At 40.4% G+C, this 72,089-nt stretch overlaps 1 protein-coding gene across 1 annotated transcript; it reads right to left on the reverse strand.

Moving 5' to 3' along the window:
• Positions 1-10,150: 10,150 nt before the first annotated feature.
• HTR3B (5-hydroxytryptamine receptor 3B) lies at positions 10,151-41,527 on the reverse strand. Its single transcript, XM_075191236.1, has 8 exons — positions 41,364-41,527; positions 35,957-36,001; positions 35,758-35,867; positions 33,380-33,549; positions 29,939-30,096; positions 14,894-15,104; positions 12,176-12,370; positions 10,151-10,514 (listed from the first exon to the last, which is right to left on the reverse strand). The coding sequence occupies exons 1-8, from the start codon at positions 41,496-41,498 to the stop codon at positions 10,246-10,248; spliced, it is 1,293 nt and encodes a 430-aa protein (XP_075047337.1). The 5' UTR covers positions 41,499-41,527; the 3' UTR covers positions 10,151-10,245.
• Positions 41,528-72,089: the final 30,562 nt, after the last annotated feature.

Here is a 72,089-nt window from a genome sequence, read left to right on the forward strand (position 1 = left end):
CCTTAACAGCACTCATATCAGTGTCCCGGTCGCCAGTGATGTCATCAACTCTCGACCGTCTTCTTCATTCATCATGATGCCTTGCAGTCGCTTGTCACATCACTCATCCTGGAGCCTGGTCGGGAAGGAGCCGTTCGCTGGGAAGACGTCGGAGTAAGTCTTGTGGGGGTAGTCCACATCGATGTGCTGACTATCACCGAAATTTTTAACTATCTGCGTCAAAGAGTATTTACTAGACTTTCCAGGAAAGGTACTTAAAATGACTGTGTACAAGGCCTATTTTCCATAGAGGGATTTAAACCCATGCTATTCCAACCTGCCTGATAAAGGGAGGTATAATCTCAAAGTATGAATTCATCAGTAAATAAAATAAAGAAAACAATAGAAACAAATTAATGTTTATTATATATAGATATATATATAGAGAGAGAGATATAGATAGATAGATAGATAGATAGATAGATAGATAGATAGATAGATAGATAGATCTATATATATATATATATATATATCTATAATATAAATGTCTAGTGGCGTGTGTTAGTCTGTCTGTGTATGTGTGTGTGTGGAAAAAATAAAACCAAGCTGCAGCGCCACCTGCTGGGCGGAGTTATACACTGACCTACTAAATTCTTAGTGTGTGTGGGAAAAAAATTCAGAAAGAGCTGAAATTTGGTATACAAAGATGTTTTTAATTTGTTCATTTAATTTGTTAATTGTTAAAAGTGTTTATAAAGATTTTAAAAAAATATATATATATTTCTTGAAGGAGAAGTGACAGTTGGGAGTGGTTGGTGGTTGCCGGGGGTGACAGTGGGGAGTGGTTGGTGGTTGCCGGGGGTGACAGAGTGAGAGGAGTGTGATACTCAGGACCGCTGAGAGAGATCCCTGTGTCTGGAAAGACATCTGGATAGATGTGCCGATGAAAATAAAGGATGAGGTGATGGAGAAGAATGATGAGGTGGTGAAATGTGGACAAAACCATGTTAAAAAAGGACGCTTACATCGGGAAGTAACGCTTTTCCCCTGAGGAGGCCTGGCCTAGCCCCAAATGCATGACAATAACCTTTTTAACACCTTAATTAGCTTGATTTGACTAGAATGCATGAGTATCATGCACGGGTTAACTTGTATATATATATATATATATATATATATATAAGAAATACTAGATACTAGTCCAGTTACTCCATCTATATATGTGTGCATGAGTAAGTGTATGTGTGTTGGATGTGTATACTGTGACATGCAATATGAATCTGCAGACATTTGCTCCCCATTGATCGTTCTTCTCCCGAGGTTGAAAATTGTATTGAATCAGACCCTAGAGAAGTGTCAAGTTTTCAACTGAGCTCCAGTACCTTGTTAGCTTTGTGATTAGATCAAGAAGTGTGCTCAAATCATGCAGCGTTGAACATTAAAATGTATTTTATTCGGTTCACTGATCTAATAAGCATCATGGATAATCTAAATTATGGATGTGAGCCCATCAACAGTGCATGGTGCTCAGAAAGCTCTTCTAGGCAGCAATATCCTACTAAACTGAGACCTCCTAGTGTACATTGTTCTGAAAATGAATATAAAGTATTTTCATCTGTGGAGTAAATCACATATTCCTTGTTTCTCCTGTACAATTCCGCTCGAAAGAATAGGTTGTGACAGGTGAAAATTGTCAAATCTGTGTTAGTTCTCTAATTTAAAATAGGGTGCATAATCTATTTAGTGTAAAAGAGGTTAGCAAGTCACAGATGAGAAAATGCTTCATGTATCACACACATAAACTAGTTTACACCAAGAAACTAAATATGAGTGTATAGCATACAGAAATAAAAAGAATCACAATAAATAAAAAATATTATTAAGTATATATATATATATATATATATATATCTATCTTTTAAAATATTTTAAGGGAATACTGTCCCTTCTTCTGTTAGGGCAAATTGCAGATGACCTCAATTGTTTTATTAATTAATGGTGTAACTTTCCATCTAAAATCTACTAAATGACCCACTTCTCATTAAAAATAAAACTAATCTCATTCCTTTCAAAGCAAAGCATTTGGAATACAGGGTTGTAGCCCAATATATGGGGGTATAAACAACCACAAATTAAAGCACACAGAAAAAGATATATTCTGCATTTGTTTTTATTAGGTTATCAGACAGGACCTCTAATTATATAACAATTATCTATGAGACTGAGCAAGAAGAAGTATTAATATTGGCTGCGGGCTTAACAGAGGGGATTGCTTCATTATCTCTATGATGTATACTTTAAACGGCAAAGCGGAACCTATTTACAACCTCGCATGTTTACCTGCCTGGACATAGATGATGGAGAGCAGAATGGAGATTGCCAAATAAGTGGAGATGATACACTCCAGAGCACACACAAGCCCAGGGATAAGACAAAGCATCTATCGGAAACTGGATTCTTAGACATTTTTTCTTGATACATATGATGCTAACAGACTTTTATGAAGGGTCATATGCTAATGTTGCTCTACTATTCTGAATAGAATGTAACGACATGTGCATTCAATCATGTCCATGTCATACTACATGTAAAAGCTTCAGTCAATCAATACACCTGTCATAGGGATCCAATCAATGGACATGATTGAATGCACATGTCAATACATTCTATTCAGGATAATACACATATATATATATATATATATATATATATATATCTACTATATAAATGCCTAGTGGCATGTGTGGAAAAAAAAACAAGCTGCAGCGCCACCTGCTGGGCAGAGTTATACACTGACCTATATATTTCTTGAAGGAGAAGTGACAGTTGGGAGTGGTTGGTGGTTGCCGGGGGTGACAGTGGGGAGTTTTTAACACCTTAAGTAGCTTGATGAAGGATGTGGCGATGAAGATGAAGGATGAGGTATTGGAGAAAAATGATGAGGTGGTGACATGTGGACAAAACCACGTTAAAAAGGAGCGCTTGCGTCGGGAAGTAACGCTCTTCCCCTGAGGAGGCCTTGGCTAGGCCCAAATGCATGACAAGAACCTTTTTAACACCTTAAGTAGCTTGATTTGACTAGAATGCATGAGTATCATGCACGGGTTAACTTGTATACATATATGTGTGTTTGGGCACACATTGAACCAGATTCAAGTTCGGACGTATGTCAATTTGCATAGCGTATCTTGCACAAAATAGCTCAGCGCAGGCACAGAAATGGACCTTACGCAAATGAATACACTTGCATGCAATTCATGTCCAAATGCAAGTCACACTTACAACTGCCTACGACTTGAGGGGCAGAACAGGGGAGGGAACGAGTGGCCTGATCTATCTCATGTACAGTAGGGGCATTTTGACGCAGATACTGCCTATTCAAGTCCTGGGTTTCTTGTGTACACATGGTTTCACCCATATCATTTGCACCCAAAAAAGTTTAAAAATAATATTTTCACATTTTTTTTAAAGAAAGGTTTTTATAAATGATTATACAGTTAAGAGATTTTCTTATATTTTACATTACAAAATTGTTTTAATGCGCTCTGGTGTGACCTTTTATTGCACATATGCTGTGCATATAATGAATTCTGTTGTGTATGGGCCTGATTTATTAAGGCAAGTTAAGCAAAAGTAAGTACGTAAGGCAAAACCATATTGCATTGGAGGGGGAGGTAAATTTAAAACGTGACGGCAGATTTATATTTGTGGTAGGGCATGTCCTAGATCAACTTTAAATTTCAATGTACAAATAAGCTATCAAGTATTTGTGTGCTACATAAAAAACAACCAGTAATTTCCTTATGTGCAAAATAATAAACTAATTTGCACCCCTTGTATTGCAACATGGTTTTGTCCTTAAAACTTGAGTAAGAAAACTTACTCAATTTTGTACTTAACTTTCCTTATTAAATCAAGCCCTATGTCTCCATATATTGCAAGTACTGTTTACCTAGAGCGTACTTCCACCCAGATTCAGATTTAAAAACATATCTTGAGATACGCTTGGATTTAAATACGGTCAGAATTCCACTCACGTTCCATGCTCTTTTTTAAAAGGCAACTTACATACAAGTTGCATTCTGATTTGAATAAAGCCCATTGTGGTTTTTATATTTAGATTGCGATTATTGTTTTTAATAAATAATTTTGAAAATGTATAACCAAATTTTCTCATATATATTATTTAATATTTTGGCACCTTTGTTACATCTCAATATAACTGCTACAATTTATCTCTACTCTATAGAGCTCTATTTAAGAGCTATGGTTGGATTTAGACCTACAACTCCATTAGCCATAGTGCAAACCAACCCTTGGCTTCAGGTAACAGGGAATCTCATGGGGGTACCCAACTATTTGCATGTACGTATTTATATAATTAGAATTGATATGTTATATTGTTATATTTATTGATATATTCAGTGAGTAAATAGGGTGCTTTCTAGTGAATTGCTGTCTCCACTGTGTGTAGGTGAAGGTACACTTTAAGAAAATACTTATTTAATAATATGTATTTTTCTCTTTTTTCTAGCTGACAGAATAGGTGCATCTATTTTAAGATGCATTCTCATTATGTCCTTTCATTTGATGCTATGAAAATCTGACCCTGTATAGATTTGTCATTTCATACCACTAGATATGTTTTACTTGACAGATTTTCATTTTATCAGACAAACACAAATACGTTTCTTTTCTATAGTCTGCACCTACATTGGCCTCTACAAAACAAACAGTTGTGCCCTTGCAAGTCTTCATCACTCTCTACAAGATTCATTTGATGCAAAGGAAATTCATGGAATTATCCGTTTCAATAAACAGTACACTTCTTACAGGTTTTTGGCATTCCACTGCATTTATCAAGCAGTATTATCCCTTAAAAACTTCTACATTATGACATTTCAAATTGAGTCAAATCAAAGTAAACTTTAAAATTTAAATTTAAGACTATGGCTAAAAATAATAAAATTAGAGTGTGGAATTAGGTGTGTTAAGTAAAATCCTAAGGGCCTGAGTCATTAAGGAGAGCAAAGCATAAAAAAGGAGTAACTTTGCACCTGGGCAAAACCATATTGCATTGGAGGGGGAGGTAAATTTAAAATGTGATGGTAGATTTATAGTTGGGATAGGACATGTGAGACAGTTTTTAGAGCACTAAAAACTGGGAGCACTAAAAACTGGGAGCACTAAAAACTGGGAGCACTAATAACAGGGAGCACTAAAATCTGGGAACACTAAAAACAGGGAGCACTAAAAACAGGGAGCACTAAAAACGGGGGGAGAGCATTTTCAGGCACAATATGGGTGTCGCGTTTTCAGGCACAATATGGGGGGGGGGGAGAACCTGGCATTTTCAGGCACAATATGGGGGGGAGAACCATGGCATTTTCAGGCACAATATGGGGGGAGGGGGAGAACCTGGCATTTTCAGGCACAATATGGGGGGGGGGGAGAACCTGGCATTTTCAGGCACAATATGGGGGGGGGGAGGAGGACCTGGCATTTTCAGGCACAATATGGGGAGGAGAAACTGGCATTTTCAGGCACAATATGGGGGGGGGGGGGAGAACCTGGCATTTTCAGGCACAATATGGGGGGGGGGGGGACCTGGCATTTTCAGGCACAATATGGGGAGGAGAACCTGGCATTTTCAGGCACAATATGGGAAGGGGGGGGAGGACCTGGCATTTTCAGGCACAATATGTGGGGAGAACCTGGCATTTTCAGGTACAAATAATTGGCACAGATCATGACTGGGGGTGGGATAATATGCTGAGTGGCTTTACTTATTATTCTCTATAGGGGGGAAGTGGCACATATCATGACGCGGGGGGGGGGGGGGGGGTAAGCTGCAGGGGGGTAAATATTCTTCTCTATATGGGGGCCAGAGGTGAGATCATGACTTGGGGGGGGGGAATAAGCTGCAGGGGTCATAAAAATTATAAATTGGCTAAGGGCTAGGGGGTTAATTAACTGACTGTCAGGGGTTGCTAGATGTTAGTATATTATTATAAATAATTTTCAAATCTTTTATTATCCATATATGCCTGTAGTAAGGGGTTGTTTTATTTGGTCATAATGGAGTGTTGTGTTTGAATCATTCAGGGTTTGTTAACATTTTGCATTTTTGCACATTTTCAATACAGGACCCCAATGTTCCAGAAGCCAACTGACAACAACGCTTCAAGAACAAGCAAGAGTGAACATCAGGTAGTCTGCATTGCAAGATCAGGTAAGAGAGAACAGCGCAATCTGTCTAACTTTGAATGTGGATTTTTACTTTAGTGACATTTTAATGTGTATTCAAACTAATGTTGACCTGATTCATGAATGTAAGTAATCCAAAAAAATAAGTAAGTTTTCACCTGGACAAAACCATGTTAGAATGCAAGGGGTATATATTAGTTTATTATTTTGTACATAAGTTAAATACTGGGTGTTTTTTTCATGTTGCATACAATTTAAAGTTGATCTAGGACATGCCCTACCCCAACTATAAACCTGTCCCCACATTTTAATTTACATCCCCCTCCAATGCAACATGGTTTTGCCCACGTGCAAAGTTACAATTTTTGGGGGATTTTCTGTCCTTAATGAATCAGGGCCTGTGTGTTTTTATGTATTAATTAATATTTTACTATTTCGTGCATATATATATATATATATATATATATATATATATATATATATATATATATATATATATATACACACACACACACACGTATATACACGCACACACACAGTGGTGAAGTGGGCTGGCAGACTGTGGTATAAATATAGTAATATAGGTACTTGATGGGGCGGATGGCGCGCGCGCGGGGGGGGGGGGGGGGGAGCGGCAACCGGTGTGTTAGCCTGGGGCGGCTGGAACCCTTAATCAGGCCCTGCCCAGTATTGTCTTATTAATGTTTGTTCCCAATTGTAAAGCGCTACGGAATTTGCTGGCGCTATATAAATAAATGTTGATGATGATGATATAGGGCAAGAGGGGGAATGTACAAATGTAGAGCAGGGCCTTGTCATGGCCTGATAGGTTATTATATGTACAATATAGAAATGCTTGTGTTGGAGTAAGGGTTCTTGGAGGATGGAAAAGTAAACTGTGTAATATGAAAGGGAGTACCTGAGGGGATATGGAATGGGAAGTTCACAGGTGTGGGCAGCACGGTGGCTTAGTGCTTAGCACTTCTGCCTTACTGCACTGGGGTCATGAGTTAAATTCCCAACCATGGCCTTATCTGTGAGGAGTTTGTATGTTATCCCAGTGTTTGTGTGGGTTTCCTCCATGTGCTCCGGTTTCCTCCCACACTCCCAAAAACATACTGGTAGGTTAATTGGCTGATAACAAATTGACCCTAGTCTGTCTGTCTGTGTGTGTGTGTGTGTGTGTGTGTGTGTGTGTGTTAGGGAATGTGTTAGGGAATTTAGGCTGTCTTTGTACAGCGCTGCGGAATTAGTGGCGCTATATAAATAAATGGTGATGATGATGAGGTGTGGGAGTTTTTTCACGGAATAAGGGCTTCAAAGCAGGAGAGATAATCTCCTGCTAAGGCTATAAACCAGCAAAGGTGGCTCTGCAGGATCCTTAAATCCACGAGGCACAGGTAATTAAAATTTAGGACTTGTTTAGTTAGTTTTTTATAGGAATCCTATTCAATCATTAGCTATCAGTTGTTTTATAATATCATGCGGTCTTTCTTAAAAAATATACTTTTATGTATAATTACCCAACATTGCCTCTTTTGTGTTTGTAAAATTGAAGACTATTGTCAGAATTTGGATATCATATATTCCACCTTATGTTCAGTATTTTAATGTCAACTTATAAGTTTTAGCCACAGTATTAATTGTTTTCTGTTTTTTTTAAGAATTGGGTATTAGGCTATACATTTTTCTTCTCCCATTTCTATACAAATCCGTCCTCTACTATATTTGGCACTGCATCTCTCATAGATTTGGTGGCTTTGGTTGGAATGAGTTATCGTTTCCATGAATAAAAAAGTGGAAGGGATCAGAGACAGAATGAGTTGTAGAAATCAATTAGTTAAATAATGTAGTTAGGTTTATTATTATCTGAATTCAGCCTTATTTAGCCTTAATAGAAGTAGGACATGCCTTGCAAGACATTTGCTGTAACAAATTCTACCTCTCAATTAGACAAATTTAAAAATAAAATAAAAAAGTGTCTGTGGTCCGTTTGTAGAACAAAATATTTTTGTAATACATTTACCTGTGTTTTTGTGTTATAGTTTAACTATTGTTTAGGTCATTATATGTTAATAGTTGGTTAGAAATAATAAAGAGTTTAAAGACTGCCACAAACAGATTTTGACAGATTACACCTTCTATCCATAGAAGAAGAATGGAACATTAAAGGTTTTGTAACTATATTGAAAATATGAGTCATTTGTAGAGCTGTCATAAACAAAGTTTACAAAATGTACACTTTCGGTCTGATTCCGAGTGGAATGAAGGCATAACTTGTAATTAAAAAAGTTGCACGCAAGTGTAAGCGTCTGTATGCTGTTTTCAGGTTTGAAGATGCAACCAGGTCTGAATGAGTCACAGATGTGTCCACTTGACCACATACAGACAAATCAGGCTGTTCCAGTTCTGTTCTTTAACTAGATCCTTGTAATGACAGCCATGGATCCAGGACTATAATGAAAGCATAAAACTATTTTATTGTAGCAAGAACTCAATCCAGGTAATGCAGGTTAAACACAGACCAGATAAAGCTGGGATAAAGCTGGGAATGTTAAACATACATCCGGGTGTGGCTATAAACAAGTAAATAGTAAATGAGTACTAAACAGCAGGTACAGGTAAACTTAGCTGAACAATGGTAAAGAGCCAGGACCAAGGATACACAGGAACAGAGAGTAGCTTTGCAGGATGTCCAAAGCACAAGACAGAATCAGGATAACATCCTGGTGTGGCTGGGTAACAGGTACATGGTAAATGAATACTGAAAGCAGGCAGTGGCGCACGCAGGGGGGGTTTCTGAGTCTCCAGAAACCCCCCTGCACTAACTAAGTGGCCGCTATAGCTGCACTGTCCTAAACAGCAGCCATGGCGCTGTCAAAGAAGCGTCCGCGGCGGTGCTGTTGTGTATACAGCACCGCCGCGGACGCTTCTTAGACAGCGCCGCGGCTGCTGTATAGGACAGCGCTGAAGAAACGGAGCTGCTGTGCATCGCGGGGGGTGGTTTTTTTTGGGGGTCGGCAATCCTCCGTTCGCCCCTGAGCAGGTACAGGTAAACCTAGCTGAACAATGGAAAACATTCAGGACTAAGTATACACAGGAACAGAATGAAGCTTTGGAGAAAGTCCAAGGATAAACAATCATTGACCAGCAAGGTGCATGGTGGGGAGCAAGCATAAATTGTCAGTGAGGCAGGTGCGGGTGATTACCAGGGGAAGAAGATTAACTCCTGTCAGTGAGAGGAAAATGTCAAGGTACAACAGTAGCACAGAGGTACTGCAGGCCTAGTTAAACACAAGGACAGTGTCCTAATACAGACACTTACGTTCAATTTTCGGACATGTAAAAAAACCTTTTATTTTATATGTTATAAGTGCAATTGCTATGCAGGATCATTTAAACTTAAATCTAATACAGCAGGAACAATTTCCTGACATGCATTTAAAAAATAATATTTTTTTTATCGCTGCTGCAACACACTGGCAAATTCTAATCTATGGCTGTGCAACTTCTAAAGTCTCAATAAGCACCTGCAAATCATTTATAAACCTCTAATTACAGGCGGTTCACTAGCTCATATGTACATCATCATCAACTACAAATTACACCTGCCCCGGACAACCCACAAATAAGATGGTTTGTCAGTTGCATCTGAGACTCTATCCCAGTCTGAATCTTGACACAATTGCTCAAACAAGCTTTTACTGTACATTGCCTATGTTAGAACACCCCTTACCTTTCAGAGCATGCTCAGTGTGAAAAAACGCAAAGATACTCTACTCAAACTATGTACATCTCACTCTGAATCAAACCCTTTATCTCGGCAACCTTTCTGTGCTTGTTTTGACTTTTCAAATAAATAGCCAGCAAATCGAAAAAAACAAAATAAGAAATATAATAAATTATTTATAGAAATTATGTGGTACTGTTATGAAGTTGGATGAGTTTTATTTTGTTGCACATCAATTAGACTGTAAGCTTGAGACTTGAGACCACAAGAAAATAAATCAATGGTAATAGGATTTCACCACAGTGGAGGAACAACCAACATGAGTGTCTTCATATGGGTTTATCATATGAGCTCCATGACCACCATAAAAGACTAAGAGTGGCTGCGTAGGCTGTAAAGAGCAGCAGATAGGCTCTGAACATAAGGCTATCTAATCTGTAGCACAGGCTGAGCCAGTGAGCATGCCAGGCTTCTTCTGTCTCCATCTCTTGGATGTAGGAACGAACTGATGTCACCTCCTGTAGGATCTGTTCCATCATTGGGTCATCTGATATTGCAGGACTCTGGAATACTTCATCTTCTACTCCACAGCAGTTTTCTAGAAGGTAAAATAAAAGCCATTTCAGTGGGTACACCCTAAAAGAGATATGGTAGATATGATACCAAAGCACAGATGAAGAGGGGAAATATTAATAAAACGCACAAATTTGTTTTTCAAATTAGATGATACAGGTACAGCTTAAATAAAAAAAATACGCATTTATTTAGTTTACATTAGAATGTGCCATTGTACTCTTGTTATATAGGGATTTATTCCTATACTTAAATCACTTCATTGTAGGTCCATATTATCAAAACAACATGCAATTCTTGCAACTGTCATCAATGGAGGCAAAGCATAAATGGAAGTTCCTCCTATCTCCATAAATAGCCATTTTGTCTTTGAACATTGCGATAGGAACCATAGAACGATCACCAAAATCCAAAGTGAAAGGGTCCTGAGGAAGTGTTAAGTTAATGGAGCCCATCTCCTTCTTTTGAAAATGTAAAATTACTCTAGCTCTGTCTTGAATGGAAAGTAACAGTCACAGAAATACACCTTAAATCTCTAGGAAAAGAACACGCAGAGCCCTCATGCCTTTATTCAGACACTTCTGAACTGTCCAGAGTCACCGTAGATATAATCCTCATGGTCGAGAAATCAAAGCACTTGGGATAAAAACAGTTCAGCACTGATCAGTGGCAAACCAGAAATAAGGCAACGAGCCGTAACTCTGTCCTAACCACTTGAGGGATGGAGATGAGTATTTATGGAGAGAGTTGGAACTTCAAATTTTAATGTGTCCTATCATCATCATCATCACCATTTATTTATATAGCGCCACTAAATCCACAGCGCTGTACAGAGATTTCATTCACATCAGTCCCTGCCCCATTGGAGCTTACAGTCTAAATTTCCTAACATATACACTCAGACAGACAGACTAGGGACAATTTGATAGCAGCCAATTAAACTACTAGTATGTTTTTGGAGTAGTGAAAGTTACTTTGACATTTTAGCTGCTGGTTTTGTGACGATTCAGATGTTTTTCAATTATCACTGCCACTTTGAAGCAACACTAACTATTGTAATGAACTCTCCACCTACAGCAATCTCTGCCAGATTAAATATTTTTTCATTGAATAAATAAATAATAATGAAACTACATAGAACAAATGACAGGAAACACATTTTAATTTACACGTACATGTTCTTCACCACACAGCACCAGCTATAGAGAAATAAGCTAATGCTTCACATACTGGAGTAGATCCTTGTCTCCATATCTCTTAATATTTTCAGATCAATATTGCTTAATAACCTCTGAATTTCTTCTAGTCTACATATGAATTGGCGTCCATAAAAAACAGGGTGGCTAAAATGGATTTTAAATGGACATAAAACAAGATAACCTAATGACACTGCAAATACTTTTGAGATAATGTAAAGAAGATAACAGTACTTTCTTCCCATAATATTTTTAATAATTACAAAATATTATATATGAAATGACTTTTAAGCAAAACCATAGAACAGGTTAATCATTTTCTGATGATAAACCTTCTTTGAGTAATGTATTCATAGCCTGTGTTTACAACCACTTAAAGTTCAAGGTAAATTTTCTACTAAAGCATTACTTACTATATAATGATGTTTATTATTACTGAAATCAACATATACATGCTGTAATATTGTCAGAGAAGAGCACATACAGATACCTGTAGTTTCATTGGTTGAACCCACAGAGCTTTCTTCTGGGTTTGCATCATGATTGCTTCCTTCAGTCAGCAAGGGACAACGGAATATCAGAAGACTGCCCGATCCTTCTTTATCAATGTGAAGAAACTTTATCACCACAATAGATTTGCCAAGACTCAAAACCATCAGGACCATGCACACCACAAAGAACACACCTATAGGAAATGTACAGGTTTAGAGATTTACCATACATTTTTACCATATCTTTACATATCCCTCATTATTTTTTCATCTGTCTAGAAGTGTTACCTACTGATTCCCTGTAATATAAATGGCTATTACCATGGCATTCACTACCAAATCACTCAATTATACCAGTAAATTGGTCTCTAACATATAAAACTGTAATCATAGAATGACAAATTCCGGTGGGTAATGTTTGCTGGTTGCTGGTGTAGAACTATTGTGCTTCTAGCTGTTAACGCTGGTTGACCAGAGTCTATGGGTGATTGGTCTTTACCATAGACCAGTACAAAGAGCCAATGGGTTTCTTTGAAAGTTACCCACAAGTCAGTGTTCCAGGTCTGGTCTGAATACAAGCCAAATGTCAGGCATACAGGAAGACAGACTGGGTCACTAACAAATGATGGAAACAGCAAAAAAACATTAGACACAAGGATGCCCAGGACAAACCAGGTCAGTGAGAGGTAATCAGGTAAGCACAAAGACAGCTATTGCAAAATAATCTGTTACTCCAGCACAGTAATGTGCATTATTTAAATCTAAATCCAACTAACATCAGCATGAGCAAAGTTGACGAGTTGCTCCACGTTAAGGCGACAAAAATATAAAACACATGGGGAAGGCGTGGACATGTCTAATCAGCGATCCAGTGCTGGCAGCAAGGATACCAGATCATGTAATGCTGCTCATAGCATTGACTGAACAAAGCAAGACTGTGAGCCACGTGGAGACTGGTTATAATGACAGAATCAAAGATCCAATTGGCCATTAATAAATTACAGATATATCATAAGAATAGCCTTGGATATCACACAAAAATAACATTACCAAAATAACAGTTTGGTAATTCCATTTTACTTGTAATCTAATAAAACAATGTAACTGTTTTGCCAAAACTTTACAGTGAAGATGCAACTCATGTAAGGTAAAGTGTATAGGACATAAGTTAAAAAGTTTAGAACCTCATAAAATGGAAAAAAGACAAGAGTGAAGAAGTTAGCAGACGTGGATACAAGATTGTCTCCATCATTAGTAGTATTCTCAAAATGTTTTTAAAGCTTACCATCTTAATCACAATATAAGGTATAACTTTATATGTGTTTTATCCCACCAGAACAATTAATTGTAAAACTGAAAAATTCTGATGTGCAAGATAAATGCTGTCTTTCTCCCTTGCAATGTCATGCAGCTCTTTCTGCATGACTGTTGCAGCTTTCACTGGTAAGAACATACCTTAATGCGTAAAGATGGCAGTGCAAAATTTTGCCTCTTCTGTTGACAGAAGCTTAGTGGATGAAAGTGTTTTTAATGCAATCTAGTTGCCGTAAATCATGTTTCTTTAGACAAATTCTAAAAATGATATTTCATGTTGTAGGCCAAAAACTGCACTGTGGCCGGGTTCCCACCCTAACAATGTCTATGAATGAGACATTGTAAGTTAGGCGTCTGGGTGGTACAATGCTGGCAGTACAGAGGAGCCAAGGGGCTGGAAAAAATGTGGAGCGAGAGGGGGCACCAGAAAATGAGTTGGAAGGTGGCTACAGAAAATGTGAAGAGAGGGTGCACCAGAAAATGTGGAGAGAAGGGGCACCAAAAAATGGGAAAGATAGAGGGCACCAGAAAATGTGGAGAGAGAGAGAGGTACCCAGAAATTTGGTAAGAAAGGGGGATAGAGAAAATGTGGAGAGAGAGGGGGCACCAGAAAATAGGAGAGATAGGAGAGAGAGAGAGAGGTACCCAGAAATGTGGCGAGAAAATGTGAAGAGAGAGGGGGCACCAGAAAAAAGGAGAGAGAGAGAGGGCACCAGAAAATGTGGAAAGAGAGGGGGGGTACCAGGAAATGCGGAGAGAGAGGGGCCTACAGAAATTGTGAAGAGATTATTTTTATTTTCAGAGAAAAAAATAATAGTTGCAATCAAATAGAGTGACTGAACAGTGATACTAAATAGAATTTTGAATTGACATTTTTATTTTTGCCCCATGTAAAGTATAGACAGAATTTCCGCAAAGATTCTCCACAGAGGTGCTTCCAATAATGTGAAATCTCTAGAGCATTGATACAGTGGTAAAACAGATGCATTTGCACAAAAAAGCATTTTGTTCCGATCTGCATTTTCACCAGTTTGTAAATAATCCAATATGTAAAAATAGTGATTATTCTGGTTTTAAAAATGTTATGTTGCCAATATCATTTAGCCAAGGAAGGCATTGCACAGCCTTCAAAGTGTGTAGGCGTGTTCTACGTGAATAATGTGATAACCTGATGATTCATCTGTTTACTGTTCCCACAATACCAAAAATCATCAGAATATATTTAATCCACTTTTCATGTTGCGTTACAGAGTACATAACAACATCTTTGAAGATAAAACACTCCTACATATTAAAGTCATCTCACATAAACATGTAGTTATGTTTATGTTTACATTCACTAATCATAGGAACATTAAGTCCTTATATCAGACTTATACTTAGCTTTGCAGTGACATACTCACCAATCAATGGCACACTTAAAGATGTGGCTGGCAGGTCGTCTGCCATGTTAACTCTGAAAACTGTGTAGCCAACAAGAATACTGGTTTTAAACATTATCCGCGTCCCACTGCCCGGGGGCAGGTAAAAGCTCATCAGGTCTACAATCATAAGTAGAATGCTGGGCAAGAGAATGCTTACAATATACAGCAGGGGGCGACGACGGATAACAAGCTGCAAAACACAATTAATCACATGGTCATAGGTTATACATCATATATACTTTGAAGTATTTAGATTCTTTGGCATCATCTAGAAGATATAGTAGCTCTATATGAACTAATTTCTGTGTCTTTAGGTCCTGTTTTACGTATGAATACAGGGGCGCACGCAGGATTTTTTGTATACAATACAGCACCGCCGCGGACGCTTCTTTGACAGCGCAGTGGCTGCTATATAGTACAGTGCCGCTATGAGGGGCACTTCGTTAGCGGAGGGGAGGGGTTTCTGGAGACCCACAAACCCCCCCTGCGTGCGCCCCGTGAATCCATTTTTATATTGTTTCATGGGTAGCATATGTAAACGTAAATTTATTTACCTCCAATAATACAGTACTTATCTTTATATGATAAAAATTGCCTTAAATATTAAATAACAAAATCACTATTTTGTATGACTGGATATCTAAGCTGAGGTATCTTATTTATGTTAAATAGTGCAAGAGAGTGTCAGTGGAGAAAACCAAAGCTAGGTTCACTGTGTTTTCTTGGTCAGTGTGTTTTATGGAGACAATAATTATCAGTGTTCTAATAATAGGGAATAAATAAAATGTATTGTTGTTGTCAGGATTTGTACACGTCCTATTTAAACTACATTCAATTATTACTATTATTATTATTATTATTATTATTATTATTATTATGATGATTATTATTATTATTCTATTTGTAAATCACTGACATGTTACACAATGATGTACTGTACATTAAACAGATCTGATTCAAATACATAAGCCGCATAGTGGTTGATTCTCTTTAACTTTTACACAAGACACTTGTCTGGCGAATGAAAGGTTACAAATTTTATTGAAAATTAAATTGAATTGAAGTGGTGACAAATAAAAGTAAGACCAATCAGCCTTTCAGCCATACCCATAAACCATAACATTGTTGAACTAAAATATTCAGACACTTCTTAGGCAGTGGAGCTCGACCCCATTTTGGCTCACAAGCTGCAGCTTGCCTAACCAGTAGATGTTCTATAACTCCACGAGGGGTAGTATTACTAACTGAACCTCCCTATTAAGGAAGAGTGTCCAACGGCCACCACAATGTGTCATTATGGCTGCTGTTTGGCCTGCTTTTTCCCAACAGCAAGGTTCCCCCCACCCAGGAACCTAAGCCCACCACCACCGTGACCTCTTAATGCACAACAAGAAGCCTTCAAATTACTCTGTAGAATTGTGGAAATCTAATTTTAATGGCCGGCTAATTAGCCAATGAACCTAACGTCCTAATGGCTATATTAACCTAAAAAAAACGATCCTTGTCGAGAGCAATCAGATTATAAATGCCTCTCCACTGTAACCTAGGGATAATATCTGAACAAACGAACCAAGGGCCATCGGGATCGGATCACCGTAACTTCAGACTTAATGTGCTCAATGAGGTTCAATCCCTTCAATTTACACAAATTATTACCAACCAAATGAATGACCAATATACCAGGATGCCCACACTTGGCCTCATTAGCAAAAAGGATACCCAAAAGGGAAGCCCCCTAAAAGCTAACCAACAGATTAAACTAGCCCAGGGTTATCTCTCTGGTCGCTGGGATGGAGAGGCCCCTATTCCATGGAAGGATTCAATGCATGTCAGATTCGGAAAGTTGGGTGTAGGTTGACCATGCCTCCTAATCCAACAGATACCCAGCTTCACCATACCATTGCACATTATAAATTGCTTTTTTGGAATGGGGTTTAATTCACCTGTAAAACAGAAACTTGTGTCTACAAATCTCAATATATTTAATATTGATTTGGTCTTCCTTCAGGAAACCCATTGGAGAGGGGGATAGCTCACCTATTAGGGCTAAGTGGAGTGCTGAATGGGTGCCTGTCCCATTCCACATAAAAGCCAGAGGGCTGGCTATATTGTTTCACAAAGTGCTACAGTACTTAGTCCACAACATGATGATTGAGCCTGAGGGCAGGTCCATTTTTATGGATGTTACTATCAGAAACCAACGCTACACGTTGGTAAATTTATATGCTCCAAACGCGGCCCCACACGATTATTATAACAATTTAATTGCTACTCTTGTCCAAAGGGATTGCACACAACTAATTATTGGGGGTGACTATAATACAGTGGATAACTTGGTGCTTTATGAAATGCCACCAGTGGTTGGAGCTTCTCCTCAGGCGCAGATGTAAATTCATAATTTGGGAACAACTCTTAAATTAATGGATCCATGGTGATTGTTTAACACCTCGGATAAATTATATATCTTTTACTCAGCAGTTCATCGATCTGTCCCCAGGATTGATTAAATATTAGTGGTTGATACTTTGATTCCCTATGTACATAACACTGACAAAATATTACTGACTTGACTACAGATTATTCTCCCAGATAGCCTCACTGACCATCAGTTCGGTTTTGTTAAGGAATGCCATTTCGGGAAGGGATTTGTACGGATATAGCCGCAGTCATTTCGACATCTCAAAATACGAGCACACCCAGTATGCTGCTTAGTTTAGACACTAACAAGGCCGTTGATACAGTAGGCCCCATTTGTATGCGATGTTGAATACTAGAGAGTTTGACAGATACCTTGTTCAGATGATCGAGTATTTTTATACTAATCCCTCAAAAGTGATTCTCCTTAACGGGATTAAAAGTGATGGGATAATGTAACAAACACTGGGATAATTTGATGGTGACTACTTACCAGCAGTTTGCGCTACTAGCACTGAGCCGCGGAGTCTAGCACGCCCCTGGTAATCACCAGGAACCCCCACAAGGATGTATGGACTTAGCGGCTAGGAACGTTCAAGTCACGGCCCTTAATGCCAGTTACTGGTGAGGTAGGTGGTAAGAGACTTGTCAGGCAAGCAGGTCAGTAACAGGAGGTCACATAAGAGTCAAATCGGGGTACCAAAGGGTAGTCAGAGAAACCGGGTCTGAACCAAAATATCAGAATCCAAATGAATGCCAAGAGCATGGTCAAGGATGCCGGGGTCAAAATCAGGAGAGTAAGAGGAGCAAAATCAAATATCAAGAGAGTGGTCAAGAACAAGCAGGAAACCAACTCCAGGAATCAAGCAAGACAGGAACCAAAAGGCTGAAGCTGGATATGATCAAATACTCTGACAGCGATGGACTGTCAGAGTCTGCTTTATATAGGGAAGCTGTGGAGATGAGCGTCCTGTCGCCTGACAACGGGCACTCATGCACACAGAGGATTGCCGGCATTGAGCAGAAGCACATCCCGCTGCTGGGCGACTGGCGCGAATGCGCAGTGGCGACTGCCGGCCTAGAGCGGAGGAGGTCGGGGCTAGCAGGGAACAAGAAGGCGTCCATCCCCGCAAAGGGGCTGGTAAGCGGGAATGGTGCCTGACAGATAACAATGGAATTAGGTACTCATCAGGGCTGCCATCTATCCCCACTGCTCTTCAGTCTCACGCTAAACCCACTTCTACTTGTTTTGCAGAATTGGCCTGACTTTCAGGGAATTACTATAGGAACCAACAAATTAGATTTAAGCATTTGCTGTTGATGTATTTCTTTATATCGCTATGCGACAACATTCACTATCTTCAATCCTGGAGAGAATTGATGAATTTGGCCTAATTTCTGGTTTTACAGTGAACATGGAAATGTCCACAGTCTTGGATTTAAAGGCAAATGTAGGCTCTCCCTCTTGGGGGAAATCTACTAGACTCTGTTGGGCTACCTATCAAATTACCTATTTAGGAATTCCCTAAACTTCCATCACAGTTATATCATACTAACTTCTCTAAGTTGATTAATGAAAAAAAAGATGAGCTTGGGGGTTGAAACCATCTCCCTTTGTCCTATGTTGGTAAGACTAATTTGATAAAAATAATTTCCTTCCTTCGACTTTTTTTTATCTTATCCAATGTTTACCACTTTTGTTAACAAAGAAAGATTTGACACATCTAGACTTTCTTTTCAGGCGGTTCATTTGGAATGGGAGGAGACCAAGGAATGGTTTGCGGAAACTACAACAGCATAAGACTAATGGCGGCATAATTTTCCCCAATGTCACTACCTATAATCACACTGCTATTCTTCGCTATTTATGGGACTGGCTGTATATATATATATATATCGGTATATATATATTATATCGGTATATACATTAGAGCAATTCAGATTCAGGAAAAACCGACAGATCCGAGATTTGGGGTTCCGAGTGAAACCTAATGTTGACAATTTCAGATCTCAAGACGAGGCAAAACGTCATCCTTTGGAGAAGATATTGATGCAAAACTCGCAAGAGTCTTCTCCTTCGTTTTCTCATGTACAGGCAGGGTGTAGGGAGGATGTTAGTTGTAGTGTTCTGCTCTGAAAATAGCGTTCAGGGTGAAAGAGGGACATAGAAAACAATAGAATAGTTGTGATTATTGTTAGACGGAGTAGTGGCTATTGGTTGTTATTAATGCATATATAAAAATACTAGTATATAGACTGAGTTAGATATCATTCTAAACTAAGTAGTGTATTTAGTGGAGAACAAAAGTGAGTTTTGCTCTATGACTATTAGCAGCTGTTACATAAACAAATCAATTTATTTATTTTAAACTTTTAAGGGTTTTTAGTGAAAGTAATCTTGTGTGGGCCTGGGATCTCTGAATTAATTTTAAAAAAAAGTGTCAACACAGCTACACACCCCAAAAAAACACTTATATTCTAAACTTTTTTTCTATTTTGCAACACTTGTAAATTTTTAAAGGGTCATTCAGTTATTATTATATTAAAAAAAGAGTGTTCTCGTGTCAGTGTAAACGCAGCTGCACATTGGAAAAAAACGCTATATAGTCTAATCTTTTCTATTTTTCTATACTTGTCAATTTTGAAAGGGTCATTCAGTGACATATTTTAAAAAGAGGGTTTTTCATGTCAGGTTATTTTCTTGGCATTTTCAACAGTAAGAGTCTGCATGTAGAACATTGCAGCGGCTGCAAAACAAAATGTCATCTGCCAAGCCACTAAGTGAAGCGAGTCCATTAGATAAATTAAACAGAAAAAAAATGTATGTAAGTTACAAGAGCACTAAATTTGGAAAGTTAGACGGCATGTATCATGGACAGTGAAGTGGCAGTAACAATCAAATGCTATTAGATGGACAGAGGCATCAGTAGATATTTAGATATCTAATTGTAAAGCGCTATGTAATTTGATGTCGCTATGCAAATAAATGATGATGATAGACAAGGTGGCCTGTACTCATAGCAAAAATTCCAAAGACACCAGTGTGCACTTCTCAATGGGTAGAGCATTCACGTTAGCCAAGAGCGGAGCTGCGAGTAAGGTAGATCTGTGCCGTAATGCTGCCCTTCTGAATTAAACAAGGGGACTCCTATATATTTATGGGGAGGACTGAAAAATCAGTCCAACGGGGGAAGCTTTGTCCAACTGCAGGGAAAAGGGGGCTGCCCGAAACTTGCAGCGAAAGTGGTCCCTAAGACCCATGTATATAACTATGGGATGCATATAAATAATACTAATATGTTCTATTAGTGAAGTGTAAGAAATATGTAAAATGGACAGTTCAGATAGTTGCCGTTCACACACAAGCAAGTACGCATAACATTCAGACTCATGCAGATTAGGTTGCCCAAAACATGTCTTGACAATGCAATTGAAAGTCCACATTCTGAGAAATTAAGAGGACAGATTTTGGCCCTGGCAAAGAATACATGTAGAGATGGAGATATGATGGCTGTCAATTTACGCTAAGGGATAGAGATTTCATTATAAAATAGACGGGAAATTACTAGAAAGGAATGTTAATGATATATAAAGGAAAAACAGCTCAAAATGACATTATTGTACCTACTTTACATGATTTTTAAATAAATCCAGATCCAAAATCAAAACCAAAATCTTACAACACCAAAACACGAACACATGTTAGAACCAAAACCACATTCAAAACCAAACTATGGGGGTCAGCACACATTTATAATATATATATATATATATATATATATATATATATATATATATATTACATGCAATCACCTACACACTGTAACAGGCATAGTAGAAAAATTGACGTTTCAGAATGGCTGTGCATTCTTTCATCATGACAATCAAATGTATAAAGTTTTCTTCAATATACATATACATTGTATATTTAATTTATGTTACTATTAATAATACACTGTGGGTAAACTGTACCTTTAAAGGGGGTCTGCTGTGTACACTATTGTTTTGAATTCCCATTGATGTTAATGAAAGAAATAAATCTAATTGGGAATTTGTACATGATGAGCACACAGAAGATGAAATAGAAGCCCTACGGTGTTAGCCTAATTGCTCTGCTGCTCGTCTAACCTTCTGCTGGTTCATTTGATAAGGCTCTCTTTATGATGCTATGAATTTCGGAAGTGCTCATTTATTCCACATATAATTCTCCCCCCCTCCTCTTTATTTCACCCTCTGCTCATTTGTGAGCCGTTGTCGCAATGATAATGATTTTGCCATTAAAGCTGAAATCGCTGCTGCATGAGAGAGCTATGTCCCATGCTGGCCATTCATCTCCCTGTGTTTTGTGTGGTTAACTTGTCTTGCCAGGGTCGTTGTTAGTCCTGGACAAGCAAAAGCAGAGGATGAGGAGTGTCATTTTGCACGTCTGTTATCATGAAATACTAGGGCTCGCAGGTTAATTATAACATAATGGAGTAAATGTATTATTCGGCGCTCAGCAGTGCCCTTGGCTCTACTTAAGGCAGTATTCACTGCAACTTTTGGAGGCAAAGTATAGCCATATTTATGGCATGATCCATCATTCTTCATGCCATTTTCTGATTTGCTCTTCTATTCTATGTGTGAAGTGAAATGATTTTCCAGAAAAGAAACAATTGAGCATCAATGAAAGTAATTGAATGTATGTATAATTCATTTCAAGTGTGGTGACCAGCTGCATTCCACTGATTCCACATACTGTATGTGCTTGACACTGCCAGGAAAGTTATATTCTGTGTGCCAATGGAGTTGTGCCTGTCTGAAACAGCTGTATATTGGTGTAATGCTTTTTCAGTGAGGTAATAAATACTTTTGTCATGAGAAAAAATATATACTTAAAAGTTAATATAGATTAATATTTACAAAATGTAGAAGTTGAGCCTGATGAATGCAAACAAATCGGAACTAGCGACAATCAGCAGAAAAGGATAGGGAGGAAATGATACAATGAATAATACTTCCACAGTAACATTCTCTTTGGGATCCACCTTGAGTAGGAAGATGTTTTAGGGTTTTATAAGGCTCACACCAAGGGCTAGATTTACTAAACTGTGGGTTTGAAAAGTAAAGATAGTGCCTATAGCAACCAATCAGATTCTAGCTGTCATTTATTTAGTGCACTCTACAAAATTACAGCTAGAATCTGATTGGTTGCTATAGGCAACATCTCTACTTTTTCAAACCCGTAGTTTAGTAAATATACCCCCAACTCTCCCTAATATATAAAAATATGACAGAATGTCTTTGTATGCTCGACCACTGATATCTATGAATATTGATATTATCACATAGTAATTTACACTCAGTTGTCACTTTATCAGGTACATCTGTCCACATGCTCAATAATTCAAATATCTAATCAACCAATCATGTGCTAGCAACTCAATACATAAAAACAACTCAATGCAGAGATGGTCAAGAGGTTCAGTTGTTGTTGACCGTGAAATGATTGTTGGTGCCAGACAGAGTGGTTTAAGTATCTCATAAATTGCTAATCTCCTGGATTTTCACAAACAGCAGTCGCAAAACAAAAAACATTGAATGTGCGGCAGCTCTGTTGGTGAAAATTTCTTTGTTAATGAGAGAGGTTAGAGTAGAATGGCGAGGCTAGTTCAAGTTGACAAGAAGATGACAGTAACTCAAATAGCCAAGTGTTACAACAGTGGTATGTAGAAGAACACTTCTGAATGCACAGCTTGTAAAAAGTTGTATGGGCTACAGCAGAAAAAAACTGCTCCTGTCAGCTAAAAACATGAAACTGAGTCTACACTGAGCACAGGCTCTACAGAACTGGACAGTTGAAGAGTGGAAAAATGGTCCCTGGTCTACTGAATCTCGATTTCTGCTGTGACATGCAGATGGTAGGGTCAGAATTTGACGTAAACAGCATGAATTCATGGATCCATCCTGCCTTGTGTCATCACTGCAGGCTGGTGGCAGTTGTGTAATGGTGGGGAATGTTTTCTTGACACACATTAGGCCCCTTAATACCAATTGAATATAATTTAAATGCCACAGTCTATCTGACTATTGTTGTTGACCATGTGCATCCCTTTATGACCACAGTTAACCCATATTCTTATGGCTACTTCCAGCAGGATAACACAACATGTCACAAAGCACATGTCATATCAAGCTGGGTACATAAACATGACAATGAGTTCTCCAATGGCCTCCAAAGACATAATATTTCAATTGAATAGAGCACTTTTCAGATGTGTTGGAACGAGGGAGTCGCAAGATGAATATGTAGCCAATAAATCTGCAGCAACTGCATTATAATCATGTCAACATGTACTAGAAACTCTAAGGAATGTTTCCAGCACCTTGTTTAATTCATATTATGAATAATTCATGCTGCTCTGATGACAAAAGGTGGTCCTATCCAGCAGGAGCAGATTGGGAACTTAAAGTTGTCCTGGCATGTGGCCTCATGTAGGTGGCATCAAATGAACTTTAGGTGGAGTCAACACAAAAGTAGGCACAGCTAGCACAATGCCCTAGCCCATTATGATTCTACCAAAATCATGGTCCACCCATATTCATTCTACTCATATTATGTCCCCCACTGTACTGATTCTCCCCCATGTCATTCCACCCCTGTTTTCATTCTTCTCTTATCATGCCCCCCTGCATTGATTTACCATCACAATATGGCCCCATATTTATGGATTCTCTTTTATCAAGCACCCCCTGTGTTAATGTACCCCAGCCCTCACCTATCTATGTCCCCCTTATCACCCCCTCATGTAAAGTTTCATTGCTGTCAATAGATGGTCCAACAAGTTTCCTGCAGAGATGGAAGTGTGGTCTTGCAATAACGCATGGTCACTGCTGGGGAATACTGAAATAGGACATTAAAAGAATAACTGCAATTTGCTTAAAACTGAGGCGGAGCTGGGGTAACCATAGATGTGTAACAGAACTGCATAACCAGTGCAGAGATCACAAAGTTATAAGCACCATCACAATGCTAACAGAACACTCACAGTAGAAGAGAGCTGTAGATGAACCAGTTCTGAAATGCCAGGAAGCCAGAAAGTCTGCAAGAACTTGTTGGACACAGGAGATACTGGATCCACCAGCTGAAGGACCACCCCTATGGAGGGTAATGAAATGCCGCCACAGCTGAACTTGATGTCAGGTTCTGAAATCGGAAAGGCACTCACATTGTAGGCCATACAGATCGGCTTCAGATTGAAAATGGGTTCTCTAAGGAAACTGGAAGGGTGCAATAGTAGCCCACGTCTGACAGGCCAAGGAGCCTGACTGTGTCAAGAAATCTGGAGCCCTGGACCCCCCGTTAAGGTAAAGATGCTGTGCTATGTAAATAGGAGCCAAGTCAATGCACTAATTGGGATAGGGTTATTGATTGGGATAGAGATAGGGTTAGGTATCAGGTTAGGAATAGGTTTAGGGATATCATAGTCAACCTAAAAATACTGTTGACATTTAAATTGTCGACCTAATTATCCTGTCTGCATTTGAATTGTTGACCTAATAATACTGTCTGCAGTTCACTTGTCGACCTAATAATACTGTCTGCATTTCACTTGTCGACCTAATAATACTGTCTGCATTTCACTTGTCAACCTAATAATACTGTCTGCAGTTCACTTGTCGACCTAATAATACTGTCTGCATTTCACTTGTCGACCTAATAATACTGTTGATGTCATTATTGACAACTTTCCAACCCTGTCTATATTATGGTGATGATCATGTAATTGTCGAACATATGTATCACACCTGTTCCAAATGGTTGTGAAATTTTGGAAGGGTGCTGCCCTATAATTACAGTGTCAGAATCTGAAATGTCAGACTCACATATAGCACTCATGGATACCCTTAAACTCTGCTCAGGATTCTGTGAATGTCCAATTTGTTCTTCAGCATCAGTGTTCTTTATATGCACTGATGTGGCTGTTTTGGAGCTGACAGACATTCACTCACAGCAAGAAGGTGGTATATGGGAAACTACAGAAGATGTATGATCATGTTGGGCACTCTATTTTTCAATGGGCATTCTAGTACGTGTAACAGGACCACTACTAACCAAAAGTGGACATCAGCCTTTTCTTGCCACTACATGTGATATATGGAATGTTAGCTATTTTGATTCTTTTAGACAAATCACAACATTCACCAGTAACTTTAGGAGGTTGAAAAGGTATTACTACTGGCAGCACTAGAACTGGGATGATCCTGATCTATAGACTGATCCATGATTGACAAAAGAAGTAAAGCTACTTTAACTTAGAGCTACTTGTAGCTTCCACCACATCATGTGAATGCCCAGTGAGATAGGGGAAGGAGGTACTGCTACTTTGAAATGTAGACACTGCTCCGCAAGATCATTCAAATTAATTCAAATGGTTTGTTAAAGTAAATGTTTTGTTTTATTTGGGCTGTGCTGTAAATGTGGAGGAGATCAGTGGCTCTCTTATGGTTAAAATAATTATCGGAAAAGAGGTTGACAGTCAGATTGGAGATATTGTGTTGGTCTTCATCAGATTTTGTTTATGGCAATATTTAGTCACTGAGCAAACCAATCACACATTCATCATGCCAGAAGGAATGATTTTCAAGGAAGTTGCTGCCTTGCTGGTAAACTACCTTACTACCTACATGATAATATTCTACTTTGGAAAACTCAGACCATTGTGAGTCATACCTAGAATAGAAAGTTCCTTTACTTTTGTGTCACATCTGGTTGTTTGCACCAATGACCAGTGTGAAAATCAGTGGGGAAAGCAGTCATCCCTGACATGTACCATTTGTAATATGAAAAGTCTTAGATATAAAGCCAGCATTTACTATAGTTGCACAAGGCTATGCATACAGGGCTAATAAAGTGTTAAGAAACTAGTCCTGTGAATACAATGTTAATGTCTGAACTACTTTCATAGTATGGGGACAATTAATTTTAGGTCTAAGAATGTTATTAGTAGCTCTTTTATATAAGTACTTTGTATTTTAGGCTTATTATTCATTAATAGGAAGTAAGGTTTTTGTAGAGAGTCTTTTCATACTTCCTTGTTAAGGACTAGTCCACCTATACCTACAGCATTTGCTCTGACACAAAATAGTTCGGATGTTTAGACAGCTTCACAAAAGCTGCAAATCCTTTTCTCATAAGAGAACGTTTACGGCATTGTTTCTGTGTTTATATGTACATATACCATTCCCCATATCCTCTATGAATCTGTCCACATCCATGTATTCTGTGCAATTCCTCTAACAGGTAATGGTGTGTAGCCTAATAGCTGTTTCTTGCATTACTTGATATTTGATACAATGCTTGCTATCCTGTTTCGTGGTAATGAGGCTACATGGCTCATATGCAAATTAACGAGCTGTAGAATTTCAGCTTAGAGAAAGACGACATCTATTTGTAATTCAGAGCTAAACCACCAATTCCTACAGAAGCTACTTAATATCCCTCATTTGGTTTCATAGTTAATACAATTGAAACATCATGAAATGCTTAGATTACCTAGTCTACAAATTCACTGCCTACTTCAAAACTATTTTTTATTTAATATAGACATATATATATATATATACTACAAAGGCACATATTTTTAAACCATCTTCTCAAATGGCCAAAATGGAATAGATTGAAAGCTCATTTGGGCAGGGCCATCTTTATCTTCTGTTTCATGCCAGTGTCATGTTATTTCATACTTGCATACTCTCCGGGAGGCTCCTGAATTTCGGGGAGTCCTCCCGGACTCCCGGAAGAGTAGGCAAACCTCCCGGACCCTGTAAAATGCCGAAATTCACTGCATTGAATAGCAGGGACTGGGCTTAACCGCGCCATTAAGTCATGCCCCCGCTATTCAATACCTTGAATTTTGCTATAGTGATGTAATGACGTCATCACACCCCTCCTACCCTCTGTCACATGATCTGTACTCCGGATCTCCTGGAGTACAGATTTAAAAAGTAGGCAAGTATGTGTTATTTATTTGTATCACAATCCCATCAATGTACAATATGGCATAATATATTGATGCTTAGAAATAAACATAGTAATATAATAATGTAATATATCTAATATATATTAACATAATATAATAGTGACAATAATAACATTTGTTTAGCACAGATGCACTTTTGCTTGCCTTTCTCATATAAGACATAACATAAACAAAACCCAAATCACAATAGCCAGAAACAAACATAACCTTTGGCAGACTAAGTCATGTTTATCCAGTAATCATATTTCTGATACACAGCAGAGTCCATATAGTATATAGTTACAAAACTATATACAACCACACAATACCACTCTACAAGTGCATAAAAAGCATTTATGTACTTTTAATGCATTTTTATGCATTTTTAGGTGTTCACCAGGACTCTATTGAAATGAATGGAGTTGTATGAAGTTCGAAGCCTCAAACCATATAAAAAATTAATCAGAAGTTCATATTTGATGGGCGTTTCATATTATTTTTAATTTATTTTTATTATGTTTTATTTATATGTCGCCACAAAGGGTCTGCAGCACCATGTATAAGAGAAAACAAAACATGGCATACAAGGAAGTACAAAAACAAAACAGTGTGCAATTGAATTGACAACCCAACTGTAGAGAGGTAGACTGGGCAGAGAGGTATAAATGAATAAAGAAATGCTTGCGAGCCAGAAGGGGAAGGATGAGAAGTGGGGAGTAGACTAAAATAGGATGGGCCTGGATCCAGGTGTGTAGGCACAACTAGCAGGACCAGAGCTAGTAATGGAGGGGAAGGAAGAGGAGGAGACCGAGACAGGAGCCCAGAGTTGAGGTTGGGGAAAGTAACTGGGGTGCCAGAAGCAACAGGAAGGTGACAGGAGAAGGAGGGCACAAGGAGTAGAGGGCCCTGCTCATGGGAACTTATAATCTAGAGGAGAGGGCATACTAACAGAAAGCACCAGAGAGAGTCAGGGTGAGGGGACTAGAAATCTGAATGGGCAGTAGTAAGCTGACTAGGGTAGTGAGGGGACTGGAAACCTGGAAGGAGAGCAGAAAAAGGGCTGGTGAAATGAGGAGAGGCGGAAGAAAGAGGGTGAGGTGAAAATGATAAGTGAGGAAGGATAAAGAAGGGGGAAGAGGAGGGAAGGGGAAGGGAGAGATTAGATGAAGGTAGGGTAGGCGATCCTGAAGAGATGAGTTTTTTTAGGTGTCGTTAGAAGATTTGCAGGCTAGAGGAAAGCCTGATAGAACAAGGGAAGATGTTCCATAGAAGGGGGGGGGAGGCAGTATAGGAGACATCTTGAATGCGGTAGTAAAATGTAGTAATCAGATGAGAGGTGAGGCGGTGGTCGTTGGCTGACCGTAGATGGCGATAGGGAGTAAGAGTGGAGATGACGGACTGCTACAGGAAGTGGAGAAATTGGGGAGGATGAGCCTGAAGTAGAAATAAAGAAAGAGCGGTTAGAGAGTTAGGACGTGAACCAAGAGAGGACAGTGTCAGAAAGTCCAATATTGCAAGAGGTGTGCAGAGGGTGATCGACTATATCAAAGGCTGCAGAGAGGTGCAGAGGATGAGCAGTAAGTAGTGGGCTTTGGAATTAGCAGAATCCAGATTGGAGAGGACTGAGCATTGAGTTGTCGGAGAGGTAGCTAGTGAGATAGGTGTAAACCAGCTGTTCTAGCAAATGAAAGGGAGGAGAGAGATGGGGCAGGAGCTGGACAGTAAGATGGGGTCAAGATTAATTTTTTTAGAGTGGGCAAGATACTAGCGTTTTTTAAGGTAGAAGGGAAGATGCCAGTGGAGAAGGCAAGATTGAAGAGGTGGGCTAGGTGCGAGCAGGCAGTAGGTGAGAGGGTTCGAAGGAAATAGGAGGGAACATGATCAAGGGGGAGGTTGAGGGGGGGGCAGAATGAGCACAGATGAGGTGGGGCAGAATGAGCACAGATGAAGGTACCTGGATGACAATATTCCTGCTTATCTTTAGCCTTAACCTTAGACTGGGAGTACTGATACTATGGGGGGAATTTAATTGCTGGCGATATGACACGCAGACATCACGCCTCGCACATTGCTGGCAATTACGTAAAAAGTCTCTGTTCATTTTTCCTCGCATCTCCACCGCGAAGTGTCTCACTGACATTCTGGAGACGCTTCACGGCTAATTGAATTCCCCCTATAACTTCCCGAGGAGTAGCAAGGGATTCATTCTTTGAACTTTGGATGGTGAAAAGATCACTACCCTGGGAAACTGCTTTATGAAGGTTCCCACCAAATTCAGGTACTGTGAGAAACATACATTTGCAGTTTTTAATGTGTTCATTAATGGAACCATTTTAAGATATATGTCTATGTTTTTTTATATTACCAGTACCTTCTCATTGTGTTTGTGCCATATTCACTGCCTAAATACTCAGCGCAGGGTTTGATATTTTTGTTGCTCAAAAAAGCAATATCATATACATATATGTTCATAGAAACCCTTTTGCTACAAAAAATAAAAGCATAAGGCATAAATATGTTTTAAAATTTCTTAAAATTCATCAGCATACAGATTCATAGAGCTCATATCTTATTAAACAATGAAAGCAGATTGTGGTCAGTTACATACATTAAACTGGACCTGAGCAAAGCTTCCACCATGGGTATGTAGGATCTCGTAGTTGGATGGCACAGACAGAAGTTCCCACTCGCCATCATTGAGAAATATGCTTTTATCATTGCTGATTTCTTCAATGCTCCTCCAGATAGAAAGATTGACATCATTCACTGAAATAAAACACATGTGCTACTGTCACGGAGGTTCCCATTACCTTAATAAGTTAGCAGAGGGACATTAAATAGGGTTGGTTGAGACTACCCATATTTTGCTACTATTATAATACTGATGAAACTTCACATCATAGTATTGCACCAATACTCAACACATATCAGACTTGCTAAGTATAACACATGTTTTTTTTACTTGGCTATCTGCATAACAGGGAATTCTGATATTTTAGAATGTATTTTGCTCCCAAAGTAGACCAGTCATCTTCCAGGAGCGATATTTGGCAGTTGTACATGTTTATTATATAAATAAGTAGATATGCTCAGGCTCGGTTTTCTTAAAACCGAGCCCACCCGAACTTAGGGGATCCGGGTAGGCTCACGAGCCGGCTCGTTACGTTCTCGGATCTGAATCAAGGCAAAATGTCATTGTTGCGTTGTCGGATCTCGCGGGTTTTGGATCCCATAAGTACCTCCCTCCCCAGGAGATCCAGAGCCATTTCTCACACAGAAACAGGGGTAGCAGTGATCTTGTCACTCTCCAGTCTCCAGTGACATTGCTCAGTGCCATTGCTCACACAGAAACAGGGGTAACAGTGTTCTTGTCACTCTCCAGTCTCCAGTGCCATTGCTCATTGCCATTGCTCATACAGAAACAGGAGGGGTAGCAGTGTTCTTGCCACTTGACAAAAATTGACTGGAAATTAATGTTATTGAGGTTAATAATATTGAAGGGATAAAAAAAGAGCCAAATTATGTGATTTTAGCAACAAAAAAAAATAGGGATTTTTTTGGGGGAAAAACCAAAACATGCGAGGGCGGTTTTGCCAAAACCCAAACCAAAACACGGAGTTAATCCAGATCCAAAACCAAAGCCAAAACCAAAACACTGGGGTCAGTGAACATCTCTAAATAATAAACTAAATAAAGGTAACATGGCATAATTATTCTTTGATAAGAGCACAGTTGCAGAGCTTGCACATAATGCAATGCTCTATTTAATTCTGTCTTGTCCTGTAGCAGCAGTCAGTAGAGTAGGCACAGGTCGCTGGGTCTTGGTGTAATATTTGAGCTATCCTTCCCCTTACCTGTCTGCTGTCTTACTAACACTCACCCATTTTGACCGTTATACAACACATATTACATTGTTCAGTATACTGTATGATATAACCATTATTGCCAAAAATATAAAGTAGCTATTCCTAGGGACAGATTAAAGGCAACATGGGCCTGGGGCTGAAAATGATAAAGGGCCTGTTGTTAGAAGTGTCATCCCACCGGAGGTGTGGCCAGTGATGTGTGGGTGTGACCAGATGTGTGTGGGCATGGTCAGTACCATGGAGGGCATCGCTTGCACCTCACTTCAGCCACCTACATCTCCCTCCCATCCTCCCTTATATAAAAAGTGTTACACTAACTGGTTCACACAGCATGTATGTAAAGTGAAAAGTGGAAATACATCCCAGCTGTTCCTCATGCTGGGACAAGCTCTTGGCTAATCAAGATAGTCCCCTAAAATCAGGACTATCATGATGGAATCAGGACAGTTGAGAGGTAAAGGTATGTTATTTTGTTGACCATTGAAGACAAAAATACAATGGTTGATTATTTTTATTTATAAAGTGCTTTTTTTCATCAATAATTTTTATTGAAGTTTTTGCAAAACATTTTGGGTACAGAAAAAAAAGAAAGCGATCAACTAGGGGGGATACAGTGGGAAACCTCCTCTAAGAGGGGAGGGGGTGGATGCTCAATGAGTATTACAACAAATATAAATCCCCACATTCTGAAAATAGAAAAGCCACAACAAAAAAACATTACAATGCACATCATAGAAACATAGAATGTCCAAAAGATGCTGTGGGGGGAACCACTAATCCTCCTGGGGGAAATCGGGTAAAGCCAGGAGCTAGTGGGTGGGAGAGGTGGAAGATGACCCTCTATTTGCACCGGCTCCCTCTGTAACGTATACATGCTACTTCAACCACTCATGATAGGGGTCAAAGCAGAAGTGTGGTATGGAATGTCTATCGTCTCCATTTCAAAGCTGTACTGTATTTTAGAAATAATTCAAACCAGCGTAGGGGATTTATAAAGTGCTTTAACGGAAACATACATTTAAAATGTTCATTTTCAGGTTTTTAACATTGAACAAAGTAAAGGGTGGCAACCAGGGAAGCCTCACCACCCTGCCCACGTCAGGTGCCCTCACAAAAAAATTTTTTTTTTTTTTACTCCACGCTGGTCTGGGCCTAGTTTTGTGGAGAGGCCTGGGTCTGCAGCCCCAACAGGCCCATTGTTAATCTGGCCCTGGCTATTCCCAGTATATAAGAGCACGCATTGTCCAATATAATATATATATATCCACCACTGTCTAGTATACTCTAGAGCTATCTATCTGCCATTTCCCCATGTACTATATAGTAACAATTGCCCAGTGTTGGCCACAGATTTGCCCATTATGTTTCAACCATTGTCCAGTATTACACAGCATTTCCCAGTATATTTTACAGCCACCATTGCCCATTATTAGTCATCAATGTCCAGTAATCACCCCCATCCGCCTGCTGAAGCTGCCATTCATTTAAGCATGATTTGGGATCAGTTCAAGTTGTAGTTGTGGATACAAGGATCCTGCATGCTTATTAGGCATAGCCCTACAGATGCTTTCCCTTCTGTCAATCTTGATTGGATGTCACAGTTTACAAATAGGTAGCCCCTTAAGTGTTATAGCCAGTGTGTAACAGGCTGCTTTATGGTACAACTTCACCAGGACCCAACCCCTAATATTGTAAACTATTAGAGTTCAGCAGCAGAGCCAATGGGATGAGCGGCCTGTTGGCTTTTTATCAGTCAGGGCCCCGTAGCAGTTGTGAGTGCTATAACATTACGGCTATGCCACAGATGCCAGCAATCCATGTTTCTCTATGTGATAGCTGTTCAGAGGACATACAGAACTAGCTGCTCTGTTTAATAGAAAAACAATATAGAGAAAATAGAAACAAGTATCTAAACGAAAAACAAATTACATGCATTGTGTTCTCTTAAATCTACAAGCTGTTTAATATAGGAATTAGGTAGATATGTTGAGGAGACCATTTATAGAATTAGAATGTTAACTGAATGATTAAAATGAGTATATCGGCATATGAGGGCAGTTCAAGACAACAGTTTGCTCCTGGTTTCCCATGTGCAAAACATTTGTGGCCTTGTGAGGTATTGAGCCACCATGTATGAATCTTTCTGTACATTGTGGAAATGTGAGGAAGGTAGGATCCATTACCTGTATGTAAACAACTGCTGAAGGTCAGACTGCAGTTCTGTATATCAAATGGGAAGGCATAAGTCTCCAGGTTGCATGCTGACACCACCTGCATGGGCTTGTAGTTCCTGATGGTCCCAGAAGAGCTGACATAGACATAGGGCAAATCAGGTGACTTTCCATCTTCCACACTACAGGGATGAAATTTTGGTTACTTCTATTCTCTTTACAAGCCCAAAAAAAATACAACATGAACAATTAACCTGTTTTCAGGTTTATAATATAATGTAATATTGTGTGTTGCATTGTTACATTTATTTATTGCAAGCTACATTATTACCAAATATTAAAATCACACAAGACTGAGACTGAGTCTGTCACATGAATACAAGGGACAGCTGTAGCAAGTCCCTCTCTTCAACTAGTATAATGGTGCTAGAATCATCCCCAGGACCACCAGCATTGCCAAGATACGACAATGGTACAATTAATTCATGTATGCTTTTAGACAAATTCACTCTGTTGTGGTACATTTAATTTGTATAATTGGGACCAATAGCTTTTATATTCTTCATACAGTGAACTCTGGAGTAATTCTGATTGGAGGAGGGTGGAATAAAAGTATAAATATTCCCACTCCAACGACTACCACAATGTCTGGATCAGATCCCTCTTTGTTAGGAGTTAATAATATAGCACTGTTTGAATATGTTTAAACTTCCAGTTGTCAATACTGTGGCAAAAAGCAGTATAGCATTGGTAAGGGTGAGGTCTCTTGAACATGGAAGGTCTCTGTTATCTCACATTCTGCTAGATGGAGAAGGGCAAATATTGCTTTAAAAATAAGGTTTAGTTAGATATACCTATTGTTTGAGATAAGACCCCCATTGGTTAGTGTAGAGAAAACTCTTTACTAAACTCAGCTCAGAATTACATCCCTGTAAGTAGTCATATAATTCTTTATAGTTATTGGGATCATTTAAACATAGATGCATATGCACTCAGAATGTAAGTAGGGAAAAGACGCACTAAAAAAAGCTTACATGCCTACATTAAGCCAGATGAATCATCAAGCTAAGCAAGTAGTGCCATTTGTGCCAGGTGTACATCAAGCACAACAAATTTGTATACTTACGCCCCACTATAGAGATGGCAAGGGAAAGCGTCGAGTACAGAGGCTTACCAGTGTTTGCAGTAAATGTTAAAATCACATTACCCTATTTGTACACAATAAAATAATATAATAAAGTGTCATATAAACAAGAGATAATATTTTCTTGACAATGTTATTAATGAATGTTGCCTATAAGATATAATTCAGTACAAACATAAATACAATAAAATTATTATTATTATTTCTTTATATAAAGCCAATCATATATAGCAGCATGTGTATTAAATTGAATTGAATATAAACATCTGTTGTTTTTCTCTTAAAATCAAATGGGAGTAATTTTTCTGCAGTAATCCCCATAGAAATGTAAATTAAGTAATGGTAATAGATGGCTGCTACATCATATAATAAAACCACAATGCTAACAATAGTACTAGCAGCTGAAGGGGTCAATACACAGGCAGCCAATCAGAAGCAGCTAGCTAGTTCTGCTGATAATAATAACCATCATAACTCCATATTGCAGCATCAGCTCTACAACACCTATAAGGGAAATGCTTCCTAAAAGTCATATCTGCAAATGCGTCCACGTCTAACTGTGCCTCAAGTAAGTGAACACACAAGGAGACACAAGTCATTAATACACAAAAGTGTACACTGATCAGTTGGCAAAATGTACTGTGCAGGCAGTTGGATCAGCCACTCTTTAAATTAATCTTTGAGCCAATGTAATTCAGGGTATCATAAGTCCAAACGCCATAGGTTTATAACAGGAAATCATTTTACAAAAAATCTTTGCTGGGGGCAACACGGTGACTTGTTGGTTAGCACTTCTGTTCACAAGACTGGGATCATGAGTTTGATTCCTGACCATGGCCTTATCTGTGAGGAGTTTGTATGTCTCCCTGTGTTTGCGTGGGTTTCCTCCTGGTGCTCCGGCGGTTTCCTTCCACACTCCAAAAACATACTAGTAGGTTAATTGGCTGCTATTAAATTGACCTCAACAAACCTCTCTTGGTCTGTGTGTGTGTATGTTAGGGAATTTAGACTGTAATCTCCAATGGGGCAGGGACTGATTTGAGTGAATTCTCTGTATCGGAATCAGTTGCACTATATAAATAGCTAATGATGATATGTATATCCATGATTTGGTTGTGCTGGTGAAAACATCTAGAAATTGAATCTGGCAGAAATATCAAAGTCTGAATTTGAAAGCATGTTGGTTGTCACCAAATACAATACAATAGTTCTGAGCTACTTCTCTATGACATTATCTCTTACGTACAATTCATTAATAACGATGTCTGGTACCCAGATGGCAGTGAGCGGCAGGGAGATTTCTCCAATTCCATCAAACTGGCTCGAATTCCAGGCCAAAAATTCATCTTTCCACATCTAGATTTAAGAAAATAAAAGCTATAAACTGTACAACATATGTAGAAATAGGCGTTCAGCAAAAGTGTGTAATAGTGAGTAATACATACCTGCCGATACCAAATACTGGTTGTCAGCTTTTGATTCTGTCCATCCTGGAAGAGATAATACATATTACCTCAAATAAAGGGACTAGAAATACATCCATTGTCTTTGCTTACTTGTGTCTAGCACAGGAGAAATCAATGCTACAAACAGGTATATCATTTATTCAGTGCAAACTATGAACAAACTTATGGGGGAGATTCAATTCGGCACAATATGGCTTCGAAGACTCCTTCCCCTAATAGCCGGCGCCTGGCAAAGTCCACAGCCAGACACCATGGTGATATCTGGCCACATATTGCAACCAATTAAATCTCCCACATAGTGTGCTGTAACTTCCACCTCTTTGCTCTCTGTAAAAATAAAAACCTTTCTAGACCTGGTCACATCTCCAATGATATTATACTCCGTCCCCAATGATACCGCACATGTCTCTTACTGCTAGGCCACGCCCCCAAACTACTGTGCTGTGAGATGATAATAATAACTCACAAAGATTGACAGGATATCTCTGAAACAAGGTAATGGGATTATGGAAAGAGAGAGCAATAAATAACAACTGTACTGCATGGCAAACTCTGCAAACTGACCAACTACAGCATCATACACATACTTGTCAACTTTTCCTCATTTGCTTTAGGGAGATCCCGGGGGAGGTGGGCGTGCGGGGGTGGGGCTTGACGAATTGCATCATTTTGGCCCCACCCCCTAAACGATTGTCACAATTTCGGCGGGGCTAAAACTGGGGGCTACCCGCTTCGGATCCCGGAATTACTCTCCAGAAGACCCAGTCTAATTTCCGGGTCATCCGACCCGGGAATTAGCAAGGGACCCGTTCACACTGAGCCTCAACCTGGGTCGTCGAGGCTTGGCCCGGTAATAACCCTGGTTTTTCAGGCAGTGTGAACGGGAATAACTGAGTTATTTTTACCTAGTTAATTTCACTAGATACTGGACTTAAGAATGACTTACTTTGGTGCTATGTAAAAAGAAGATACATTTAAAACTACTCTACTACACACCCAGGAGTTCAGTCGAGGGGGTGAGTGGAAGGACCAATGAGAAGCCACAATCACAGACATTGCGACTTCTCATTGGTGGATCACTTTAGGTGGTAGTGCTGCTGTAAATAGGGCAGGAATAAAACAAGGATATAGAAAGATGACATATCATTGCTCAGTGTACAGAAAAAAAGGCACATTTAGAGAAAAAAAGATTAATTTGCATGTTTACATTTTACCAGATACAACTGCCTGAAAAAAAATATTATCAGTGCAACAAGTACTTGACCATGATAAATTGAGGTCACTATGTGACCTCAATAACTACTGTATAATACTATGTTCATTTTTATTTTTAATTATAAGCGTGAAATAAACAGACTTCACTCAATACCTATGTCATAAATCTGTTGCAAAGACCAGTGAGCACTTTAATTGATTACTTGTTGTCTGAGTAGTTGTTCCTGGTTTATCTTTGATAAAATGGAACGTCACCTTCAGGTGACACATTAAACAAATCACCAGCTTCTCCGGCAAGTTTAATTAGTTGCTGAGTCATTAATCAGGATGTTGAGCAGAATGATGCTATTCAGGGGTTCAAAATGCTGTTCTTCATAATAGAATACGTGTGAGTAGAAGCTCGTTTACTAGACTTGGTATTAACTCTAGAAAGATATTGCAGCCATGTTTGCCTGATTGAGATCAGCATTGCTGCAATTAATATACAAACAACACATTTACATTTGTTGTATAGTCAGTATAATTTATAATAGCAGTAGTATCATGTCAATAAACAATATAATATGTATTTACATGACAAATCCACCAGAACAAAACATTAGTATATAGCACAACCAGCAGAAAAACACATAAAAGTTACACAAAGGTCTTTCATAAACAATCGGAATTGCAGTGTACCTATATATATAATTTTACATTGCACATATCTTTCAGGTTCATTACTGTGAAAGGGGGTCAAACGCACATCCAGGGGCACCGAGAGGGGATGGGGAGCAGGTACAAAGTACTGGGGTTCTGGATCTGGCTGGCAGCCTGGGCCTGGCTGGCAGTGTCGGACTGGGACATGAAGGGCCCACCGGGGGAAATGCAGCGGTAGGGGCCCACTACAATGGGGTGTGGCCAACTGTAAGAGGGGTTGTGGTCAGTCATTAAAGGGGATGGGGTCAGGCCATGGAGGACAACGTATAGCACCTTAGTATGGTCCATAAAGAAAAAGAGGACATTTGCAGTGAGGAGCCGCGAAGGAAAAGACAGAAGAGAAGAAAGAAGTCAATAGGAAAGTAAGTGAAGGGGAGCAAATGCAGCATGGAGGGCACTGTGTGAAACAGGGGAGACAGGGAAAGGGGAGGGATGAATTGAATACAATCAATCATCATCAGCTATTTGTGTGCTGTCCATTCTTTGTGGTTAGTGTTCTCTCCCCTCATAGTGTACACAGAAAACAAATGCTATACTACAGTACTAGAGATCAACCATTCATCATATGAAAACCACAATATAAGGGTATAGACTAAAAATTAATATATCCATGAAGCACTATGGAGACCACAAAATTATTAGCATAAAAATATATGCACATTTAAAATATTACATAAATCTAATTACACTCTAGACACTGGCAAATAAAAACAGGACTCTAAAAAATGATCTACCCACAAAATGTACACTCAATAATAATCCAATGCCACTACAAAGGACAAAAGCAAAACATTAATATTAAAGCATATAGCAGATGCAATCCTATAAGGACCTAACTGTCTGAATGTGTTTTATTCTGATTAAGATATGCTTCTATAGGGAATAGAGTCCCACAATTGATTGAAAACAAATAAACATGGAACATGATATAAACAGTGAATTTGGTTACTAGTTTATTAGGAATCCATTCATTGGTCAGCTGCAATAGGATCCTTTTATAGAGGCACTGAAGACGTATATTGCAATGAAGCCATTCTAATTTATCTCCCTCCCTCCGAGGTCACACAGTGGAGAGCTCTAGAGAAGTTTGCACGATTTATTACTTACTGATTACACGGACTCACACTGCAGTTAGGATGGCAACTTTATGACTACAGGACGCCTGCAACTACAGCAGAAGGAGTAATCTGAGATCTGTGTCACTGTGAAGCATTTCTGCCTCTCTCTGTCTCAGGAGCAGGAAGTGTTCTCACGTGCTGGCTGTAGGCAGGGATTAGTTTGACAGTCTCCGTTTCATATGTAGACTGACCGCAACTCGGTAATTCTCTGCTCTGCCTCACCAACAAAGAGGGCGGGGTTATCAGGCAACAGGGCCTCCCGGGGGATACCCCGGCTCCCCGGCAGGCCAGTCCGACACTGCTGGCTGGGTCCTGTCCTAGCTGTTTAGTCGGAGGAGCCACCAACCTGGTGTGACCATGCCCCCTTCAGGGTCTATGGAAGCGGCCCCAAGAAGTTGCTGTACCGGGGCCGAAGTTCCTCTTGGCGGCCCTGCACACATCTTGCACAAGTAAAAAAATGTCACCAGCATGACCTGCTTTAACATTTGGCCTCCTCTACACTGTTTTACTATTTTTTGTATTCCACTCAATATGCTAATTAATATTTCATTAATTATATTTAACTCATGAAAGTAAGGGTGCATCAGGGATTCCAGTGACAAATATTTAAATTTCCTTTACTAAAATCTATTGATATATCTGCAACTATTTATACAGACTGCACATTAAGTGCACATACAAGGAGCGAAAGACTTTGCTAAAATGATTAAAATATACTGATTTGAGCAACATTCAATATGGTATATTTCTTAGGACCATTTTATGCTACTTAAAAGCATTGCTGCAACTAGCATAATCAAGAACACCTTCAACTACATATAAACTCCACTCCCAACTGAACATTAAAATCCTGTACCCAGGTCCAAATTTGTCATAGGCCTTGAACTAGAGTTGCAGTCATACAGGGGCATCATCTGCTTAAATTGCTCATCATTGCTTTATATATTTTTGTAACTAATAATTTTTTACATATTATAAACATGTAACAATGTGCTGAATTAGGATTACATTAATTTCATCTATTTACTTTGTACAGATGAGATGTTCTTTTGGGTTTTGCCCATGGAAGGATAAAGCATTGGGTAGGCAGGTCCGTGTCTGTATGGCGTTTGTATGTTCTCCCTGTGTTTGCACGGGTTTCCTTCGGGTGCTCCGGTTTCCTCCCACACACATACTGGTAAGTTAATTGGCTGCTATCAAATTGACCCTAGTCTCTCTCTCTCTGTCTGTATGTGTGCATGTTAGGGAATTTAGACTGTAAGCTCCAATGGGGCAGGGACTGATGTGAGTGACAAATATTCTCTGTACAGCGCTATGGATTTAGTGGCGCTATATAAATAAATTATTAAGATAGTATGTGACAGCAGTTCAGAAGTGACCTGGCAGGGTCTCTGCCACAAAATCTAATTTTAGCTGAATGGGTGAATAGTTAGGTGCATCACTACAACTCTCCCACAACAGCGAGGAACACTTCCCACCATCCAATGCAACATTTGCTCCCTTCGGAACCTGCATCCTTTTCTACACAACTATGCACTGTCCCATATAGATAAGTGCTCAGTTTGCAAATAATTTAGTGCATTACAAGTGCATTTATTGCAGTTTTGAACTGTTGCTTTATCCAACAGATTTGTACCTACAAACCTTGATCAGGCATCGGACTGCTTCATGGTAGGTGTTATCAGTACACAGGGTGCTAGATTGTAGAGCAGATCCTTTGGCTCTCCTGATGCTGAGGGACAAGAGATACCAGCTACCCAGGGCTTGTCAGAGCATGCTATATCTTGTGGTTTTGGTGAGCCCCATTTATCCTCTAAAGGTTATAGGAACAGCAACAAACTTTATACAAACTTTTTTTTTTTTCATCTCAGCACATTTGAAAACATAGAGCAGCATGTATATGGTCTTAGGGCAGAAAATTGAAGGCTAACAAAATATTACCAGTCTCTCATTAGTTCTAGTTTAGGTTTAAGTGGCAGATATATTGTGGCCTTTTGCCAACAAAAAGCAACTAGGCAGAATATTTTTAGCCCTTAGTCTTATCTTCTATTGCACTACAGTAGCTCCCTATTGAAAAGCTCCACTGTACTTATATAAGCTAGAAAATGGAATAATGGAGCCGCAATGAGAAAATAATGGATGCATTCTGAAAAAGCAATAACACAAATTGAGGAGGGAAATTAAATGTGTTATTTAAATAGTAAATTAGATAATTAGTTATATATACCTAAGTCAAATACAATTTTAAAAGCAAACATTTTGTATGACTGCCCATTAAAAACAAAGTTAACCCGAAACAACAATGACTTCACAAACTGTAATATAAACAGATGTATAAGTAGATCATAGCTTACAACATCTAACACAGCGTGGACAAAGAGATCTATGTATACTGTGGTAGTGTGGGTCCAGTTTTTCACAGGTCTGACATCTTTACTGTAGTTGATTAAGAGTTTTTTTGTCAAATGATGCAAACTAGAATCCTTCATTTGCAGATGTCCATTGGCAGCGCATTCTAGAATGGCAGCTGGAAAACAAATGATTTGCAGTTGGACAGTACAGTAACTACAGCATTAAACCAGGATGCCTAATGTTACACTTTCATAATGCCAGTGTAAACGGTTATCTCAGTACAAGACGGAATATTGCTCACAATGTTCAGCCCAATGATGACACATTAATAGCTTATACCATTCTGGTCTAAGTAATTTAGATATAAGAAATAAGATACAATAAATATTAGGTGTATAAAATATTGGTAACAAAACATTTTATTTTGATTTTATATTCAAAGTTTCTATATAATAATAATAATAATAATAATAATAATAATAATAATAATAATCACTAATTGCAAAAACAGAAGATATCCATAAAATAATTTTTACAATTAAATAAAATAATGTTTAAAGTACATTATTTAATTATAACAAAGCTGAAAAAGAACATTTTAAAAAAAGGAAAAATGCCATTAACTTACTGATGTCTTTCAGTTAACGTTCCTACATATGAATAACTCACAGGAATATTTTCAAACCAGGACTACAACAGCTAAGTGATACTTTTTGAATCAACTCAAAAATTAACAATATCTTCTTCTAACATCTAATCAAGATCTTCTGACAAACAGATATTTGTAAAAAAAAAATTAAAATACAACTGTAATTAAAAGTCTAAACAATAGTAAATTGCTTTATTATATTTTGTACAATCTCTCCAGCATGCATGATTAACTATAATACAATGATAAAAAAATATATATTTATGTAAAGGGATGCTTTACCTGCCACTAAGATTATCATTATAGATAAAAAAGCCATCTGATGAAGTTTTCCAAATTCAATGCTGGGTCACTGTGAACCAAAAAAGCAGCTTCAGCCTCAGCACTCGGTAACAGGCACACACAGCCCCGTACAAACACTCCAGGGCCTGTACTCGTTGAATGAAAAGTCTACAGTTACCTGTAAATTAGCAAGCTGTCCGTCTAACCTCCTTTTTCTGAGTAATCCTATTAAATGTCTGATTTCATCTGTCCAAGAGGACAGAAGATACCACAAGTCCATAGAACGCACCAAATGCACAGTTAATTCAATTTTCAGAAGATCTTTTACCTGTGGCTTAGGTCCAGCTTACGTGTACAACTCTTATCCCAATAATTAGAAAATCCAAAATAGCATCTGCAAAAGAGACGATAAACCTCCCTCAGATCAATGTGACCTAATGGAAGGAATGAGCAATATATTAAGAGTGGATGGCATGCAGAAATATAAAATCTGTACCTATATATCTAAAATAATAATAAGTGGAATTTAATTTATACAGAAAAACATCTCCATTAATAGAAGGTTATATAGCTGGACAGAGGCAATCACAGGCATTTCATGGAGGAGAAGCCCTTCTCAATTGCAAAAAAAACCACAAAAAAAACATGCATATATATATATATATATATATATATATATATACATACAGCACAGTGGCGTAGTGGTTAGCACTTCTGCCTTACAGCACTGGGGGCATGAGTTCAATTCCCGACCATGGCCTTTTCTGTGAGGAGTTTTTTTTCCCATACTCCAAAAACATACGGTAGGTTAATTGGCTGCTAACAAATTGATCCTAGTCTGTGTGTGTGTGTGTGCGTGTTAGGGAAATTAGACTGTAAGCCCCAATGGGGCAGGGACTGATGTGAGTAAGTTCTCTGTACAGATCTGCAGAATTAGTGGCGTTATATAAATAAATGGTGATGATGATGATATACAGTCCTTTACAGCATACATTTGAAATGCACAAACACATACAACAAATTCTATAGGATATGCTATCCTACAACTAAATAAACTGTCAGCTAAATAATCAACACAAAAAGAGTGCAAGCTCACTTGAGCAGAGAACGCAGATAACGGTTTTGTTTTTGGGGGAAATTCATGTGCCTGGAATGCCATTAAATTAAGAATAGTTCCAAAAGACTCTACAAGACTGATATTGCAAATGTAGTTTAAAGATTATTCTAGGGAAGGATTCATACATGTATGTTATATACAATTGTCATATATGTTTACGGTTTTTATATATGTGTGTTAAAATTATATGTATGCATACTAATCAAATAAGTGGAATGCTGCCTTTGAAACTACTTGTCATGCTCCTGGGTTCTCCAAAAAGAACCACTTGGCTGGAATAATTATTAGAGGCACACCACATCTGACTGAGCCGCCAAGTCCTAGAAGGACGGGTGGTTGAGGGACAAATTTGAAGTTGATAGGATGGAGAAGGTAGACTTCTGAGGAATGAAGCAGAGGTCAGTTGGTGGAAGAATGCAGATTTGTGAGGGACAAAGCTGATGTAATAACCAGGCAAACAAAACAAAAATCTTTGAAGCACCAGCAACCAGAAAAATGCAATTCCGAAGTTTATTTGTGCAAAGCTTAGTAGAAGTGAGGGCTTTATAAAGACTGCATACAGAAGTCACTTAGTCCTTATTGACTTTACCTTTAGCAGAAATGCTGATAGTATTAGGTGATAAACAATATGTAGTTGTCAGTGTTGATGGTGCACTGCCACCTACCAGCTGTATCTGGTATTGCAGTGGATCCTCAAACTACTGTGTTTGTCCCATAGTTCCCACTTAATATAAATGTTCTACTATACATTTTAATTCTTTACATTTTCATTCTTACCCTCCAAAAGTGTATGCTTGCCTTGGTATGCACTTTATATCTGGTATGTATCTCCTAGGAGGGGAGATCTCAGTGATGTGGTCTGGGGGTGTGGCCACCAGAATTGTGTAATTAGGTCACGCCCCTCCACAAAGAGACACGATTTTCAGCCTATTGCAGCAGGGGGCAGGGCCATGATGATGCAATTCACAGAGAATCGAGTCACTAAGGAAGTAACAGGTGCAGGAGGTTACCCTGCTATCCTGGGTGTCCGGGAGAACTCCAAGACATTTGGTGGTCTCCCAGTCATTCTGGGAGAGTAGGCAACTATGATGTATTGTCTGCTCACATTTTACTGTGCTATTTAAAATGTAAATAATACTAAACTATCAATATCATTGTAACACCCAGACACAGCATCCACCTGTGGAAAATGGGGGTCTGGACCCAGGAGTTGAGGTGTAATCGGTACTAGATGACTCTTCATTGCAGCTAGAGCTATTGAGCCTGTCAGTGTATACCAAATTGAGAGTGAGTACTGTGGGTGTAAGTGCTACAGAGCCAGATAAACAGAGGGAGACTATAGGAGTTGAGAAGGGCCATCCATCACTTCAACAGTTCCAGACCCAGAGGAGGGTGATTGGGGCAATCACGTCCCCTAGCATATACATGTGCATGATGACTGAGAAGCAGTACACAGTGTGTTGCCACAGGCAACATACTATAACTAGGAGTGAAAAAGGGTGTGGGGCACTAAATATATATATAAAAAAAAATCTTCGTCCGACTCTTCTCATGGACAGAGCTCACAGAACATGCTACAAAGGGGAAGATGCCAAACTTATAGAGAAGGCTGACTATCTATCAGGAAGAACTGATAGATTGCTAGGGCTAACTCCCAGACTAACTGTCAATTCTATAGAGGAGTCTGTCATTGACAAACAGTAAGCTGCCAAGGATCCTGTACGAGCTGCCAGAGGAATTGGTAGAGTCCAGAGTTATTCCAGTTGTCTGCTGCTTGCCTGTTTCCTTGCCATTAATACAAGTTCCTGGTGCTGCTTTAGCAAACACCACAGCCAGATTGCCAGTCAGTGAGAAGAGTCAATGGAGATCCAACCAGGCCTGTGATATGTGCTTTGAGAGTACTCCAGGTTTCCAGACCTGGTCAGTGACTGCTGCATGTGTGGGTAGCCAACTAAATACTGTACTGAACCACACTCTGAGCCACTTGCCAGTATTACAGCCTATTTGAGGTAGAGGCACAGTCTTGTTGGGAGACTACTTCTTCCCTCATAATTAAAATTTAATACTGCTTATAATATCTATTCTAACCCCTTTTCCTTCACGTATATTGGTGCCTATCGAAGGGGCATTGTTTCTTGTTGAAAGATAAATCTCTTGTTAGTACCTGAATTGTGCATACTACCCATCTCATTTTCTTCTTCATATTTTATTTTGGGGGCTACAAATACTATTATCGTCTCCATCATTTATATGTATTGTAAATTATCTTCTTCAAAGTTATTACATTCTTCAATATTAATATAAAGTTTGCCAGTACTACATTTTGCTACCTCATTTTTTTCAAATTTAGGTCCATAGTTATGGTCCAGAATGTGCAATTGTCAGGAGTTAATTCTCCATTTTCTCCATGTCTCCTTATTTAATTCCTTGGTTCAGTGTGGGCATCTGTAGGTTAAACAAAAGTAGTACTTCCATTGAAATAAGGCTAGCCTGTGATTTTTGCACAGAGCAGTGGTCAAAGTGGTGGTGTATATGGTGGTATGCCATATCGCCGCTTCTCCTACTGCCTTAATTGTAAATCTATCAAATTCTATTCACTTACATTAATTTCATTACAGTTTCCATACAGCCACTTCTAAATTTCCACTTGGACCACTGACACAGAATTTTAACATGGTATTGATATACCACTTAATTCTACCCTAAGGGGTAGATTTACTAAAAAGTTACAAAGCAAAAGGTCATGTTCTAGCTATCATTTTCTAGAGTGTAACACCTTTACGTTTCCTTTCTAGAAGTTTAAATAACTCTACCACTAACTGTTTGATGGGTGAGCATGTTATTAGAATTCTCTAGATGTATAAGTATTTGTGATGCTGAGAAGTGCATGTTTTTCACAGGAGCATTTAACTTTCTTTAAGATGCACATAAACACGTTGAAAATAAATCTGTTTCTATCCACTAATCTTAAGTGCCTGATTGTTTTTTAAAAGTAATTAAACACTAATGACCATTCCCCAGAAATATCCACAGTTGATTAATTACTGAAATGAAAATTAGATATTTAATCAATTTTTAGGAGCTGTTCCTTAAACTCTTGAACTGAAGGATGTACATGTAGTTTATTGCAGAACATGTAATGTATGTGGGATGCATGCTGGTATAATACTGTTATAGCTGTGTAGATATGCAGAATATCACAGTACAAGATGGCAAATGTCACCAATCCATTAACCCAAAGACCCAAATGTATTTGACGCTGATGAAGAAACATTTAATTTCATTGTCTTAAAGCTGGTAACTGGAGTTTGTGTATCCAGCCTCCCAGTAGGTTATGTGACTTTCTTGCTGCTGCCTATACCTGTTCATGCTAGTCACCACTGGTGACTACCACTGATGGTAAATTCAGGCAAGTATCCCTGATGCAGGGTGTGGGAGGGTGAGGAACTGAGGAGAAAGTGGAGGAGGCTGAGATGCTCTGTTGGGTCTCGAGCAGGCCTGATTCTATATCATGAATCAGATTCTAGCTGTCATTTTGTAGAATGTACTAAATAAATGATAACTAGAATCTGATTGGTTGCTATAGGCAACATCTCCACTTTTTCAAACCCGCAGTTTAGTAAATATACCCTTACGTGTCCGATATCTGATGGGCACCAGGGGAGTCTAAGAGCGGAGAGCTGGTGGCAGTAGAGGAATCTTGATGAACTCCAATGTTATTGGGGCAGCTCAAGTATGCAGGAGAATTCTAGGGTGGGTAGCCTGCAAGTTATTTACCGGGCCAGATGCAGTGACCTTAAAGAACATGGGCTCAAAGTGAACTAATTGCATTCTGGGATTGTCCCTGGTAAAATTTGGTGCAGTAGGGTCAGGAAACCCACAATGAAAGCTGATCTGCTGGCCTGATTGATAGAGATGGCAGAGTCCACATCCTTTCGGGACCTGGAAGAATTGCATTCTGATGAACAATATTTTCTTACTTTATCTTAGACTTTTGTTTTAAATTGATCAAATTGGGGACTTTATCCATTTCTCCCCTGCATCTTTGCAGTAATCATGGTCGGCGGAACACGGTAAGGGTGGTAAGCAAGGCGGGAGGACTTTGCTCTTACCAGGACATTCCATCTCCACCTAAAGAAAAAACTTTTTTTTGGTGTGAGCGCCTTCCCTTTTAGTTTCCAAGTCCCTGCTATGAACAGAGCAGGGATATCAACAGGCACCTCGGTTTGTGGGGCAGGGCATGCACAGTGAAATGAGCAGGCACAAAACTATGGGCAGGGGGGCACTGGAATTGCCAGTACCAACCATGGCAGCAATATATCACTTGTAATTGTGATCTATTGCTAGCTAACATACAATATACAATAGATTGCAATGGCAAGCAATCTATGAATGCAAACAAGCAGGGGTGACAAAGATCAGCTTTCCCCTTCCCTATCAATCCTTCACCCCTTGGGCTGAAAGCAGTCCTCACTATTGGGAATTAAATAAATTCCTATTGGGCACATCTCTATAATAACTGGAGGTTCTAAATGAATTCCTGGATTCAGCATCAGAAGAAGGGTGGGTAAGAAATCAATTAAATCAACCCCACAATTTATAAATGGCAACTGGGCAATAAGTGGGTAAACAGTCAGGAAATTATGGTGAAGAGATTAGTGTGTTTCATTTGCATCAGGAAATGTCATTTTAACGAAAAAAAACAGTTCTGTAGCACTGACCTCGCTTTGAAATTGACATAAAATAGCACTCACAGACAATTTATGCATGAATCAGTAAATATATATATGTGTGTATATATATATATATATATATATATATATTGGCAATTGGAACCCTTTGCCACCTTCTAATAGAGATTGGTGTCCCTGGAAATCCACAGCCTAAAGGTGCAGAGGGTTAAATACACACGCACACACATACACACACACACACCAGGAGACCAGATGGAGCACCTGGTCTAATCAATTCAGCAGTCAGTTTGAACTAGAGATGATCACTGACCCCCGTGTTTTGGTTTTGGATCCGGTTTTGGATCTGGATTACCGCCGTGTTTTGGTTTTGATTTTAGTTTTGCAAAACCGCCATGGCGTGTTTTGGTTTTGGTTTTGTTTTGCTATTTTGTTGGAAAATCAATGTTTTTGGGCCTAGAATAACCCAATTTAGTGCTCCAACTGTTTTAGAGATAAGTAATCTAATTGTAGAGGTAATAAATCATCCAAAAAACAGTTTAATTCTTCGTTGGTAGGCCTTCATTTATTCTACACACAAAACAGATTGTCTTCCTCTCCATCTATGCATATTGACAATGCAGCCATCGTCGTTAAATATGTAAAGAAATGGAAAAAGGCAGTTTGCTTTATGTCTCAATAGGCCCCCCTCCACTTGTTTAAAAAACCAAAAAATTCAGCTGTTATACACTGTACAATATTAATTGAAATGGACAAAGCCAGTTTGAATTCTGGCTCTCTAGGCTCCCCTCCACTTGTATAAAATACAAAAAAATTCAGCCGTTATAGACTGTACAATATTAATTGACATGGAGAAAGACAGTTTGGTTTCTGTCTCTCTAGGCCCCCCTCCACTTGTATAAAATACCAGAAAATGCAGCCGTTATAGACTGTACAATATTGAGAGAAATGGACAAAGCCAGTTTGGGGTCACTCTGTCTATGACACCCTACCCTTAAGGAGAAATTGCCCAAACAGCAGCCTTTCAAGACGGTACGTGATATGGAAATGCCACAAGTCCCTTTCCTCTTTGGGGGTAGATTGCACCCTACACTTACATAGAAAGTTTTAAAAAGATGTTATCGTCATCATCTTCAGCTTCATCTTCCCCCTCATCAGTGTGTACGTCATCATCACAGACTATCAATTCATCGCCGCTTGAATCCGCCATTAGAGAACAGTCAGTGCTTGGATGTCTTAGATGGTGAAGGCCTTCCTCGTGGAAGATGTAGTTCATTTTTATAAACATAATTTTCTCCACATTTTTGGGAAGTAACCTTATACAGCGATCACTGACTAAGTTCCCTGCTGTGCTGAACACTCGTTCAGAGTACACACTGGAGGGTGGGCAGCTTAGGTATTGCAAAGCAAGTTTGTACATGGGTTTCCAAATGGCCTGCTTTTCTTCCCAGTAAGGAAAGGGACTGTCTGACATTTCCATATCAACTACCTCTTGAAAGTAATCCTCCACCATCCTTTGCATGTTTATACTCGTATTGGATGGAGTTATGGGCAAAGTGACACATTTTTTTGAAAAATCCTTCAAACCAGCCCAGATGTTAAATTGTTCTGGTCTGCCCCCTGCATCTTCCCTGTTTCTTTTTGGGAAATTTTATTTTTTACGAGCAGCTTCAGAAAGTGAAGGAGGACACGTCGTCAAGCCGAGGCCCAGTTCAGCGGCCAACTTGCTGAGCAATAGCGCCTTACAAAAGTTCACATCTCGCTCATTTACAAGTAAAGACTCAATGTAGGTTTTAAACCTTGGATCAAGCACAGTGGCCAAAACGTACTGATCCGAGTTCAAGATCTTAATAACTCGAGGATCATTGTGAAGCGAATTAAGTACTTGATCGACAAGGCCAACATACTTTGCTGAATTGCTTGCTTTCAGCTCCTCCTGTATTTTCTCAAACTGCTTTTCCAATAGTCTAATTAAAGGAATGGCTTGGCTCAAACTAGCAGAGTCTGCACTCACCTCACAAGTCACAACTTTAAATGGTTTCCGCACCTTGCACAGGACTGAAAGGATTCCCCACTGTGCAAGAGTAAAATACATACCCCCTCCCCTCCAATGTCATGGCTTGTGCAATATGCTTGGATGGCTTTGCGCTGTTCCTCCATCCTCTGAAGAATGTACAGGGTGGAATTCCACCTAGTTACCACCTCTTGCTTAAGTTGGTGGCAGGGCAAGTTAAACTGCTCTTGGAGCTGCTGTAATCTCCTACATGCTGCGGCTGAATGCCTGAAATAGCCTGAAATTTTACGGGCCACCGAAAGCATCTCCTGCACCTCACGGTTATTTCGTAGGAAGCTCTACACCACCAAGTTGATGGTGTGAGCAAAACAGGGAATATGTTGGAAATCACCCAGCTGTGATGCTCGCACTATATTGTTGGCGTTATCAGAAATGACATACCCTGGGGAGAGTCCGAGTGGTATAAGCCATGCATCAATCACATCTCTCAGTTTGTGTTACAAATTGTCAGCCGTATGCCTGTTAGTGAGGCCGGTGATACGAAGAGTGGCCTGCCTGTGACAAATGTTACGTAGTGGTTTACATGCTGCTGCTGTTCCTGCTGGTGAAGGTGAATGACCAACCCAGTGGGCTGTCACAGTCATATAGTCTTTGGTTTGGCCACTTACACTTGTCCACATATCTGTGGTTAAGTGGACAGTGGGCAGAATGGCATTTTTCAGCGCAATCTCTACATTTTTACATACTTTTGGTATAGTTGTGGAATTGCTTTACGGTAGAAATGGTGTCGCGATGAAATTCTGTAACGCGGACACAAAACCTCAATTAACTGTGAAAAACCGGCTGCTTTTATTGTGGAGATTGGACGCAGATCTAACACTAACATTGGAGCCATGGCGTCTGTGATTCGCTTGGCGACTGGGTGACTGCTGTCATATTTGCTTCCCCTCGCAAATGATTGTTTCACAGTTAATTGCTGAAATGTAGGACTGCTCATTTTCTTGACCTGCCTCTGGGATGACGATTCACCCCCAGCAGCAGCAACAACAGCAGCAGTGGGACTAACGCTTTCTTCAGAGGAATCAATAATAGTGCAGGAGTCATCCAGCCCTAAGTGGGATGCCGGGCTAACTCCGAGCGCTACTGAGGATATTGATGAGGATGGTGTTGTGGGTGTATTTTGTAGCCGTCGGGATGTCGGTGAGCGGAGGGTCTTAGCTGATGATGGAGTGCTTGTATTCTTTTGGGAAGAACTTTCAGCTTGTCCCAACACTTTGCCATGAACTCTTGTTAAATGGCGTAACATAGACGAGGTTCCAAGATGGTTAAGGTCCCTCCCTCGACTGACTGTGGCTTGACATACACTACAAATGGCTATACAATTGTTGTCTGGATTTGGGTAGAAATAATTCCACACATAAGAAGTGGATTTTTTTGTTTTATATTGGCACTTAACTTTTGCTCAGTAACACTTCTTTTTCGCTTCAACACAGTAAATTTATTTTTTGATTTTGTTTTTTGGACTGATTTCGAAACACTCTGCAGTTTGACATCGCCTTGCCCAGATGACGTACTGGGAACACTAACATCAGGACTGGTGACAGAACCTGGTTGCTCATTCTGCTCATTCTGCTCATATGTGGACTGCTTTGAATCCATTCTGAGCCCAATCCATTCTGAGCCCAAAGCACTTGTAGTGCTACAAATTGTTTTAGATACTGCTGACAAATATGAGCTTTGACAGCCAGAAAAATGAATGCAAAAGAATGGGGGACACCCCAAAAGCACTGGGGAGTGCCAAATATTACAAAAATAAAATAAACCTCTTTCCTCCTCTCTTCTCTAGTGATTTTTGTTACAGCAATTGGAATAAGAATATTCTATTCTCTGTCCCTGCTCTAATCAGCCGGTGACTACACCCTGCTCTCTCCCTCTGTCAAATGGCGATGGATTGCTGTGGAGGCAGGTCTTCATAATCTTGAAGTATCGCGAGAACCGAGCCACGAGATCTGACTACGTCACGACGATGTTCGGCCTCGATTTGGATTCGGAGCGGGCGGGAGACTACCGAGCTACTCAGCTCGTTACTCGGATACCCAAAGTTCGGGTGGGTTCGGTTCTCAGGGAACCAGACCCGCCCATCTCTAGTTTGAACTGTGTGTGGGACTGAAACCAAGAAGTGGCCAGTGACCAGTTAGGGACTTAACTGTGATAGCCAGAGTTTAGGGCTATGGGACTGTGTTTATTTCTGTGAATGTTTTGAGTGCTGAAGACACTGCCAAGACTGTTGGCAGACTGTTTATCCATCCTGACAAGTAAATAAATGTCAAAGTGGTTCAACAGAAACCTGTGTGAAGAGCCATCAGTTTCCACGCTTTTCACAAGATATATATGTATATATGTATATACAAGTTAACCCGTGCATGATACTCATGCATTCTAGTCAAATCAAGCTACTTAAGGTCTTAAAAAGGTTCTTGTCATGCATTTGGGCCTAGCCCAGGCCTCCTCAGGGGAAGAGCGTTACTTCCCGACGCAAGCGCCCTTTTTAATGCGTGTTCATGAGGTAAAATTACCTCACGAAAATGAGTTTGACCCCTCAACTTGTAAATTTAGCCTTTACTACCCCTCTCACAGGGGGAAGGGGGGATGATGGAAGTTAACTGACTTCACTATTCTAATTTTTTTTATCAAATAATGTCAGAATACCAAATTTCAGGTCAATTGGATGAGCCCTTTCTGAGAAAATAGTTTTTTCCACACACACACAAACTAACACACGCCGCTAGGCTTTTACTTTTATATATTAGATAATGCTAAAAATTTAGTAGGTCGGTGTATAACTCAGCCCAGCAGGTGGCGCTGCAGCTTGTTGTTGTTTTTTCCACACACAGACTAACACACGCTGCTAGGCTTTTATATTATAGATACGCACTATAAATATAAACATTTATATATATATATATGTATATATATATATATATATATATATATAAATGTTTATATTTATAGTGTGTCCCATCGGCAGTGTGCCTGGTGGGGATAAACTGCCCCAATCGCCCCAACCCCCGTGGATCTGAAGTTGTGCAACAGCCAGCAGCTGTAGAAGTTAAACTCAGCGGCTGCAGCACAGCATTACAAGATAGTGCCTGACATTAGTGGCATTCTCCATTCACTGCCTAAAGTTGTCTAAGGGTAGCATCAGGACTGTGTACTTGAAGTTGAATTAGGGACTGTGTCGGTTTCACTTCCAGGATACTTTTAAGGACAAAATGATGAAGGTTGTAACCAGTGACTTCACATATTCATGTAAAATCGAAATTAGTAATTATAGTTAGAGATGTGCTTTGACCCCCTGTTTTGGTTTTGGTTCTAAAACTTCTTCATGTTTCGGTTTTGTTTCTGGTTTTGGCCAAAAATCTTGAAGGGTATTAATTGAGTATTGTGAAAAATAGGTAACATGATGTAATTTTGATTTGTTTTTGCTTCTGTATTACTATTTATAGCATTACCATTCATGTACAGTTATTTCCAGTCTATTTTCTAATGATCTTTTCTTAACTGTCCAATGTTGGTCAAAGTCTTCAGCGAGCCTGCTGACTAAAATAAGTGACAAAGTAGCAGTAAAAATACATGTCAGTTTACTAAAAAATACATTCCCAAGTGGCAGAGAAGTGTGCATAAAGTATCTACATGCGGTTGCTTAATGCTGCAAATGACATTCCTGAGTTTTCCCAAGAGATTGACACTGGTAGTAAGAAGAAGAGATCATTAGATGGACAGTGGCATTAGGAGACATTTAACAGATTATGATAATGTAAAATAGTGCAAGATGAAGTTGTCCTTGGGACCACCCACACAGCCATATGTTAAAAAGGACATATACACATAGTTTAACAAACCAAGCACTGGCTGTGACTGAATTGCTTCATTTGTTTGTCCCCCCCCACAAAAGAGAACATTTTGGTTGTTGGCTGATGAATGGGAGAGAACAGATAGGGATGTCAAGAAATTACTAATGAGCATTTGGCTAACAGTGGTCATCTTGTTCTATGTTGTTTACAATGTCATCACCCTCATCATCATCCTCATCAATGATGTCATTATCATCATCACACAATATTAATTCATCCTCACTGGAATCTACAGATTCTGTTTGCAATTAACGGCAAGAACGATATTCCTCGTACAATTTGTAGTTCATTTTGATGAACAAAAGTTTTTCTACATTTTCAATATTTCCGAACAGAAGTACTTTTTTTTAGTTTTTGCCCAGGCATGATAATGCGCTTATCATGGGCATATGAAGTGGTGGTAACACTGGCAGGGGTGGGCTGGGCAGGGGGGCAGAATTTTACCTGTTAGGGCAGCCGGCCGGCATATGTTACTCTCTCTTCCGGGGGGCGGCCGTATCACGTGTCATGTGATGCGGCCGCCTGTGCGCCCCCCGGGCTGACATCTGCCAGCCTGCGCCTGAAGACTGGTGGCTGCTTTAGTTTAACACAATCCTCATCATCCTCTCCATTATCTCGTTCAAGTATAACGCAATCATTTTCAGATCCACAATTAACCCCCTCAACCTCTTGCACATTTGCAAGTTCCAAAGTAGCATCCTCAATGTCTATATGTAAATCATCATGCAAAATAGAAATCGAAGAGCCGCCAGTGCTTTAAATCCAAATGCAGCTTGATTTCACCTCAAACAACAATACAACACTTGTAAATGTGAATAGTATGTGAAAGAGGGGTACAACGTGACTTCAGCGCTTCTGGTGTTTCCTACCATTTTTTGTAAATCCTGATGTGTCCATATCCTCTTTTCTTCATTCCAATTCGATCATGTGAATAAAATAAAAATCAGCAATAGTGTGATAACATCAATGCAGGAAATAACTATAAAATTCAGATCATCTCGATGGTGTATCATAAAAGTTCAATACATGGAATAAAATGGTGTTCCACTCAGTGCTTCAACAACGAATAGGTGTCCCCCTAGTGGTATTACACTCAACCTGCATTTCTTCAGAATAGAGATATCCGACTACCCTTGATTGGAATTTTAAGTAGAGAAGTTTGCCAACTGCTCTGACCATTTGCCTGGATATGGTTACTGATACTACCTGCTAGCCTTGACTTTGGCCTTCCTGCTGAACTCCACTACTAATCTTGCACAACCCTAAGTGTAATTTTATCTAGTTCCTTACTTTATCCTCTCTGTCTAGATATCCTGTATTTTTTTATTCCAAGGTGCCTGGCCTTCTCTTTCCCTATCCACTGTGCCTTGTCCTTGTCTCCTTCTCCTTCCGTGTGACTAGCATAGAACCTGTGATATAAACACCTAACAAGTTCTGGGCCCAACAGAGCGGTGGTAATGGGATTCACGATGCTGTAAACACCGACAGTGTTTACAGCTACATAATTATTATGAAACTGAACACAGCCACAGGTAAAAAATACCTACTTACCTGTACAAAGACACAGCCCACTTCCGATGTGAGGACAGACCAAGACTTCAAAATAACTATACTTACGAGATGAACGACAGTCGCTCCAAATTACCAATCGTACATTTCATTCTGTTAAAAATCTCGTTCCATCCGCCTTCCAATCCTCCAGTGTGTATGAATTTATGACCAATTGCTCAACCAACTGCCTATAATTCCTCAAACAGTGACTCCTTTCTGATCATATGTAAATTTAAGATCTCCCTACCTCTCCCTACCTCTCCCACATGGTGTGTTGTGATAACGTCAGGCAACTAGGAATAATATGCTTTTAATGGAGAATCAATAGTAAACCTTCTTACATGCTCCATATGACATGTTTGTGTTGCTGTATGCAAGTATCTTTATTTCCTGAATTTACATGGGACATTATATTTGAAAACCTCTTTGTGCATAGAACTGTATTACAAGCAGATGACATGCCGCTAAGTGGAACAGCAAGTGAAACATACAACATTGTAAATGCTTACAATTTTTATTCTCTTAAATGAATCTCAAAATGTTGTGCTGCCATGGCACAGCGTCCTCACCATTAAAAAATTATAAATAGGCTCTCTTGTTTAATTTTGCCATGTGACTACCATTTCTCCTCTGGATTGACTCTAGTCCTGTCAACCCAACAACTTCCGCTACTTCCACATTGTTGTTTATATTGGTATCCGTACTGTGCACAGTGGGGCTATTACACCTAAGAAAGTTGTGTAGGACACAACAAGCCATCATCACTTTGTCCACCTTGTCTAGGTGTAGATTTATAGCTAAATTAAAAATTCGGAACCTGTTGCTCAAAATACCAAATACATTTTCCACAATGCGCCTAGCTCTTATCAACTTATAATTAAATCCTCCTTTCTGTTGACAGATTGTATTGTGTGTAAGGTATCAATACATTACTGTGTAATGCCACAAATACAAAATTTAGTCTATATATTGTGTCACTTTGTGATGGTAAATTAAGTTGATTGTTTTTTAAGTTTCTCATGGAAAGGAGTCTGCTCCAATGCGGCTCCATCTGACACCTTCCCATTTTTTCCAATGTCCACAAATAGGAATTCAGGGCCTGATTCATTAAAGAAGTTAAGCAAGAAATTTAGTAAGTTTTCTGGACAAAACCATGTTGCGATACAAGGGGTGCAAATGAGTTTTTTATTTTGCACATAAGTTAAATACTGGATGTATTTTCATGTAGCACACAAATATTTGATAGCTTATTTGTATACTAAAATTTAACGTTGATCTAGGGAAAAAAAACAGTATTTTACTTATGTGCAAAATAAAAAAAAATTATATGCGCCCCTTGCATTGCAACATGGTTTTGTCCAGTAGAAAACTTAAGTAAAAAAACTAAGCACTTTCCTTAATTAATCAGGCCCTCATAGTTGCCATCCAGTATGTCCATTAGAATAATGCTGAAGAATCCTTTATAGTTGTAATAATAGGGTCCACTGTTTGTGGGTGGCATCATTCTTACATGTTTGCCATCAATGGCGTCGCCACAATTTTGGAAACTCCAAAGATTTTCTGCAATAACTTGCCATTGCCCTACCGTTGCAGGAAACTGAAAGACAAAGATTGTTTACATGTTAAATTGGTGTATGTGTAAAGAAGCTCCCGGGTGCCCGGCAGCTGTGCCCGAGAAGAGGGCGAAGACGCTCAGCATTGCTGCACCCCTGGAGGGGCTGAAGACGTTCCTGCTTCCTGTGCCCAGCAAGAGGGTGAAAAAAGAAGAAAGAAGTTACTTACCGATCCAGCGCTCCAGCGGCGGTGAGTATGGCTCCTTTCTTGCAGGTTCTGGCAGCGGAGGAAGGATAAGCCAATCAGGGCTCATCTTTCCCCGCTGGCCAATCAGCGGCTGGATACGCGAGCCAATCGCGGCTCGCGCCCGGCCATTTCAATTTTGGCGCCGCGGCGAGCAAATCAGCGCTCGCGGTGGTGGCGCCTGCTGATGACGTCACGCCGGTGACTATATAAGTCGCCGGACGGCGCCATTTTGGCAGAAGTCCGTCGGCGGAGGAAGGAAGCAGATGTCTGGAGCGGCGGTGGAGAAAGAAGACTGCAAGCAAGCCGCCGGAGCAGAGAACATCGGCGGGGAGCCCTTGTAAGGGCTGAGAGCGCCCCCGCCAAGCAGCCCTCAACAGCGCCAAACAGGAGAAGAGGCGCCGCCGGCTGGAGGGTCTGGAAGACCCGGAAAAGAAGGCAGAAGACGGCGTGGCAAGCTGAGATTCCTGCGCGGAGCAGGTAAGTAGCCTCAGCAGTAGGTCGGGCACTAGGCCCGTGGCCACGGTCGAGTATTAGGGGCACAAGGCCTAAGGACCGGGCAATAGGCCCTTGATAGTGAAGTAGTGGGCCAGTAGGCCATATTGATAAAGGGAACAAGGCCCTGTTAATTAGCTAGTTAGGCAGGGGAGGCTCAGAGCCCCCTGTGATACAAGGGCACAAGACCCTTAGGTAGTTAGTGGCCTAGAGGCCATAGGAAGGCCACAGGGCCTGGTTACGGGGCTGAAAGCCCATAGCCTGAAGGGCGCAAGGCCCATAGCAGTTAGGGAGGCCTCAAGGCCTAAGTAGGCAGGGACTAGTGCCCCTAGGTAGCAGGGCACAAGGCCCTAGTTAGTGAGCTCAGAGCCCTGAGTTAGAGAGGGGGCTGAGGCCCATAGTCAGAGCACAAGGCTCTGTAGGCCGCTGTGCACGAGGCACATGGTATGAAGGGCAGACGGCCCTGGTGGTGTGGTAGAGGCGTGAGAGCCTTGTGAGTATAGGTGCGGTCCTGTGTGAGGTGAGCACACGGAGTTAGGAGGTACAGTAGAGCGGAGGCTCCTGTGGGTGCTGTAGCAACCGGCTGGTTGGCTAGCAGCGGTGTGCTCTGGTGAGTAGCGTACAAAGTACTGTATTACTGTATTCTGTCTGTGCGGCGAGTATTGTCTGTATTACTGTAACTTTGGGTGTGCTACATAATTGTGTCCAGGGGCAAGACGTCAGGCCCCCATTAAAGGTAGGCTCTTGTTCCCTGTGTTTTCCTGTACTAACCCGTGCTCTGGGGACAAGTGTAGTTACCAGCTTACACATAATCAGGAAAGAACATACATAGTTTTCCCGTCCCTTAGGTCCCTGGGGTCGCACTGGTTGCCAGAGGGGGTGACTGAGTGAGTCAGTGGCAGTGCAGCACAGCTCAACGCAGTTCCAGGGGGCGTCCCATGGGAAACGTGTTCGATATCTGGGTGCAGGCAGTCGGGCGGTTCAGTTTCGATCGGCTGTTCTGGGCGGCAGTCTGTACGCAGGTTAGTGTGCTGTTCCAGTGAGCCTCAGTCAGGCCTGGTGCAGCAGGTCCTTAGGATCCGTGGGTGACCCCATAGCAAGAAGGCAGCTTCTTGGTACGGCCTGGGTGAGGAGGTTAGGAACCGCCCTCCGGTTTAGTCCGTGAACACCGACTGGTGTTCCCCGTAGTGGTTAGTGAGCAGTTCCGTTAGTGCACCACACCTAGTTAGTCATAGTTGTTTGACGTAGTTGCGTTGCCGACCATTAGAGCATTGTTAGGGTCGGGTCGCTGTTGTAGTCAGTTTAGTTTTGTGGGTGGTCATCTTAGTCTCACTGAGAGTGCAGAGGGAGGCTGTGTGTTCCTTGTCATCCGCTGGTGTCGGGGAGGTTCAGGAGAACCGGATCGGAAGTGGGAGTGTCCCGGTGAGTATCACGCTTGATTCCCCCTTTCGGTTAGGCCCTCACCGGGTGGTGTGCGAGGTTCTTGAGGTGGGACTAGTCCTGGTCTCAAGTGCCTGAAGTCCCCCGTGCCTTCGCAAGAGAAAAGTGAGGAGGCGGCAAGGGGGCTTGGACTGAGAGTGTCCTTGTTCATTCCCGTATTCTCGGACAGCCCTTACCTGGTAGGCACGGCCGTAATCTCTGTCTCTTTCTTAGAGGGACGTGGTTGGAGGTGACAAGGGTTGCGGCTGCGGATCTGCTGGGATCGGGTCATAGCTGGGATATCGGAGGCGGACTGGAGGTGACCATCGTTTACAAGGTAAGTTCTTTTGTGTTGCGTCTGTCCTGTTCCCCGCAGGCGCTACATATGCATGTACTTTACTTTGCTATTCTATCTTAAACAGTAATATCTTATGTGGCAGAGCAAAATGATCCACTGACGCTTGGCAGCCAGCTGACACTAGACAGCCAGGACACCACATATGTACCAACACAGCCACAAGGTGGTCAAAGGAGGAAAAAAAAGGTACGCAAGCTCGAACAAAGTGATGCACTAACAGAAAAGATGGTAGATTATGCCAACCATTTGATGGCGCAAAAACATCAACAAGTCTATTTTGATCTGCTTGGAGAAATGCTTGCAAGGACAATGAGAAGTTCTAGCAGACCAATGTGCATAGAGATGAATGGTTGGTGTATGACATCACTAGTAGGGCAGCCAGGGATGATCTATCGCCAAATACTGTTTTAACAACATCCACCCACAAACAGGAGCAAGGACATTTCAGAAGGCATTATCATCTATTTTTGGCCACTCCACATGCAACATCTCATCATGGGAGGACAATCAGATACCCGGCAACCATACATGACTTCCACACCTACGGGCACAAGTATGCGACAGTTAACAGGGAGTCCTTCCCCAATTGAAAATAGTGACATTTTGCACTATGAACAGCTGTGTACCCTTTAATTGTTGTTATTGTTTTGCACATTTTTTATATAATCTATATACTTTCTATTTTAATAAAATAATATTTTTTTACAATTACAGAATATTTATTTTACCAACCTTCATATACTGTCCACACAAATCTTAAACTATAGGTTCACAGGTCTCAGGTATGATCAAACCCAGAGATTGAGGTGAAATGGCTGTGCTGTATTTGAGATCTTATAGTGCCCTTCCTGTGGCCAAAAAACCCAGAGTAACGACCAGTCTCTGCTCTACAGATATGGGTCTCCTCAAACAGGTATCTTCCTTCCTGGATGTGGAATCATTCATGCTCAGGAAATTCCTGAAGTCATCTGGGTTGTTGTTGGGCCCTGCGCTCCCATTAGGCAACGTTAGGCAGTTGCCTAGGGCGTCGGGCTCTGGTGGGCGCCACAGAAGTAAAATGCAGTTGTTATTGTACTTTAATACTGTGCGGCGACCGCTAAGCATACCTTCCGCGGCCGCCGCACAGCTTCATATAGATCCACAGGGAGGGGGAGGGGCTATGGATTGCCACCGCTGCCCTCCCCTACAACAGCTGATGGGGCGCACTGTCCCTCTGTCTCCTCCCCTCCACCCCCCCTCCCCTCACTGTCGGGCGTGACATCACCATCACGACCCGACAGTGTCAGCGAGAGACGGGACCCGGCAGAGAGAAGCATCTTTATGGAGTCATCTTTAAGGTAAGGAAAGAGAGGGGAGGGGGACATTAGTATCATACAGGGGAGGGCATTGAGACCCGGAGGGGGCAGTGTGCTGAGGGGGTGGGGGATTTTGAAATTGTGCCTAGGGCGCCGAGGACCTTAGCACCGGCCCTGGTTGTTGTTCTATATCTCCTGTAACTGGGGCATATGAGAAAATGAGTCTCTCTTCTGGAACCACTCCTTGGTCCAACAAGAATAATTATTTTTTCTTATTCCCTCCAGGTCTGTGCTTGCAGTCTTCTTGCTATAGTGAGAAGCAAAAGGCCATAAGCCTGCTGTAGTTCAACGGTATCCATTATATTAAAAATAATTGTTAAAGTGCAGTAGCGAGGGAACGAATGTACATTATACACAAAGATGTGTTATAATATGAATGACAATTAAGTATTTCCTTTTCCTGAATTTGAGTTTTTGGGACTTTTTGCAGGTGATGTTCAGCCTTTTATTTAAATTTATTTGGCATATCACTGCAGGGAGACTACATATTGTTTCACTGTGTACACAATAGCAATGATTTAAGACGACATTATGCCTGAAAAAAAATTGCTGTCCTGGACAGTTGGCCACGCAAAAATCGTTTAAAACGTGTATAGTGTGTATGCGTGAAACGCCCAACCGATCCAACCTTCTGTCATTGGTACAATCATTGTAGATAACACATTGGTCGAAAAAATTATTCAGTGTGTACCTAGCCTTACTTAAATTTAATAGGGTAGTATAGTTACCTCTGACAAGTCACAAACAGTAGGCTTGAGAGAATCACAGACAGTTAATCAATTTAGCTGGCCCAATTTCTTGAAGGGATTCTAATGATAAACAGATTATAACAAGGCTTAATGCACCAATATATGTGTGAGGCACTTCTACAGTGTGACCAAGGCACACAATCTGACCTACAACTAGGAAAACAATATAATATTGATTGGCAAAGAAAATCATTGCACATACCGTCAGAGATTTGATTTAGCTCTGAGTAGATTATTACTGATAAATTAAAGTGAGCTTTTTGCCATTTTCTTCTGGAATAGCTTATAGGGAATCTGTCATTTAAAGAGAAAGTCAAACAACTGTTTGACATTAATAAATATCAAAGGCTGTGTATTCATAAATTGGGCAATATACATGTTATAGCTGGAGTGTTTCTATTTAACTAAATTTGTCCAATTGCTCTATTTGACTCCTCTGCGACAGATTGCAATGCCGAGAGAGGTGCTTCTCTGAGTAAACAAATAGACAGTGGGAGAAATTTAATACAGATCGATATTGTTTCAAAATAATCAAAGCCGCCATAGTAAATTAGTTAATTAATTGACCAAACTTTTATCTAGTAAATATCTATTTTATTTCTAAATTAAACAAATCGTGGCAATTCTGATTGATTTAAAAATGGGTGCTATTGATTTATAGACAGGGTGAATAAAGCCCAGAGTGTCCACTCATTGCTTTGCTTTCCAGGAGGTGAATAGTTCCTATCTCTTTTCCAAACAGGGATCTAACATTCCAGGGTCTAGCCAAGCTGCAACAGGGGTAAGACACAAGCAGCAGCAAGTAGTCAAAGAAGCGAGAACGGGTGGCAAACAGCAACATGGTCTTCCATAGGTCCTGATTCTTTGCTTTTCTGCTCGTGAAGGGTTACACATGTCCATTTAACAATGGTGTATGCAGAATTGCCAGTGTGTTTGCATGGTTTGGAGGGTGGCCTAGCACTGTCTAAATCTGCTCCTTGCATGCCCCACACACACACCAAACTGGCATGAGACCTCATGCTGATTTGAAGCCTCCTACCAACAATTTGGTCCTGCCTACAACATGAGACCATATTCACAATATTCACAATATTTTCCAGGACCACTTTAATTTCCCATTCTGCCCCTGGGTATAATAAATAATAATCTACAATATTGTGGCTACCCTTATACATTGGTTTGTATTGACTTTAGCCTGCCATATAGCAATCAAGGCACCTAAATGCCAATGTAAACATCTCTTACAATTTCATTAATAAACAATTTAAAAAGGATGGTCCCAGAAAATTGTGTTGCTCCAGTGGCAACTTTAGTCCACTTTGAGTATATTTCATTACAAAAACTCTATGTATTTTTACAGGGCCTATATTAAGTCCTAATACAAGTGGTCACCTGATAGAGCTCTGTTTCTATGGACAAATATAGTGGTGGCTTCTCTCAGAATTTACTGAGTAGTGCCATCCCTAAGATGGATCCCTACCAGGAATTGCTGAGTTCAAGTGCCATTTAGAGCTAATAGATCACACCAAGATTATTGAACAATACTGAATTTAAGAACTCACAAAAGAGATGCCAAGCAATTGTCATGTAAGAGCCCTCACCTGTATTCTCTCCAGCACCTGTCAGTGGCTAGCCTGGGAACTCATGTGATTCACTGATGGAACATCATGTGATCCTGTGGCGGGAAATCCGGGCTCACTCCATTGCACCGCAGTCATCTGAACAGTGTACCGACTCGGCTAGAATATTAGACCATCCTTATTACTACTCGTTTGTGAGACTTGGATCCTGAGTTCGTACTGCACTGACAGGTTGGTTTTGAGTTGACATTTGGATTTCCCTCATTATTCCTCTGCCTGCTGCTTCTGTTTTGTGTTACCTGTATCTGCTGACTTCGGCTTTTCTGACCATTCAGCCTTCTGAGCTACTACTTATAGAGCTCCATTTACCACGTAATGGCAAGTTCAGTGGAACACAACCTGGTTACTACATGCAGCCAAATCCATCCCACCTTGCTGCAGGCTATGGTGAATATAGGTAATAATTTAGACTCTGCACCACTGTGAAAACACATGTAAATCAGGCATAAGCACGTCCTTGGTCAATTAGGAGTGAATCTGAAGATTCATCTGTTGTTGAAAACTGGTCTAGATGCGCTGTGCTCTAACAGTCTACCAGACAATACACTGCAGGATAGCTCCAATATATATGTAGAATATAATGTCCCAAAAGAACGCAGAGAAAAAAGTATAATATATATATATAAATATAAATATATAATAACTGTCAACTGTTAATAATATGGTATTTAATGGCTAAACATTAAAAAAAGTTTTCATTTAATTTTTTCCCATAAAATACATTTAATAGCATTTTAAGAATGTCTACTGTACATAAAAATGCATTTTTACAGTTGTTTCTGATTCCAAACACGTGTTCTGGCTTTTATACGCAATTGTCATCACTAGTAATTGTCTTTTACACCTGACCTGTAGATGGTGGAAGTTATACGACAGAAGACATGTACCTTTAAGATGCCCAAAACTTGAATCAGACATTGCTCCAGCTTTGCACACCCTTACTCTACGCTGATTGCATGCAAATGACCAGTCCCCTCTCCATTTTGCTCCATGAAATTGTAGGCAGTAGTAGGGATCCTTTGCGCTAGAAGATGACTTGGATGTTGCTGCGTTCACTGGCTTATAGTCCGGTTCTAGAAATGCGCAGAGCGATTTTCCGCAAAATACTGCACTTATCAGCATTCACATTCCTTAAAGAATCAGGCCCACTATGTTACTGCCATTTTCCTAATGTAAGTGGGTAAGCAGCCTTACACACACAGATAAAATGTTGACATACAATGAAGAAGTGCTTTTAGTCTGCTATTTATTGAAAACTTTGCATTAGCTTATTCTGGTTGTACTTTGATTAAAGAGATATGAAGATTTCAGAATAGACAACAAATGGGTCATTATTGTTACTATACACAATATAGTAATGTTTTATCTAAAGTCAATTTTTTTTTAATTATTTTGTTCAGATAACGATAAAAAACATAAAGTATAAAAATAACTTTTAGTTATAAAAGGTCACCCAGTGCTGAACCAAACCAGAAAAACAGTTGAAATTATTAAATATAGTGTTCAGTTACATGACGGGACAAATCAATATGCCTCCATTAAAGTTTACCATAAATAAAATCCAAAATTTCATCTCTGGTTACTTATTAGAGGACAGACATTTAAATACACAAATCCAATTTTTGATACACAAATGTGATTATTGGCTTGCACAGCTCACCTAATGCCTATTAGAGATAAGTATGTGATTAACTTTTGACATTACTCATCATTACATTTTCTTTCATTTTATTGGAGACCCCCACTGGGACTAATAATTTAACTACACATAATGCAACACAACTGAGAATAAATACGAATTAAGCTTGAAAAATACACTCAGCTCAGTTATAATTAAGTCAGCATGGTTAGATTCAATGATTAACAAATAATGAAGACAGAGCTAAGTACATCCAATCAATGCTAACTGTATATAAAGGAAAAGTATCTTACTCTTATTTTACATGGATGGACAACTAACCCTAGAGCTAATAAAAATAACAAACATTGCAATAATACTCTTTAAAGAATAGCTAAATAGGCATGTGTATCCACTACAGTGAAAGGGAACTGTCTAAAATGTTCACCCTGTTATCTGCTCCTACCTCAGTACTGACACTACTCCAGAAACTAATGTGGGGAGACATTGTTTCACTATGTTCAACTGGAGCCCATCTTTGTCTCCCTTTCGACTGCACCATCTCTTTAAACTCCAAGAACTGTATGTTGGTATTTTGGAAGATTCTCTTTTGAATGAAGTACCCAAAAATATGTGTTTGGGGCACTTTACAACAGTTTGTACATACAGAAATCTCCACTAAATAAACAAGCACCAGATCTGTATTTATATAACCAGTCCCCATGATTAAAGTCTGAATATAGCTGTTTCTTGACACAATTATGCTTACTATAACACTTGAATTGGAAGACCCTCTTATTATTCAATTTCCACATAACTTCAACACTGACATCAAACAAAGACTCATGCAAATATACTTCCAATTGGTTAAAATGAAATGAAATTAGCACTTAGACTCCTATTTTCTCCACTACAAATTTATGCTCATTCCTATTATTCTACCTTCACAAATTTATTTCTCATCACTTATATCTCTCCATCTAACCCACGGTGCCTTTTTACTTTTTAGTAGCGAAAAACTTGCTAGTCACTTTAACGATTAGATGGAGTTTATCTAATATCATCTATCTCATCTATAATCATGATTGATCTCAAACCCGTCTAGATAGTACACCTGTCACAAACTTGGAATTAAGATGGCTACTTGCTGGCTGTCAGGCCTTGCTGAAGACTGAAGTTGAAGAAGGCCACTAACCGGTATTAGCACTACTGAACTAGCAGGTGCGGAGTCTAACGTACCCCTGGTTTTCCGCCAGGGACCCCCACAAGGAGGTTTGGACTTTGCTGCACAGGGCACGCAGGTCGCGGTCCTACTAGCCAGTTTCCGGTGTAGTGATAGAAGGGTCAGACGGTCCGGGTCAAGCCAATCGGGAATGCAAGGTACAAAAGGAGAATCCAAATGGGTAGTCAGACAGGCCAAGGTCGCAGGAACAATATGAGACAGGCAGACAGGAGGATGGTCGACAAGCCGGGTCACAACAGGAGAGCGAAGAGACAGGAGAATGGTCAGGAGAGCTGGGTTGTTCCAGGAAACAATCACTGGAACGCTGGAGACAGAAACCTGTTACTCTGGCACCCTAATGGTGCCAGAGCCAGGTTTAAATAGAGGCAGCTGGGAAGAGATTGGAGGAGCCAGAGAGAGGCACGCTACGTGCAGAGGTAGCGTCCCGTTGCCTAGCAGGTCGCATGCACCCGACAGTGAGCTCCGACAGAAGCCGTAGCGCGTCTGTTGCTAGGCAACAGAGCGCTCCGGCCAGAGGCAGCAGGCGTCCGTCCCCTTATGGCAGGGAAACAGCGGGGACGGCACCTGACACTGGCATTCACACAGCTAAACTTGGAGGCGCAGAGTCTAACATGCCTTTGGTCTTTACCAGAGAATCCCGGAAGCTGGTGGTCATCCCTGTGCGAGTGAGGGGACGCAGTGATGCCGTCTGACAGTACCCCCTCTCTTTTTTCTAACATGAGGGAGATCAGGGAATCTTTTATTTCTTCTTTTCAGAAGAAGAGGAGCATGAAGATCTTTCTTATCCACCCAAGATCTCTCTTCTGGCCCGAAACCCTTCCAGTGGACAAAATACTGAAGACATCAAAGCAGGTGATGGAAATCCTGGATATGATTGATTTTGTAATCATCACCAGATGTGGTCTAAATAGGAGATGGACAGAAAGGGTCACGAAAAAGTGCGTTAAGTACCAACGGCTTGAGTAGAGAGATATGAAAGGTATTGTGAATTCTGATGGAGGGAGGTAAGCAAAGCTTGTAAGTCACAGGATTGATGACTTGGATAATGCTGAAAGGCCCAATGAAGCGTGGAGCCAGCATCATCAAGGGCACTTGGAATCTCAGCTTTCAAGTTGAGAGCTAAGTTTGTCCCTGATGTGGAGGAAAGGAAAAAACTTCCGATGCCGATCTGCAGAGCGCTTATAGTGTTCAGAAGACTCCACTAATCTATCCTCGGTCCGAGTCCAAATACGGGAAAAATCCCTCTCCAAAAAATCAGCTGAAGGAACAGCAGAACCTAGGGTAGAGGTAAAGTCAGGCATGATTGGGTGGGTACCATAAACAGTGAAGAAAGGGGAGGTGGCAGTGGATTCATGGATATGGTTATTATGAGGGAATTCGGCCCAGGAAAGCAAATTACACTGGTTTTCCAAGAAGAAGCAGTGGAGAAATGTTCAAGATCCTGATTGACACTTCAGTTTGGCCATTAGTTTGGGGATGATATCCTGAAGAAAACTTTAAGTCAAGGCCTAGGTTCTTGCAAAAAGTTCTCCAGAACAGAGACACAAATTGAACCATTTAACTAGTGATAGTCAATGTAGGGACATAGTGATCCATCCTTCTTCTTGACAAAGAAGAATCCCGCACCCACTGGAGATGAGGATCTTCAGATGAACCCACACTGTAAATTCTCAGAAATGTATTGCAACATTGGCTGGGTTTCAGAAAGAGAAAGATGATAGGTCTTACTCCTGGGAATCTGTTTACCGGACAGTCCCATGGATGATGGGCAGTAGAACTTCTGAAGCAGATTTGCTGAAAACATATTTGAAGGGTACATAGGCAGACAGTATTGCGGTCCTAGAAGAGAGAACATGGCAAGAAATGTGGGTTTGTGCGCAATTCACCAGAATGAGACATCTCTTACTGCACTGAGTACCCTACAACGTGACCTATGCCTGAACCCAGTCGAATTGAAGGGCATGGGTTCTGAGCCAGGGTAATCCCAGAATCATGGGATTAATGAATTGGAGCAAAAGCAAGAATTCTTTTCACTCTTCATGCAGGACTCCTACCAAAAGTTGAATAGGGAAGGTGATACAGGTATTTAAACCATTGGTAACACAGTAACCATCAACAGTGGTGAGGAATAGCGGCTGTGGCAAGGACAAAATAGGAATATGGAGTTGCGAAACAAGAGTGGCTGAGATGAAATTCCCAGCTCCACCGGAGTCCACAAAGGCTGAAGTCACAATAAGCCCAGTAGGAGAGTCCAGAGAAACAGACATCAAGACGTCTAAATTGGTAGATGAACAGGAAGTGGAAACCCCAACTCCTAAGTCTCCCTGATACAGGCTAGGAGGAAGCATTTACCAGTCTCTTCCAGCAAGTGTTCATGAGATGCCTAGGGTCACTGAAGTACAGACAGAGATTCTGCTTAAAATGTCTCTCATATTCCTTTAGCATAGGGGACCTAATACTATGGCACTGTCACGGGCACTAGGAGTCTTTGCCCAGGATATCACCAGATGATGGACTTACCAGAGTAATATAGCTGGTACTATGGTTCTCTGGTAGCAGGGTGACAACGGAACAGGAGAAACAGCAGATGGTGAGAGAATGCTCAAGGAAAGTCTATGACTAGCAGCAACTGGTAATGAGTAGATGAATGTACACGAGGAACCAGATGGACAAGGAAACGTGAGGAGAGTCAGTGGTCTGCGTATAGCAAGTTGTACCACTGCTATAGTGAGGAGGAATGTCCAGGAGTAGCGAGGAGGTAGTGAGAGTCAGCGGTCTGCGTATAGCAAGTTGTACCGCTGTCTATAGTGAAGGAATGGAATCCAGGTGAAGGTAGGTAACGGGGAAGTCAGTGGTCTGCGAGTAGCAAGTTGTACCACTGCTATGTGAGAGGATACTTGAAACTGGTGTCACAGGGAACAGGAGTCAGTGGTCTGCGTCAGCAAGTTGTACCACTGCTATATATATGTGAGGAGGGGCACGAGGAGATGAATGTAAAGCAGAGTATACACGGGGCACACAGAACTTGATCCCACGATGATATCCACAATACAACAATAACTGACAAGCGCTGCTTGAAGTATACAAAGTCACAATAGCAATCCAGGCAATAGGAAACAAAGTCAATGGTAACAATAGCTTCCGTGGATAGGAGGCTCCGGAGAAGAACACAACTCAGTTCAGATGGATATGCAATACAAAACCAAAGTCAATGGAAAGTATGCATACCGCGGTTCAGGAGAGCAGGCTGTCAGAGCGACGTGCAGGGATACCTGAACGGCCGAAGGCCGGCAGGAGGAGAGACCACTGGAGGGTGGAAGCGGTAATCAGGTTGGTGCAGCGCACGGCAGGTAATCCAGAATCAACGAAGCAATACTCAGGAAGCAGTAGTAAGTGAAACTGGAAACATGATGAACACGGGAGAGTTGAGGCTGTCTGGTATCCAGTAGTAGTGGTGGAGGCAGCGGAGAGAAGGTACGCTGAACACGAGAGAGTAGAGGCGGTCTGGAACCCTGTAGTAGTAACGGAGGCAGCGGAGAGCTGACACGATAAACACAGGAGAGTTGAGACCATCAGGAACTCTGAAGTAGTAACGGAGGCAGCGGATAGGAATCAGCTGAGTGCAGGCACGATGAACACAGGAGAGTTGAAACGAACAGGAACTCTGTAATAGTAACGGAGGCAGCAGATAGGAATCAGCTGAGTGCAGGCACGATGAACACAGGAGAGTTGAAGTGGTCTGGAAACCACAATAGCAGTAAACAGGAATCAGCAGAAGCTGAATACACGAGGAACACAGGAACACCTTCAGAGGCTCATGGGGAATGAGACTCCAAGATCAGGCAACCAGGTAATGATCACAGGTGGTTTAAATAGGGAGGGTTGCCTGATCATCCAATCAATTAAAAGCAACAGGTATTAATGCTTGATAAGGGCTGCACATGCGCAGGCCCTCAGGATGGCGGACGGCCACGGTTCCTGAACACACGGGAAATGGCACTCACAGTCCGGTGAGTGAGAGGCACCCTGATGGTGCCAGAGTCCTTTATTTATAGGAGAGAGGGGCCACACTGCATACCGGCAGCGGTGACATCAGGAACTGCTGCTGGGTCTCTGAATAGCATCCCTTTGTCTAGCAATGGGACGGGCATTCTCAGCAAGTAGATGGCCAGAGTTTGTGTTTCTGGTTGCTGAGCAACCAGGCACAGACTGGAACCAGGAACAATGCCTCTACTGTTTATTGTCCAAGGTGGCAAACTCTAACCATACAGTTTTGCCACCTCCCTCACTAATGCTTGTAGATACCTATCAAATCTATTCAAAAGCCCTCCTCTCATACTTAAAAAAATCCCCAAAGTTGTCAACGGATGGCATAGAAAGAGCTAGCTGTGCATTTATCTGGCCCAACAATCTCCAAGTGTTTTACTGACATGACACACTATTCACTTCTCTGTATAAAATGTACGATATACAATAGACAAATGAATCTACTACGTAATACCCCTATTAGTTTTATGGCTGTATGAACCTCACATTCTGAGGCCTCAACAACAACTACATCAAAATCATGTTCTCTCATTACTTAATATCATCAAAGCATTCGCCTAACTAGGTTGCAAAACTGGAGGGACTAATAATTAGGGATGAGCGCACTCGGATTTATGAAATCCGAGCCCACCCGAACGTTGCGGATCCGAGTCGGATCCGAGACAGATCCGGGTATTGGCGCCAAATTCAAATGTGAAACTGAGGCTCTGACTCATAATCCCGTTGTCGGATCTCGCGATACTCGGATCCTATAAATTCCCCGCTAGTCGCCGCCATCTTCACTCGGGCATTGATCAGGGTAGAGGGAGGGTGTGTTAGGTGGTCCTCTGTGCTGTTTAGTTCTGTGCTGTGCTGTGCTGTGCTGTGCTGTGCTGTGTTCTGCAGTATCAGTCCAGTGGTGCTGTGTGCTGTGCTCTGTCCTTCTGAGGTCAGTGGTGCTGCTGGGTCCTGTGCTGTGTCCTGTTCAGTCCAGTGGTGCTGTGTCCTGTGCTCTGTGCTTCTAAGGGCATAGTTATTTCCCCAATATTCCCCTGTGTTTAAAAAAATAAAAAAAAGTTTTTTTAAAAAATACCAAAAACTACTTTAATTTTTTTTAATTACCACAAAATTTGCACAACCAATCCTGCAGTATAAGCCCATTGGTACTGCAATATTACCAAGTTCACACATTCAGCAGTAAAAGTCCAGTGGTACTGCAATATTACAAAGTTTACACATTCTGCAGTATCAGTCCAGTGGTGCTGTGTCCTGTGCTCTGTCCTGCTGAGTTCCGTAGTGCTGCTGGGTCCTGTGCCGTGTCCTGTTCAGTCCAGTGGTGCTGTGTCCTGTGCTCTGTGCTTCTAAGGGCATAGTTATTTCCCCATTATTCCCAAGTTTTTAAAAAATAAAAAAAAAGTTAAAAAAAATAAAAAATTTAAAAAAAAAAAAAAATATATAATAATTATAACCAAATTTGCAAAACCAATCCAGCAGTATAAGTCCATTGGTACTGCAATATTACCAAGTTCACACATTCTGCAGTATCAGTCCAGTGGTGCTGTGTCCTGTGCTCTGTCCTGCTGAGTTCCGTAGTGCTGCTGGGTCCTGTGCCGTGTCCTGTTCAGTCCAGTGGTGCTGTGTCCTGTGCTCTGTGCTTCTAAGGGCATAGTTATTTCCCCACTATTCCCAAGTTTTTTAAAAATAAAAAAAAAGTAAAAAAAAATAAAAAATTTAAAAAAAAAAAAAATATATAATAATTATAACCAAATTTGCAAAACCAATCCAGCAGTATAAGTCCATTGGTACTGCA

The sequence above is a fragment of the Mixophyes fleayi genome, chromosome 11 (genome assembly GCF_038048845.1).
Source record: "Mixophyes fleayi isolate aMixFle1 chromosome 11, aMixFle1.hap1, whole genome shotgun sequence".
Classification (NCBI taxonomy): Eukaryota; Metazoa; Chordata; class Amphibia; order Anura; family Limnodynastidae; genus Mixophyes; species Mixophyes fleayi.

Coding starts and splice junctions, on each gene's coding strand:
- HTR3B (XM_075191236.1), bottom strand. CDS start 41,498: ATGAAGGATTCTAGTTTGCATCATTTGACAAAAAAACTCTTAATCAAC. Junction 30,097..33,379: donor CAGCAGTTGTTTACATACAG/GTAATGGATCCT, acceptor GTTTTATTTCAG/TGAATGATGTCAATCTTTCT. Junction 12,371..14,893: donor TTTAAGTGTGCCATTGATTG/GTGAGTATGTCA, acceptor CATTTCCTATAG/GTGTGTTCTTTGTGGTGTGC.